The sequence below is a fragment of the Lactuca serriola genome, chromosome 8 (genome assembly GCF_051521515.1).
Source record: "Lactuca serriola cultivar US96UC23 chromosome 8, Lser_US96UC23_V15, whole genome shotgun sequence".
NCBI lineage: Eukaryota > Viridiplantae > Streptophyta > Magnoliopsida > Asterales > Asteraceae > Lactuca > Lactuca serriola.
Window position 1 is genome coordinate 162286297 of NC_136415.1, and position 72089 is coordinate 162358385.

The following is a 72089-nucleotide window of genomic DNA, read 5'->3' on the forward strand; positions in this document are numbered from 1 at the left end:
GCCATAGGTGAACTGGGTATAATAAGTTAGAATTGGGCCTTAGGAATGGTTCAAATTAGGTCAAGGGGGTAAAATGGTCAATTTACCCTAAGCAGTATTATAGATTCTGATTGAGTGTTGTTATGATTATGATAGCCGGGAGTTAGTGGAGCATCTGTTAGTGATTTCCTTCCCTTGAGTTTCGACACTTAGCTTTACAATGTGAGTTACCTTCCAGTAGAAGTGGTCAAAGGCCACAATGTCGGACCACTAGTAGGGGTTTGTAGTTAGATGATTGTTTCTGTGATAATTTTTTGTTATGCCACTATCTATTATGTTTGATGTGCTAGTATGCTATGATTTGTGTGGTAGTGGGAGGGGGTGACATAATCCCCGATATCCAGTTGAAATAGACCGAAGGGGAGGGCAGCACCCAAATATGCTAGCCAGTTATCCGGTTGAAATAGACCGAAGGGGAGGCCAGCACCCATATATGCCAGGCAGTTATCCGGTTGAAATAGACCAAAGGGGAGGCCAGCACCCAGATATGCTAGGCAGTTACCCGGTTGAAATAGACCGAAGGGGAGGCCGGCACCCAGATATTCCTGGCTATGTATGTAATGTATGGTATGTGGTATGATGGGGGGGACTCACTAAGCTTTGTGGTTACGGTTTATAGTTTTTATTTCAGGTCCCTCTTCTTCCAGGGAAAAGGAGTCGGCACGGTAGCAGCACATCACACACACTATTTTGTGCAAATGAGATTCTTGGGCTTTGTACTCTAACATTGTTTATCATGATATGTATTTACTATTGATACTCTAGTTTTGTTATGATCAATATTATGGTGGTTTTTAGACAAATTTTTTGTTATAATTAATAACTTAAAATGAAATTTTTTGCCTTGAATTTTGCGACGTTACAGACCAACACATAAGGATTACTAGTTTATTTGTTATAATAAACTACGGTATGTATTTTATAATAACCGTTTGGTAATTTTGAAAATAGCAATGTACTTTTAGGGTTCTTGATAATTAATTGCAAATCATAGTGAGAACATAGATCCTTTAGGGTGCATGCGAACTTAGGGTTTATATTTTTTTGCCAAAAATAGTTTTTTTTGTAACATATAAAACCCATTAGTGATATCAGATCCATTGTTCTCATTGATCTTGCAAAAGGTTGAATAGATTAAAATTAGGGTTTATAGAAACTAAACCCTAAGGAGGCAATTTTCGAAAATCCACTAGGGTTCTTGAAACCCTAGCCTCCACCCGCTATTTTCAATTTTTGCAAGGGTTTTAGAAACCCTAGCCTCCTTTGCCTATTTTCGAAAATTGAGGTATCCCTTTTAGTGTTTGCCTTGTTTTCTTATTTGTTATTTTAAAAGCCTTAAATTTTGAACAATTAAAACCTGATAAACCTTAGCCTATTTTCGAAAATTAGAAGATTTATGATTAGGATTAAATCTGAATTATTTTATTAATTGGTTAATTGTAAATAATTATTTAATCCATAATGATTTAATTAATTGTTTAATTAAATGATAAAGATTAAATCAAAATTGGTTTATTATTAGGGAATATGACTTATTAAGGTAATTAACTTTTCGGTATGTTCACATCTGGGTAACTATCTTTTTTTTGTACATTTCTAGCTAACAAACTTGTTGGAAGTGTTCACATATGACCATTATGACCTGCTATAGCAGGTTAAATCCTAGATGTGAACGCTTTCAACAAGTTTATTACCTAGATGTGTACAAAAAAAATAATTACTCAAATATGAACAAAACGAAAAGTAAAAATTAAATTACACAAATGGTCCCTATGGTTTGGGGGAATTTGTGTTTTTGGTCGCTAACTTAATTTTTTAACTTAGATGGTCCCTACTGTTTATTTTTGTTGCACGTTTGGTCCCTGTCTTACCTAAAAAGACTATTGTGCCCTTATTAATTTATTTTTTAATTAATTTTCTTTTTTATGTATTTATTTTTTACATATCTAAAAAAATTAATAGACCACACATATTTGTATCTCCTCGGATGATCTCTACTATTTATTTTTAATTAATTTATTTTTTTTAACTCAGATGATTCCTACTGTTTATTTTTGTTACGCGTTTGGTCTCTCTCTTACCTAAAAATACTATTTTTCCCTTATTAATTTTTTTAATTAGTTTTCTTATTTATGTATTTATTTTCTATAAGTACATAAACAAGAAAATTAATTAAAAAATTAATAAGGACACAATAGTCTTTTTAGGTAAAACAGAGACCAAGCTCGTAACAAAATTAAACAGTAGGGACCATCCGAGTTAAAAAATTAAATTAATTAAAAAATAAACAGTAGGTATCATCCGAGGAGATATAAATATGTGTGGTCTATTAATTTTTTTTAAATATGTAGAAAATAAACACATAAATAAGAAAATTAATTAAAAAATAAATTAATAAGGGCACAATAGTCTTTTTAGGTAATCCAGGGACCAAACGCGCAAAAAAATAAACATTAGGGACCATCCAAGTTAAAAGAATAAGTTAGGGACCAAAAACACAAATTCCCCCAAACCACAGGGACCATTCGTGTAATTTAATTTTTTACTTTTCGTTTTGTTCATATTTGGGTAACTATTTTTTTGTGCACATCTAGGTAACGAACTTGTTGAAAGCGTTCACATCTAGGATTTAACCTGCTATAGCAGGTTGTAATGGTCATTTGTGAACACTTCCAACAAGTTTGTTACCTACATATATACAAAAAAAAGATAGTTACCCATATGTAAACATACCGAAAAGTTAATTACCTTAAGAAGTCATATTCCCTTATTATTAAATTAAATTAATTTTTATTTTATTTTATTTTTATTTATTTATTTATTTTAATTTCAGAATTTTCAATCTAAACCTAGTATTTTAGAATAGTTTTAAAATACACCTTATACTATATATAACTAAAACATTAATATATTATATGTATAAGACAAGTCGGTCAAATCGCTTGTATGCCTTATTCATGAAGTCATACTATAAGGGAAGTTTAAGGTAACGACCTATAAAATGATCGTCATTGGGTATCCACTCTTACTCATCGCTCTCTTGTATGGTGGAGGGTCGTTTGTCGAACAAATTTTATACTACATAATTTCATTAATAAATATAATGACATAAAGTAACTACACCATTTAAAAAACCCACTCTTACTTTAGGAAAAATGTGAAAAGTATGCTAATCCATGAAAACCCACATCATGCTTTATATGTCGTAATGGAGCGTGTGTGGTTAACCGGCACACTAATAGATACTATATAGAGATATGACGGGCATCTCGAAAAATATAATTTTTGATGGAGCGTGTGTGGTTAACCGACACATCAACGTGAGATGATAAATGACATCGAGGTTGTCAAGTGAGTTTGCATGGTTATTAACATCTCGTTTGTCATCCTCGGCATCCCAGTCACAAAGTGATAGTATAATCCGAGATTAAACATGCCATTGGTAAGATTCAATGAATCTCAAAAGATCTAGGAATTTAATTGGATTGGAGTTGGTAAAAGCCTTACCTACCTAAAATAGATTTGAATTTGATTACAACATCCCTATTCAAAGTTTGAGTTGAAAATATGGATCCTAGCCTTAATTTAAAATTTTGGATTGATACTTAAGGATTAAAAACTTGAATTCTATTTTCTTCTAATTTTAGATGTCTTATGATGATAGAAATGGTCGTCCTCGTTTTTTTAGAAATGGTTTTCCTCTTTGTTCTAAAGATGATTTTTCATATTCTGGTCAAGGTGAAAATGTTTTCCTCTTTGTCCAGATACACCCAAATAATCGGTGTAACGCTGTGAAAATTTAAAACAATTTTTCATTTTTAAAATGCATACTCTTCATAACATATCTTATAAAAATCTATTTTATTCAATTACAAAGCACAACTCCATTATTAATCCAAGACCCTCCTAACTCTTTCTCTGGTGTGTATAATCAAGCCGGTGTCGTCCCACGATCATGAGAAGAAAACCTTAAACACATAACACATAACACGGTAAGCATGAAGCTTAGTGAGTTCCCCAAAATACCACATACAACACATATTAGCCAATCGAGGCTATAACTCTGTTTGAACCTCTGGTCAAAGTGTCTTAGTGGGACCCTCCAGTCCTATAACTTTGTGGACGCTCTTGCCCTACACTCGTTGGACCCTCCGGTCCGGTCTCCTTAAGCCTTCCGGCCTCATGAATCGTTGGACCCTCCGGTCCTGTCTATCAACTCCGCATAGCATAAATCACAAAGACATAATGCATAGCATGTCATATACACACATGATAACATAATACTCAATGTAAGCACATAAGACCTTCCGGTCACACATAACTACCACTCAAGGTAAAGTATAGTGAGAAGACTCACCTCGGAAGAAGAGCAGCTCCTATAGACACTGCAACTACGCATTGGCCTCTAACCCTGTGCCAACCCAACAATTATCCCAATTAGGAGCTAATTCTAACTTCTCACTTATTAGGTCTAAAGATAGACCACCGACCAGCCCATCACTGCCCTAAACCCATTAGGCCCACCAAAGCCCAATAACAAATGGGCTTCCCCGAGGTCCAAACCTCAATCTACAAGAAAAGCCCAACACAAGGGCCCAAGGCTTAATTATAATATTCTCTACTCATAGTCTCAATTACACAACTTAAAAGATTCAGACACAACATCTAAGGCCCATAAAAAAGTCTAGCCCAAAAGCGTATAGACGGGTTACGCGGGGCATACCCCTTTGGTACGCTTAGCGTACTCCAGCGTGCATGAATTTGATCGGGGAACTCAAACTGGTACGCGGGACGTACTCTAAGTTTACTAGATCTGCTTCCCCTGGTCTTAACCCGTTAAGACCTTAGCCCATCTCTTGCATCTAGGCTCCCTAGCAGTCCTTATTCCATAAAGTCAGAGACTTTTAGCCTTTGCCTGGCTGATGTGAAAAAAACACACAAAATACTCCTTTTCTTTACTCATTAAGCTCTCCACTCATGCATGACTTGATCTTATCCTTCAAGATCTCATTTTTATGAAACAACTCCATCAAAAACACTCAAAAGGACCGATAATGGGCTCTGGAGTGTAACAACTCACAAAGCTTCAAGCTTTGGGACCAAAAACCCTAAAATGGACCATACTAAGCATAAATCAAAAGGAGTATGAAAGCTCTAAACTTTATACCTTCATTTGATGCTCCATCCCCATAAAAGCTCAGATCCAAAGTTTGAACTCCAACTCCTTTCCCTTCAATGCTCCTTCTTCACTTCAAGGACTTCACAAAGTCATCCTCAAGGGCCCTCATGCACTCATAAACTCTCATGGAAGAAGATTAAAGGTTTTGGAAGGTTTATTCTCTAGGTGGGTGGCCAGGAATGAGGCCATCTCAGTCTTTATATAGGGTCACTCAAAATATTAGGGTTCCCACTCTGCGCCTAGTATGCCATCGTATTCGGTGGCTCTTTCTTAAGGATCACGTGCACACGTATGCTAAGCGTACACATATGTACGCCCAACATACTCCGCTGCAACACTTCTCAACTTAGGGGCTCTTATTGCCAAAACCCCAAACTTCCTTAGCTCCCTTGATGCAACTATGATTCCAAAGATTCGCATACCTATGGAAAGGTAACGAGATGTCCTACGTTTCTAGCAACTTGCCGCAACCCGAGACCTCCTCACGCCCGGCTCGTGGCCCACGATCCCTAACCATAGACAATTCGAAAAAGGATGTTACAATTCTCCCCCACTTGAATTAGATTTCGCCCTCAAAATTGCTCCTTACCAACACATAGAACGAGACCAACAAACCGTGATGCACCACCGAAGGTCCTCATACCATACAACAATCACTTTCCAAAAACACTCGATCCCAACAGGGACTCTTATTCAAAAAGTGGTAGACCCAGTTGCCGTTGCGGTACTCGATCTGACTCATTAGAAGTGGAACCCTAACAGTCTATCTCCTTGCCAGACCACCTTCGAAAAACATCGTATTAATCTCTAATCCATTAACAGATTCTAAGAACTCTCTATCAACTCTGATTCTTCAATCGATCTCGGTCGAACTCAAGAGGAATGGAAAGGTCATAACCCACTAATGACCCACCGCCTGATCAACTATCAGAACCTATCGAAAAGAATGAATTCAAAAATCTAAGCTCCAACACAAGAATGACCATGCTCCCTTGGTAGTGTCCTCTGACTTCCATAGACATAAGCCCTAACTTCCTCTCAGATTTCCCTTTCAATACTGAGCACCAGGTCAGCTCCCGACCCAAAAGATGAACCTCCAAGGTTACTTATTGCAAACCAAAACGTCTCATCGACTCCCTTCTCACAATGACTATATCGGCTCATTGTGACACACAGTCACGAAGTTTGCTTTATCCCAAGCGAGTGCTGCAACTCATCTGAAATCGTCTCGCTTTCGACCCTTGGTCATCTTCCACCCACTGGGTCCATGCGCCCTGCGAGAATCCTCATACCAACGATACTGACCCACTCCGGTCAATGAAATCAGATGAAGATCAATATTCCTCAAACTGAAACCCATCTAGAAAGATGAAACCTCATCTCGCCTACTCAATAGACGAATGAATCCAGACTCAAACTTGAGAGACTGACTCAATAGTAGGCTTGGAACCACTCAATTCCAACCTGGCACTCAACTCATGACCCAAGATTCGCGAATTTAAGCACACACCTTCTCCCAATTCCTCCTGATTACAACAATCCCCACCCAACCTGGGAAATATCAATTGCCAACTGACACGGAGACCCCCGTCTCGCCACTGGTTCGGCAACCAGGCTTCCAAAGACTCAAACGGTAAGGCTACCGAAGCCTAAGGACTCCTAAGCGCCACACTCTGATTAGCGAATATTACGGCTCCTCGTAGCATCACAACACCCTCTCGCTGGCTAGTGAGTACTACGGCTCCCCGTAGCATCACAACACCCTCTCGCTGACTAGTGAGTACTACGGCTCCCCATAGCATCACAACACCCTCTTGCTTACTAGTGAGTACTACGGCTCCCCATAGCATCATAACGCCCTCTCGCTGACTAGTGAGTACTACGGCTCCTCGTAGCATCACAACACCCTCTCGCTGACTAGTGAGTACTATGGCTCCTCTTAGCATCACAACACCCTCTCGCTGACTAGTGAGTACTACGACTCCTCGTAGCATCACAACACCCTCTCGCTGACTATCAACTCTGAACTCAGAATAATAAGGTCATCATACCCGGATATCAACACAAAATTTCACAATGCTTTGCCCAGACCACTGACCTCATACTCACGACCCCCATGCTGGATACCACATTGATCTTGCAAAATCCCTCAACCGATCTCCCTCTCGCACCACTTCCCACTTGCAACTTAGGGGTATTCCATCTCCCAATTTGAAACACCGAGGCCTTGACAATGGCTCAGAACATGATATTGAAAACCCGAAACTCCCCCTCTACTGACCATTACTCACTTGAAACTACTCAGACCGACCCTGAAGTTGGTTGACGATTCAACGGCTACCCTTCCGGGGTATAGATTACAATCTACACCTTCACTTGCAAATCTCAACCATTGCATCCACAAACCAGCGGCCCGGTCGTAACCGAACCCGACGTATGCTAAGCCCTGAGAAACACAAGCCACCAAAAATCTTTCAATTCACTCATCCTTTCTCAAACACATACCACTTACATTATCTCGCTCTGCACCTAGCCTTGATCACCAATAACCCTGGACTCAGGAATCTGTACCGCAGGTCTCTATATCCAGATCTTTAACCACTTTCGAACAAATCCTTAGTCCCTTCAATAAAATGCACGGTTCTCCCCCACTTAGGGTTCGAACCATCACCAATTGGTGCACCAACAATCTATTTCACAGAATGTTTCTACTAGTAACATCGCACCTTTCTTGGAAGGTGCCACGCAACACTCGATGATCTCCCCGACAGAGACCAAGCAACTTATGACGCCCCGAATCTCATATGAAATCCTCAGAACTCCCCATTAGGACCGCATCCAATCTGTCAGAATCTCGCACATTCCATCACCGGACTGTCCAACTATCCAGTATCAACCCTGACGATTAGTTTGGAAATAGCAAACTATCATTTCTCATCATCCTCGACTCGCACATTCCATGCCCCGTCACGTCCCTTATCATAAGAGCAGAACCCACATTTCCACCCTCTATACCCATCAAAGACAATAAGAGTCACTGCCCTGATATACTCCTCTTGATCGCCCAACGCTGAAGCTAACACATGCCTTACTATACTCAAATAGGGTGTATCCTGGTCCTTGACCATCTTAGTCCCCACTGACAACCTCCTCAAGCTACATCATTCCCTTGCGATAGACCTACCGTCAGATACTCTGATTAAAAATCACCATCAGTCGATCCCACAGGGCTCACCCCCAACTCAGAAACCGAAATCTCAACACTTCTTACGTCTCCCACAAGAAACAGAAATAGCACCACTCGGGTCACAGAAGGTGACATATCTACTATCGTCCGGTTACCTAGCTCAGACCGTATTCTTCCCTAACGCACCGTCCCTACTCAACTCTGAGTCTTGCGACTCTACTGGCATATCACCAACAATCTCTTGGAGCTAACTCGATTTCCTTATCAAGGGATGCTCCACTAAAACTCGTTCATCCTGGCCTTTTGGACCCATACTCTTTCACATCCGACCTTGGTCTGGATAATCACTGCGGAATAACTGGAAAAACCAGAAGCATTAACCGCTACATATCATGGTGCTCGAACCATGTCCTCTCTTCTCAACCTGCCTCAAATCATGGTACTCGAACCATGCCATCACCCCTCGATCTGCTACTAATCATGGTACTCAAACCATGACATCACTTACCGATCTACTACCAATCATGGTACTCGAACCATGACATCACCTCTCGATCTACTACCAATCATGGTGCTCGAACCATGACATCACCTCTCGATCTACTACCAATCATGGTACTTGAACCATGACATCACCTCTCGATCTGGTACTTAGAACCTCTGGATACTCCCTGAATCGAGTATGGGTCCTCTGCTTTCAGTAGTACGGGCCCATACTACCTGCCACATCTACCCATACTCTCTACATGGACCATCCCAGATTCCCTAAGTAGCTGCTCAACCTTCTCATCACCAATCTCAACACGTGTGCTCGCTTCCCAACAAAATGTTGTACTCTGTTAGCGTAATCATCTGACTAAGGCTACTTCCTAGGCTCTTCCTAGGTTCTCACACTTCTCCGCCATCAGCTGCTGAGAAACTCCTTATGATGCCAGTCATCTACCTCCTGAATATCTTCACATTCACTTGGTAGCTAAATCCCAGCATCGGGAGTTCCACAAAGCACGAAGCAAGCAACATTTGGGTGTCGAATAAACACATATAACCTGCTCTAGGTGATAACTCCCAAGCTCTACTCATACTCAAAAGATATCACCGAACTCTGCAACTCTACCCCCGCGGGTATCTAGCTACTCTCTTGGTAGGCTTCACAATTTCTCATCTAGGTATCTCTCCTAGATTACTCCTCTACCCAAATCCCTCTCTATATAGGATTCCTACTGGATACTCTTACTTAGCACATACTCGAAAGTGCATCACAGATAACAACAACTCCTAGGCTAAGGCATCACAAATCAGGCCACTCTAGTCCTAAAATATGAAATACCTAGCCTATCTCTAGCATGCATAATATCTCATAACATATTTCATAACAAAAAGTAATGGTATTTTGGGAAATCACCGTTCGGGCTCTGGCTGATTGTACACACTGCTCCTACACGCTTTCTCTTAGAAACTCTTGCTCGTTTTAGAAAAATCATTTATTTTGAAAATTTTCTCATTTCCTCAGTTTGAGTCCAGATATACCCGAACGTACATCCGAATCCCTCAAACCAAGGCTCTGATACCAACTTGTAACGACGTGAAAATTTAAAACAATTTCTCATTTTTAAAATGCATACTCTTCATAACATATCTTATAAAAATCTATTTTATTCAATTACAAAGTACAACTCCATTATTAATCCAGGACCCTCCTAACTCTTTCTCTGGTGTGTATAATCAAGCCGGTGTCGTCTCGCGATCATAAGAAGAAAACTTGAAACACATAACACATAACACGGTAAGCACGAAGCTTAGTGAGTTCCCTAAAATACCACATACAACACATATTATCCACTCGAGGCTATAACTCTGTTTGACCCTCTGGTCAAAGTGTCTTAGTGGGACCCTCCAGTCCCATAACTCTGTGGACCCTCTGGCCCTAAACTCGTTGGACCCTCCGGTCCGTTCTGCTTGAGCCTTCCGGCCTCATGAATCGTTGGACCCTCCAGTCCGGTCTATCAACTCCGCATAGCATAAATCACAAAGACATAATGCATAGCATGTCATATACACACATGATAACATAATACTCAATGTAAGCACATAAGACCTTCCGATCACACATAACTACCACTCAACGTAAAGTATAGTGAGAAGGCTCACCTCGGAAGAAGAGCAGCTCCTATAGACAATGTTGCTACGCATTGGCCTCTAACCTTGTGCCAACCCAACAATTATCTCAATTAGGAGCTAAGTCTAACTTCTCACTTATTAGGTCTAAAGATAGACCACCGGCCAACCCATTACTGCCCTAAACCCATTAGGCCCACTAAGGCCCAATAATAAATGGGCTTCACCGAGGCCCAAACCTCAATCTACAAGACAAGCCTAACACAAGGGCCCAAGGCGTAATTATAATATTCTCGACTCATAGTCTCAATTACACAACTCAAAAGATTCAGACACAACATCTAAGGCCCACAACAAAGTCTAGCCCAAAAGTCCACAGAGGGGTTACGCGGGGCGTACCCCTTTGGTACGCTTAGCGTACTCCAGCATGCATGAATCTGATCGGGGACCTCAACCCGGTACGCGGGGCGTACTCTAAGTTTTCTAGATCTGCTTCCCCTGGTCTTAACCCGTTAAGACCTTAGCCCATCTCTTGGATCTAGGCTCCCTAACAGTCCTTATTCCACAAAGTCAGAGACTTTTATCCTTTGCATGGCTGATGTGAACACAACACACAAAATACTCCTTCTCTTTACTCATTAAGCTCTCCACTCATGCATGACTTGATCTTATCCTTCAAGATCTCATTTTTATGAAATTACTCCATCTAAAACACTCAAAAGGACGCATAATGGGCTCTGGAGTTTAACAACTCACAAAGCTTCAAGCTTTGGGACCAAAAACACTAAAATGGACCATACTAAGCATAAATCAAAAGGAGTATGAAAGCTCTGAACTTTATACCTTCATTTGATGCTTCATCCCCATAAAAGCTCAGATCCAAAGTTTGAACTCCAACTTTTTTCCCTTCAATGCTCCTTCTTCACTTCAAGGACTTCATAAAGTCATCCTCAAGGGCCCTCATGCACTCATAAACTCTCATGGACAAAGATTAAAGGTTTTGGAAGGTTTATTCTTTGGGGTGGGTGGCCAGGAATGAGGCCATCTCATTCTTTATATAGGGTCACTCAAAATATTAGGGTCCCACTATGCGCCTAGTAAGCCCAACGTACCCCCTGGTACACCCAACGTACTGGGTGGCTCTTGCTTAAGGTTCACGCGCACACGTACGCTAAGCGTACACATGTGTACGCCCATCGTACTCCGCTGCAACACTTCTCAACTTAGGGGCTCTTATTGCCAAAACCCCAAACTTCCTTAGCTCCCTTGATGCAACTATGATTCCAAAGATTCGCATACCTATGGAAAGGTAACAAGATGTCCTACGTTTCTAGCAACTTGCCGCAACCCGAGACCTCCTCATGCCCGGCTCGTGGCCCACGATCCCTAACCACGGACAATTCGAAATAGGATGTTACAATTGGAACATTGACCACAGTCACATTACCCTTCTCCCTAGTATCCATAATATAGGCAAAAAATCCAGAACATCCTTGCTGAAGATAACGCTTGGTCCTATCTGCTGAACATAAAACTAGCCCCGTATTGAACATCATTTCCCTAAATCACTAACTCTCCCCAAGTTGGGGCCTGGATACGTACCAACTGTTGCTTGCAATCAATCATTGACTCATTGGGGCTCAGCCAATCCATCCCCAATATAACCTTGCACTCACATAGGTGAATAGGAACCAAATCGATCAAATACTACTTGTTGAACAACTCCAGGACACAACCCCGATGAACCATAGATACTCGCATAGGACATTCATCAGAAATCGCGACCTCTAGTGGACAATCCAGGTCCCCCGGAGCATCGGCAAACCTCTTGCTGAGGGCATGAGATACAAAGGATCGGGTAGCCCCCGAATCAAACATTACCAAAGCAGAAATACCGTTCACAAGGAACGATCCTAAAACAAAACACACAGATATAAGAAGAAAACCAACATAAATAAAGAGATAAAGGATAAGATACATACCTTTCACCATATATGGTGATGCACGAGCCTCATCGGCTGTCAGTTGGAAAGCCCTGCTCCTCACAATAGGCATCTCCACCTTGCCCTTCCAGCCATCAGTAGTCCGCAAAGTTGTTGGAGCGGGTGCTACAACTGGTCCCCCTGCTACTAAACTCGGAAAATTGGCCTTTTTATGGCACCTCTGATTGCAATGAAAGTAAACCAAATTAAATACCTGGGTGGTGGTGGTGGTGGCAATGCAATCCCTACTGAAACGAATCATCTTGCCGCACTTGAAGCAGCCAGAACCACCCATCCTGCACGCCTCATCATGCATTTTGCCGCACTTAGCGCATCGACCCTAACCTTGCTGGCCCTTCGACCTTGAGTCAAGAACCTTGGGCCTCTTGACTGAACCTTCTGAACTCTGAACCTGATCCAGCTTCCTCTTCCTCTCCATGTCCAAGTCAGTATCCTTCTCTCTGGATCGTGCTATCATATCCTCCAGTGTCATGCAACTAGATCGGCTCACAAACTGTCGGATATCGCTCCTCAACATCTATGGATTAGGGACCTCAGAAACACCAAGAGAAGAAACTCCTAACTTCTGGAGTGGAAGAAACCCACTAAAACTCATCATAGGACCAAAAAGGGATCAAAAATTCATAAAGACTAGATCTAAGCAAACAAGGAGCAAGTTCCAAGCTTTATACCTCAATGAAGCTGGAAATGATGTGTGGAATTTAGATCTATAATTTCTCCTTTGATCAAGGCTCCTTATTTTAAGCTATTCTTCCTCAAATCTCACCAACAAGCACTAAAAACACACACAAGAGGTTCAAATCTCCTCAAGAGGGGCTAGGGTTTCGAAATGGGACTCAAAGGGCAATGGAGGGTGAGAAATGAAAGGATCTTTGGTCATAATGTTGTTTCAATAGGGTCCAAACCCTAAAATGTAGGGTTAGTCCCGTGGGTATGTATGCCCTACATACGAAAAGTACGCCCAAAAATGGCAAAACTCCCCCATGGGGACCAAATCTGCAAAAAATATATACACACCAAGGGTTAAAATGAAGGGTAACTTGAATCAGGTGTTACATGAACTCATGTCCCTGACAAATTCTACCATTGAGATTCCTTCAAATCACAAATTTTGAATGTTAGATTACGAGTTTTAAGAATATGAAAAATAAGTAATTTCAACCCTATTTCTTAGGGTATCATGATTTGGGATAATCCAAGAACAATGGATTTGGAATTCAAGCTTCGTCTAAATTCGGAACCCATAACATACCTGTTGTTTTGCATTTTCAAGGAAACAGAAGGTTACAGAGAAGAAAAATTTTCGATGATTCATAAGTTCTAACATTTTCATGCAACGTCCATCTTCCTTTATACATGGAAGATGACAGTGAAGGGTGGTTAATGGTAGTTACAAAGGAATAACCATTGTCACATCAATGATGATGTAATACAATTTCGATAGTTATAAAGAATATACATGTTGCTTGTCGTTTTTCAGACCTTGCTAAGGGCACTGCCTTATACCCCGCCAGAGGTGATCCCTCTGGACCCCCATATTCCCGAATCCATATTTATTACTTTGATTATGCACCACACACTTGCAGTCTCGATGAGTAAATTGAACTCAACAATGTCTCGTTAATAACACTAACTTACTAACACATGTTGATAATACTAAAGTTATATACAAGCGTTGGTATAATAAAATATAAAGCTACATAAAAGTTAGGGTAAATGACACTAAAAAACTCTTTTTACACATAAATTCGATTTTAACATCGTGTTTTTTTTGTGTCAATTTTGACATCGTGTTTTCCAATTTGTTACAATTCTGACCACTTGACCGGTTAACCAGATTATATGCTAATGTGGCATGATGACGTGTCAGTTTTGATGACGTGATATGCTGACGTGTCAAAATTGATTTTTTTTCCCACAAAAAACACTAAGTTTTCACCTTTTTTTCGATTTTGACACTAAGTTTAATTTTTTATTACAATTTTGATATTATGTTTTTTTTGTTCCAATCAAACATCATTTATCAAATTTTGTTCAATTTTATCTATTTTCCATTTGAAACCGTATAAATATATTTTTTTTATTACATTTTAAACCGTATAAACATATTTTTTTCGGTTTAAAAACCACATTTTAAAGTTGCATATTTAATATAAAATATAATATTTATATAACTAATACATATTTATACATAAAAAATATCGTTTAAGTGTAAAAAAATGTATTTATACAAAACTATCGTTTTTACATGAAAAAAAAAACATATTTTTACGGTTTAAATGTATTAAAAAAATATTTATACGGTTTCAAATAAAAAATTGTCAATATTGAACAAAATTGGAAAAAATGATGTTCGATTTGACACATCAGCATATCATATCAACATGTCACGTCATCAAAACTGACACGTCATCATGCCACGTCAGCATGCAACCTGGTTAATCGGTCAAGTGGTCAGAATTGTAACAAATTAGAAAACACAATGTCAAAATCGAATTTATGTATAAAATTTTTTTTTTTGTGCCATTTACCATAAAAGTTATGATTTCAACTATTCTAACTTTTTTAATTTTACAAAATAAGATTTTACTTTTCAAAACATAAAAGTATAATAATTTTATTATTGCAGAAAATTATATTTTGTATATTACAATATACAATATAAAATTTAATAAAATAGATCAACTAAAATATTTTAATATGTCGACCCAAACATAACTTAACTACTTCAGTCTTAAGCTATTTCTTTTGTTATCTGACCAGTATATGATATAGATGTAGTAAACATAATCATTAAATAAACAAATATATAAATTTTTCATAAATAGAATAACTTAAAATATATATAAAATTTATTTGCCGTAGCTACAAATTAAATTTAATGGTTCGTTGGTAAAGCTTATTTATGGTCCATAGGCTGGACCAAGTAGCCCTTATTTTATTGATTTCACATGAACTCCCATTAAACCTCCTATTCTCCCCCACTTTTAAGATCCCACCAAACCTTCTCTCTCACCTCCATTGGAGGAAAAACATCAAACCAGTTCTTAGAAAGTGACCAAATTCATCTCCATATCAACTATGCTTTCCAATCCTCAAAACTCATCGTCTTTCTTCAACACCACCGCTCCCGGCGCCGGAGTTGGCTGCAACAAACAGATGTCAAACAACCGTGTTCCTGACTCCATTGCCCGATACCACATCCATCCAGCAGCTCAAAACCAGTGCTGCTCCGCCGTCATCCAACAGATCAACGCCCCAGTCTCCACCGTCTGGTCCGTCGTCCGCCGCTTCGACAACCCACAAGCGTATAAACACTTTGTAAAGAGCTGCCATGTTGTGGACGGAAACGGAGACGTCGGAACTTTACGGCAAGTTGATGTTATCTCCGGTCTCCCGGCCGCTAACTCCACCGAACGCCTTGAGATCCTTGACGACGAGCGTCATGTTCTTAGCTTCAGCGTTGTTGGTGGCGATCATCGACTGGCGAACTACCGCTCAGTCACCACCCTCCACCCTACACCTACCGGAAATGGTACTGTGGTTGTTGAGTCTTACGTCGTGGATATACCTCCGGGGAACACAAAGGAAGAAACTTTTGGCTTTGTTGATACCATCGTAAAATGTAACCTTCAGTCGTTAGCTAAGATCGCCGAGAACAAATTCAGGTCAAAGTGATCGGAAAATCAAGATTGATAACCCACCCATCTGAGAGTATCAAGTACAGAAGAAATCATCTCATCAAAACGCATAATGAAGAACAAAATCGATGGTGTAAATTTTCATCTTCAAAATTTTATGTGAATCTGTATGGTTTGATGTAATTTTTTAATTTTTGAAGATGATGGAAAGACATTAAAGATGATCTGTTTGTTTGATTGTTTTAGGAATGACGACACCATCGATTTCTTGTTCTTGCTAGTTGCTGCATTATTTTTCTTTTTTCTTTTTTGATGTATTAAATAAAAGAGATTATCATGAATTTTATCTTTCTGTTTCTATTTTTCTAAATATAGTTAATTTATCAAAAAAATAAATAAAATAAGGTCAAAAATTTAAAGTTTCCACGTGAAAACGGCCGACTTTGAATCTTTGATAGCTGTTTGCTGAATTCGAGTATGATACAACCGTATGGTATGGTCATTGCGATTAGTAGTCATTTAAATAAAAAAAATATATATATATGCAACATTCATTTAGTCATTAATAATATACAAATTGCCTTAGAAGAATTTATTTTATGTATACATATATCTAGCTTCATTTGTTTCTTAATCTACGAAAGAAAGTAGTTAACAAAATGTGTGGTTACTTTTTACGTTTATAGGATCAAAATATATAAAATTTTATGAGTTGCTTAAATATTTTTAAATAATTAATGTCAGTTAACTAAATGAGTAAAAAAACTAAAACATGGTTATATCATCAAATAAATTGCTGAAAATATAGATATCGTTAAATTTCAAAAAAAAAAAAGAAAAAAAAAATATATATATATATATATATATATATATATATATATATTTTATACGGTTATTGTCATTGTAGCCCAACAAACTTTAGTACATTGGTTTAAAGGGTCCCCCGTGACTATTTTTTTCATTTGAGGGGCACGTACTTGTGTGTTTATGTTTTAAAAGGCCATTTTGAAAATTTTGAAGGATTCATCCGGTGACACCCAACTTATCTTGCATTTTGCCAATTCCAAGTCATTGCCATCTAGATTAAAGAAGTCCAGGTCATTGCCATGTAGATGTGATAATGTTTACCCTAGTTTTTCATTTGGGCCATCCTATCTTGGAGCGAATTGGTACTCTTGTTCCCTTCTTCACATCTCATGCTTATCTCCCTCCACCCAATTTGCGACTGTGGTGACTGTGACTGGGTTAATCGACGACATTACTGGACCATGGAGAGAACCAAACCCAACAGTGGTAGTGGAAGTGTGGCGATTTTCAGTGGAGGTTCGTGAATTTTAGGCAAAGTCGAGGTGTATCGGCTATGAGAAGAAGAGGAAACGCCCTGTTAGGGTTCTCTTTTGTCGTTGGTGCTTGCGATGATATGAATATGAGCTTGAGCTCTGGTGCTTGCGATGATATGAGGTTAGTAAACTGTTCTGATACGGGAGTTTTGATGGCTATCAAGAAATTCTACCTAAAACACTTCAAATCATTAGTGTTTCTCGACTATCAAACACTAGTCAACACCCGAAATCCAAACGAATGTGATGTCACATGGAGATTTCGGAATCGAAAAGAGAAATCATGGAGAAGGTATAGAGATTTCAGAAGGTTCAAGATCGAATTCACCGATTCCTTCACTTACAAAGTAATCAGAGCAAAAGGATAGCATTCCAGTGTCAATGCACGTCATCCTCGGCGAACCCCATTCGGAAAAGGTGGAGGTTTGTTGGGGGATTGGCCTGTGTCAATGATTGCTTGAGCAACGGCCATCGACAAATCAAACCCATAGTCGGAGTCGTCTTCAACCTACTCTCCGGAAATTGCAGCGCCAACGGCGTAACATGATTCACCTTGTTCTGCCACATCAGAGATGTTGGAGGGGACATCGGTGGAGTTGAATCGAGCGCCAATGGGCTCATCAAACCCATTTCCATTAAATTAACAGTAACATATCTTGATTTTGGAGAAGGAAGAGTTGATCAGGTAGAAACGTACACTGGCCGGAGGTCTTCCACCCTATGAGCGAAATTGAAACCCTAATCATGTGTTGCACTTGATGGTCTTTATACCTATGAATTTTCTCAGCATAGATGAAGCCATGATTCAAACAATCCATGTGTATATTCACATGAAGAATAAAAAAGGTCATTAGAACAAAAAACGTGTATGTATAGGTTATTAGGTTAAGAAGAAAGGGTCAAAGAGATGTGGATGGTTGACCCTATTCCTGCAAGTCTATCATTGAGTCGACTCATTAGTGAGTCTATGTTGGCTCACCGGGTTATATGTATTCACTAACCTGCTTACTTGGCAAGTGACTAGGCAGGAATACCGGCTAAAATGGATAAAAAGACATTTTCAAACGGTAAAACACAAGTACATGCCCCTCAAATGTAAAAAATTGTCACGTGAGACCATTTAAACAAATATACGGAAGTTTGTTGGGCCACAATGCCAATAACCCTATTTTATAATTAAAAAAAAACCATGATATTAAGTTGTGTTTTTATAATCCTCATAGAATTTCATACACATGTAAAAACCCATATAATATATTAAACACAAAAAAAAAAAAGAACAAAAAAAAATCTATTGAAATCTTACTGAAAAAATTCTTAGAAACATAATTCAACCGTTTTAAAAAAAGATATGGCTTTAATATGGAAAAATTAATATATAAGATTTTTTTTATTTAAATTGGTCATATAACATAATATGGTTTTATGATATTTATACATATATTATAGAATAAATAAAATTTAAATTTTATGATATATATATATATATATATATATATATATATATATATATATATATATATATATATATATATATATATATATATATATATATATATAATAAAATAATAATATTATATTTTGTCCAAAAATCAATTTATTTATAAACGTTCAACAAATATAAAAACGAAAAGTGATCATTATATATAAAATGAACTTGGTCCTTATCAATTATCGTGTACTTTCTTCAATATTAATACAAGCCTAGTTTTAGGGATTATAACACATATACAATTTTTATATTCTTAAGAAGCTTAAGGTTGTTTATTTAATATAATTTTTGATTATTTATAAAAATACAATTAATTTAACTGGTCAAAAAATCAAAGTTTAGAAAAATGTTTTAATTAAGTTATTCGGTTTCAAAACGAAATAAATTGATATGTTAATTTTAGTATTTGACAATATTTTATGTGTACTAATAATAATACAACTTATCAAAAATCATTTAAATGATTTAATAATTAAGTAGAAAGTAACTTATAAAAGACTCTTTATTTAAGTTAATAAATGATTATGAAATATTTTTATCCAAACATTAAAAAAATATTTAATATAAATCAATAAGTACTTCAACTAAGCAATTCCAAACATTTTTATATGGCTCAAGTGCTCAACCTTTTTAAGAGTCGTTATTTTGCAAGATTCTTTTCGTTAATACTTTGCTTTACTTGTTAACTTAGATCAGATTATAAGAAAATCAGTTATAATGAAAGAGCAAAATGTTATCAAAGATTGTTTTTGTTTTCATTTTGGATATGCAAAATTAAAGATAGTTGTTTTTTTCTTTTCTTTTTTTGTAAAATAAATGAAACTCGGAAACAAAGACAAAATTCATATCTTATTGTTGGGTCCGTTACCTCATTCGTACCTATATCAAAGTTAAATTAGCAACATGTGTTTTTTTTTTTAAATTATGAATACATCATAATCAAGTTACAATTTAAAATCTCATTCTATAAAAAATTTGTAACCTTTCGAAAACATAAGAGGATACCAAAAGTGTTTTCTGCGTTCACATTTCTTCTAAAATGCAAACTGAAAACAAAAATATTACGACTATCTAATCTTATTACATATTCATTACTTAATTAACTTATTAAATAACAAAATTTTTATTGTTAAAACATTTTTTTTGGAAAGGGAACTTCCCTAACGAGGGTTTTCAGGTCAGCTTTAGCGCACCGACTAATCCCGGTAGCAAACATTAGACTTTGTCTTATGCCCTGGAGTTACTGCAGACGAACCTCCATGACCATAAGGGTTGAGTGGTGTCAGGATTTAAATATTGGTCAATAAATTATTCATCATATCTTCCGTATACCTTATCAAGTACCACAACCCAAATAGTTTGTTAAAACAAGCCTTTTAACGATGAGAATAGTGAAATCTACGAAGGAGGGGAGAAATAACTAAGAAAGGGTAATATTGTAATTTAAAGAAAAGAAGAATAATAAGTATAAATAATACAAAGTGATGGGGAATCAACAACCACTCTTTGCAACTTGATGACACCAAAACACCAACTTGCCTCTCTTTAACATTACAATGCTTCTTTTCTTTAATCCCAACTTGCAAATTTCCCATCCCCAACTTGCATGTGTGGGGACACCCACAAGAACCATTCTAATTGTGTGTCTTGCATGTTTTTCTAACTTTTAGTGGTCAAAACTTTGTTAATTATGTTAAGAGATAGACATAAAAATGTCTTTCACTTGAATATCGTTTTGTGCAGGTCTTTCTAGAAAGAAAGATTACTTTGAAAAAAAGATAATTGTTGGTCTATTTAACATTATATTATAGTTTTAACTAATTTGAGCAAAATATTCTTTCTTTTGTTTGGTTATTGTTAGAAGTTTGACAAAATGAAGTCGATTACCAAGTCATGTAAGTATTCTTGCACGATTCATGATATTTTTGTAGCAAAAAGTGCAAATTTTGTTTTGGTAAGAGTTTTACAATCTGAAGGTATTAGTACTTAATATTTGTTATAGAATTATCCTTACATAATTTTTTTTCTATATATAATAATTTTTGCTTTATAAAGTTATACAATTGAAGTATAATATTTTAAAAATATATTTTTTGAATGAAAAAAACTGATATGTACTACTCAAACTTCCTTGTTATAATGGTAAATATGTAAGAAACCAAAGATGGTTTGTTACATGACTGTCAAAATCGCAATCCTGATTGTAAGATCGTACGATCCTAGGTATGAAAATGATCTAGATCGTAAACGGATCGTATTTGAGGTAGGATCGCAAGTAGGATCGTACGGGATACGATCTGATCCTACCTTCCCTTGAATTTTGTTTTTTTTTTTTGTTTTTTTTTTTTGCAAATGAATTTTTTTTTACAATTTTATGTTTTTTACCCTTACCAATTTACCGTTTTTCATTTTGTGTTGTGACTGATGACTAATATTTTGAAGTTTTTATAACTTTTGAACGAAAAGTTGAATGTTTGATATATTTTTCATGTTTAAATATTATAACTTGTGAGATCTTAGGATTCCGATCGGGATCTTTCAAACTCAAAAACGATTCTATGTAGGATCCCGATCTTGACAACATTGGTTTGTTATATTCAAATTTATACATAACCATTGATTGTTTTGGTGGTTTTTTATCCAATCTATATTTACCTATTATAGTTATAGGCAGTGGGACTTGAATATTGATGGCAATTATTTCAATATTATTTCATTAAGTTCGTCTAGGTACTTTGAATAGTACTCAAATATATTTATTAAATTTAATGTCAAGTTAAGTATTGTATCTTTCTAGATTAAAAAGTCGGACATATGATATCAGAATCTTGAATCAATAAACAAATATTCCTCATACTTATTAATCTTTGTACTTTGCTAAATTGGCTTAATGTCTTCTTGAGGATTAACAATTTTAAAAACAATTGCAAGAGGATAATAAAGAAAATGGACATAGAGCCAAAGCTTCCTATGGTTGAAACGATGTCATCTTTCTAACATTAATTAAGAGGTGATCACAAAATGATCACAGTGATCATTTTTTTTTTCAAATTGTCAAATGACCATCAAGTTCGAAACTGTGGACAGTTTCGAATTATTAAGTATGTTGCATACTTCTTTTTCATACAAAAAGGTTGTTTGAAACTCTCAAATTAAAATTTAGCACTTAGTCCTTGAATTTTCAAACTTCTTTAATTAGTTTAACAAAATTTTATGTCCGCTTTAAAAAAACGTACCCACCTACTTGGAATTTTTCCTATTTTCGAACTTGTGATGTAAGTTGAAGTATTTGTAAGCATATTGTCCGAATTCTACTATCTACATTTATGATCTTGAAATATGTTTTCTCCAAATCTTTTAACAAATTTTCTGAGAAAAAACAAACGGCGTGTTCGGTACGGAGCTTTTGGGAACGTTTGAGAGCTTCTAGCGTTTGACAAAACGCTCGGTTTTGAACAGAAAGTTTTGTTTGACACTACAAACTTCTAGCGTTTAGTTTAAACAAAACGCTCCAAATTCAAATATTATTTCATGCAGCGTTTAACAAAACGCTACAATCTACAAGTTACACGCCACCCACTACAAACTACCCGCTACCAGCTAATTTGGCCGAACACGCCCAAAATAAATTCACAACTATAAAAAATGATATCATGCGGTACATAACATCATCAAAAGGTTTTATATTTACCGGAGCATATTAACTATTATAGATTGGTTTATTTGGTGATTGGTCCAAAATTAAACATTCCGTTGAATATAAAAAAAAATCGAGCTTTTGTGCACGGACAAAACACAAACATTATGATTAGGGGGCCAACTTCAAACTTCAACATAATACATATAAAAAAAATTAAATGAAAACTAGCAACAATTTTTTTTCAAACAACTAATTCTCGTTTCAAATTTAAATTCTTTAACTTATTTCAATGATTATAACATTCAAAATAAATAAATAAATAAATATATATATATATATATATATATATATATATATATATATATATATATATATATATATATAAAAGATATATGTTTTATGTTTTCTAACTGTTTACAGATTACTTTTATGTATTTAATAAAAAACAATAGGCTATTTATATATATAAAAAAAAATAAATAAGAGAATAGTTATCAGATTGGGCGGTTGCGTTATTTCCGGTGAGATTAAATGTTTTTTTTTCTGGCGACCCGAATGGATTTTTTGGGTTTTTTTTTGTCTTCTTAAATACAAAGTTTGTGTTAAAAACTTGTGTAAATTTGATTTGATTTTTTGTTCTTTTATAGAGTTTATGAGATATTTTCCTAATGAAACAAGATTTATTTTGATCTTTCTAGTGATTTTTAGAATTTTAGTTGTTTGGTTTGGTTGCTTGATTATTTAGACTATAAATTAATAACAGATCTAAAAATCAGGGGGCCAATTTAATTATTATTGGTTTAATTTCATAATTAAACGATATATATATATATATATATATATATATATATATATATATATATATATATATATATATATATATATATATAGGAGTATTACTCTATTAGAAGCTTCAAACCGGGGAGGCCTAACACCTATTACGTTCCACCACTGTTTTTTTGGTCCTCTTGTGATGGTAGGAAACTTTGTGAAGGGCTATTCCTGGTTGGCATCGGGAGGCCGCCATTAAGGGTGAAACTTCTTGGGGGAGTTGTGATGGGTTATGAGCATAACTACTACCTATGTGTTCATGCAACCCTAATTGCTTTGGATCTAAGTTTTTCATTAGTTGAACATGCAAATTAAATACCAAAGCAAAACCCTAGATCTAGCTTACAAAATTTGAAAATTACATAATACAAGGGTTTTGATGTTTACATTAATTGTTATGTAGTAATAACAAGAACTCCTTGTAGATCATTGACTCTTGAAAGCTTATTTCCTTAAATGTTGCACCTCTAATGGCTCACAAACACCGCTAGCAAGAGGATGAGAGGAAAGAGGAGGAATACACATAGAATTTTGGCTAGGTTCTCTTAGAAAGCATAGGGACGAAAATCATAAGCCAGGGGTTCCTTATATAGCTGAGAACTGTTAAGGTTTCAGGAGGAAACCCTAATTTCCTGCTTAAGGCTTAAGCAGCCCATGGACTCCTACTAAAAAGCCTTGGACGAAATCTATAGTGCCTCCTTATAGATTTTCGTCCACTCCATTCTAAGGAGTCCACCAGCCCAGTTTCACAACTATCAATGATTTGCAAAACAGACTATGTTCTTTTAATCAGTTCATTTAATCCCAAAATTAATTCCAAAATAATTTCTGGTCAATACTAATTAAATAACTTGATTTCTAATTAATATATTATTTTCATAATACATTAATAAATCAATGTATTACTCCAAATAATAAACTCAACCCCTCTCTCCAAAAGTCACCCTGTAAAGTTGCTAAAGTGAAGGCAGCCCAAAAGGACCATGCTACTATCAAATCAAGTGCATACCAATTATAGTTATGGGCTTAGACACCTAATCCAACAGTTTCACTCTTGGATAAGTCTAATAACTATGATTGCAAGTATGACCTCAAAATTTGACCAGCAATCGTAGCTTTCAAAAGTCGTTGTTGAAATCTGGCCTAGTCAGTTATGTGTCATTTAGATAAGTGATCAAATATTCCTCCATTCTACAAGATATCGGATGGACATGAGACATGGATTATAATCAATCTCTCTGTCCAAAGCTTGTTTCCCGATTTCTGATTTATGACGACTGATAACGGACTACTAATTGAACACATCAATTCAGTCTAGTCTTGGCCAAGCACTTTAGATGTCATTATCAAATCATCGAGGGGCCCACATATATCGTTTTTCCTAGTTAAGGCAAAAGGAACGGATAAACTTCGACTCATATGTTTGTACTATTCACTCATCAAATCACGCACAACAATACATTTTATAACACCAAGTTACTGATGCGTTTACATATTATCAATGCACAACTGCCTCGTAAACAACAACTCATATGTCTCCGTTTCAAGAATACAAGATATTATCGTCTCAAAATTACTCGTGATAAAATCCATGAAGTAATTCTCTGAGTGTGGGTTAATCCAATACTCAAATCCCCATTTCAAAAGTACTCGTGAATGTTGCAGCAAACCATTGATATGTTAAAACCCTTAAACAATCTACAATCCAATTCACGACGGTCTTAATTCACTACTTACTTCCAAAGTATGATCGATTGCGGATGTTTTGAATAATCCAATTATTTGGGAAGTAAAACATGCGAAGTGAAACAAAATAATAACCTAATTAAATATGGTCTCAAAACTATTGAATATAAATAAAACACTTATTATTTAATCACCATATTAATTAGACTTTATTAATTGTATAATGTTTCGATTAATCAACTTAACACTTGAATTTAAACATTAGTCATACCATGTTATAAACATGCATACTATGTCTCTTTATGGTCCTTCCTTTGTGAATAGATCGATTAGAAATAATTCCAAAGAAGCTCATTTCGCAATTTCAAATTCTTATCACTTCTATATCTGTTAGAATTCCAGCTTTACATGCAATTTCCTTTTGTGATGTCGAGGATTCAAAGAGAGGTGCCCGAGGGGCACGGTCTCTGTCTTTGACTTGGCCTTCGGCCTTGAGAACACAATGATTTCGGACTTTCTCTTTTCATTCCAATTCCTTCCTGATACCTCTCAAGGAAAATCTCGAATTGGATCCTAACTTGACGGGTTAGTGTGAGCTTATCTATGCGGTTATGCACTCTTCGAGAAGAAAAAAAAATCCAATGAATTTAAAACTTATTTTTCGGTAAATCGATTACGAAATTTTTTTCTAGAATGCCTAAAATTTGTTTGACATCTTCCATTTCAAGGGGGTGCAACACTTCTCAGTTTGGGCCTAATCTTTATCCTATATACCATGTTCACTTCGCCAACGATATCACACAATGTTCCATTGAAACTTTGTTACTAGAACAATTTCATGGTAATGAAGTCTCAAATTCAAAGTACATTCCTTGAACATCCTTCTTGCATTAAAGTTTCTAACTCACATGTAGATAATAACTAACTCCCACTATGGAAACATTTCCATATTCCCATATGACTATCAATTCTGAAGAAGAGTTACCTCCACTTAGAACATGTTAATATGGTCCTTCCAAATTTATACTTCCAACTGTCCACAAGCAACCAATCTTTAGCGAACCTCTGATTGCCCTTGACAATTGTTTAACAACTCTTGTCATATCCAATTATGGTCCTTTTCCCTCTAAATGCCCTAGGCATTTGGAAAATCAGAACAAGTAAATATTATATCATATGTAATTAATCCTATATATGAAGCCTATAGGATTCGATACATAATGTCTTACATAAAGACATGATACTTGATCAGTCTCTTGCTATAATAATTCTATATATAGAATTTCCAATATTGAATCATTTCAACACGATATTCATATATGTTCATGACTAAGTTCCATTGAAATCCTTCAATCTAAACTTTTAGATTTGAAATGAAGTATAAGTGCTCTCTCCCCTATAACTTTCTATGGCGATTTTTTTTTTCAAATATAGCAATTTGCAAATTGAAAACTTTGTTTCCTATAAATAGCATTGCCAACTTGCAATACTTAGCATAACTACTATGCTCACACTAGCACAACAAATATGCTCACTCCTACATATCGATTATGATATGGCTAGCATAAAAATTATGCTCCCACTAGCTTTGACATGTATTCATAAATCAACTGGACTTCTAGAAATCAACACTATTGACTTTCTTACTAAAGTTCAGATTTCTGATACGTGATGCTTCGATAAGGCTTCAACCAGACTTCTCAAGCTCATACACCTTTCATTAGATAGCATATGTGTGTGTTTAAACCCTTTCAGAACTTACCACAATAATTCTTGAACGTTCAAACTATTTCTTGCCATTTCTCACAATTTAAACTATGAAAAGGGATGCTGTAATCATATACGAATTTGAGAACGCAATTATCGCACCTGCTAACCATGATATTAATAAGATTCAAAATCTACTAGCAAAAGTGTTTCCTCATAATCATCTTTATGAATTAGAGAGAAAACTTTTACCACCTAGATTTTATGGTGTATGTATTCCTATCCATGTGAATTTACCAATTCCAACCTACAATCATAAGATAAGGTTAAGGAAAAACCAAAATCAAATTTAGTTTTCATTTCACGGATTGAACTTTGATTATTCTTCGTTTCTTGCCTTCTGGTAGCACAAGGGCCTACCAGTGCTTCCAAGTTGTCAAGCAGCTCACTCATATTGATCAATACACTATCACTGACCAACATGCTTTGCCTATTGCTATCAAATGAGAACTTATAGAACTCACATGCATAGTCAACTTTACTGGAAGGTGCACAGAAAAAAGAATGTGTCAACTTAGCACGACTGGTCATCAACCACACGTCATGCGCTAGTGATAACTAAAAGGTTTATTATTGATTGACTCCTGAAACTATTCAAGATCATTAAGACTCCCACTGACTCCTTGACATATAAGTTTTTCTGTTAAGGAACATTCCTTGACAAACAAAACCAAACAATCAAAGGGTAGAATGGGTTCTTATCAAGGAAAAACACTTCATTTAATTGGTATAAGTTTATCTTTCTTTTAACCAAAACATCGCAACTACCAATTTAAAACGTGCTAGAGTAAGAAAACATATCTACTCCAAATTTCATGAGGTGTTATAAACCTACTTAGTTTGAGAGGGATTTGAAGTTAATAGAGTATGACTCTAAAACTTGATTTGGAAACGAAGTATGAATCATTGCTTGATTAAACTATTCCAACAATTATCAATTCCTCTTCTTAGAGGATCAATTGTGACATAGTTCCATAATCATTAAGATGATCATAAAACATGATACTAAAGTACTCTCCATTCCTTTCAGATTGGAGAAACCTTTATCTTTCTGCATAATAGATTCTTCTTATTTGTTCTGCCACTCTTTGAAACTTTTCAAAGAATTAGAATTACACTTAATCATATAAGTATAACCATATTTACTAAACCATCAGCAAATCATGACGAATAGCTTTATCATCCTTTGTGGTGGATCGAAATAGTCCACATCAATGTGTACTAGATTTGTTAGTCCTTCACTTTGACTCACACAAACATGTGATCAACGAATTAGTCTTAATCTTCCAATGATCAGGATTCTCATACATCACACAATTCGAATTGTATGACTTGAAGTTTCTATCCAACTGAAACTTGGGTGACGAGAATTCTTTTTCACTAGGTCAATTATGACATTACCACAAATGATATAACAAAGAATCAAATCCATATTTAATATTGCTAATAATAGAAATATAACCACCAATTTTCATAGATGCCATTGCGATGATATATAAAGTAAATGAGATAAAACCAAAAATTCACTTTATTGATAAAATGCGGAAACATTTATCCTTACAATGCAAACATATGAAAAAGTAGTAGATTTAGGGTTGGTTATGTGTTTTTCCTTAGGGGTGTATATTGTGGTAGTACACCAAATATGGTCATAAAGGGTATATGTGGAATGAGTAAGATATCATGAGAACACTTGGTTCAAATTATTGGCATGGTTCTTATTTGGGTTATAGCCTTTGAATTTGAAACAAGAGTATAGCCGCCTATCTTATTCTCTGGTTGTGTGCGACCATGTTTTCGTTGGAATTTGCATTAGAAGTAGCATGTATTATGAAAGGAATTGTGCAAGATAGAAGGGTATAGACCATGTTAGCTTCTGTTAGCATTGAGAGGGACGTTGATTGGGTACCTGAAAGTTGGTGTATTAGTGGTTGAGTATCTTTAGGCGTGTGTGGTGGTAGTCATGAGTCTTCAGGCCAGTGATGGAATGATGCCAAGATTGTCATAGTGCCATGATGTTATCATTTTAGTGGTTAGAATGTGTCACGATATATCGTGAACCAGTGGTTGTATGATTCCTATGGGTGGGACCTGGTAATCATTGGATTGAGATTGTTAGGTCTCTAACCGTTAGTCTTATTGGCATGTTTGGGTGTTAGTGCAGTTTTGGGAGTCTGGAGACTCAGTAACCATCTGGTTTGGATCATGTGGACAATATAAGGTTGTTGGGAATATTAATTATATATCGGAAATCTCTGGCTAAATGTTTGCATTATGAACCCCATTTCTTGTGAGCTATTTATTAGGAGTTTGGTTACCAATGTTGGGTATCGGTTTTGAAATCTCGATTCATGAAGTCTGTTCTAAACGCCTCGAGTGATTTTTCAGGTGGATGTACACCTGATCTGATGAGGGATTTAGATGCAACGTAATATTCTTGGATTAACCATCATTATGCTCGTCGGAGCAGCGGGTCGGTGATGGCTTTTCAGGAAGTCAAGTGTGTATTTAAGTTTTTAGGCATAATTTATGGACTTGGGATTGGGTGAAATTCATGATCAGGATGTTTTGAGTATTCTTTCTATATGGTTTGGTGATGTTCCTAGTTAGGGAACTAGGGGTAGGTGCGACGAATGGATGATCATCAGTCTTAGGGTGTAACACCCTGTTTCGATTCGTTTCATAATTCAGGTCTGTGACCTGAACATCAAGTTATCATAAGGCTTCAGCCTTAGGTTTAGAACCATTTTGATGTGGGTGATGTAGATTATGTGATCCAAGAGTTCAATTTGTGCTTTGGGGTCAAAGGGTAAAATGGGAAAAGTAGTGTTTCAGACTTCTTTTATGAATTATTGATTTTATTTTAATGTTTTTGAAGTCAAAAGTAATTATACAGGGTTGTATACCTCCTCGATACCTTTCCTTGTATATAAAAATCATCGAAATTTGGAGTTGAAATGAAAAAGTTATGACCGTTTAAAGTTAGGACGATTTTTGGGTTAGCTGTGTACGCTAAGCGTAATGGGGCATCCCTAGTATGCTGGGCATATGCGATTAGTGCCCAAACCCTATTTTCGTGGTTTTAGCCTTATTTAAGCTCCTTAACTTCCACAAACCCCATACCATTCTAAGTCTCCACCTCTCCAACACCCTTTCTTGAAACCCTAACCCTAGTTTGAGACCTGTGAGCAAAAAGAAGGTGTTTTTAAGTGCTTTGGAGTGTTCTTGGTTTACCTTGGAGAAGAAGAAAGTCATTGAATAAGTGTTGGTTCCATTGGAGCTTGTAGATCCAGACCTTGTTCACCTTGATCTTTCTTATGGAGGTATAAAGTTTGAATCATGATGATGAAATTGTTAGATCTAGCTAGTTTTGGGTGTTATGAGCCTTTTGTCACTTTAAGTGTACAAAGTTTAGATCTTGAAAGTTTTTGACCTTGTTATGGATAGAGTTGGAAAATTTATCCATATAAACATCATACTAATTTAGATCTAAAGGTTGGAGACTTGGACTTAATGGATTAAGTTGAAAAAGATGCATTATTGGTCCCTTTGAGACTTAAAGACTAGATCTTGTTTGTTGGGACCATTCTAATGGATAAATTTGGAAGATTTATCCATTATGGAGTCATTAGGAACCATAAAAAAATGTGACCTTGGTCCCTAGTTTGCCTCCATGCGTGGTCTTGGATGTCTTAATGGGTTAAGAAGTTAGGGTTTTGGATGTTAAAGACTTAATAGCCATGTAAGACCATAAAGTTGGAAACTTTATGGTTAATGATATCATTTGTGGATTAGATCTGGATTTTAGACAAAACAACTTAAAGGATTAAGCTCTTAATGGATTGGGAGGATGGCATCCGCGCATGTTGGGCGTACTAAAGGGTACGTTGCGAATACGTGGTTAGCCCCTCGACTTCTGGTCAAGGCGTAGTACGCCTTGCATACGTGTTTAGTATGCCCAACGTACTCAACCGAGCTGACCCAGTCGAATCGGTTGAAATTTGATTTTGACTAGGATTTTGGCCAAGTTTGACCTAAGGGAATTTTAGGTAATTTGATTTATAGTTTGAGATTTGGGTACCTGTTAATTGAATGGGTGATTGGTAGAGATATATTTTAGAGAAGTGATTGGTGCAAGTATTCTTTAATACTATGAGGTGAGTCTCTTCACTATACTCATGGGTCAAAGTCACCAATGCCGACCCACTAGATTATGTTTGTAGGATGATGGTTTTATTTGTGACACTTGTTGATATGCCTATATGTGCTTGTTGTCATTGTGACTCATGCTCATATGTTTGTATGCTTATTTATGTGGGGTGAAACGAACCCCAAGTTTAATACAGATCCGACACAGCTTCAAGCTATTATATAGAGTCATTATGGACTCGAGGTTGATACGGACCTGACACAGCCAAGTGTTGTAATATTTGTATATATGTGGTATATGGTATTTTGGGGGATTCACTAAACTTTGTGCTTACAGTTTCATATTTATGGGTTCAGGTATTTTAGGTTCAAAAAGGAACGGACCGGTGTGACTGCACAACATCCCCTATATTTTTCCTCATTAGAAATTAATGATATTACTATAATGTTTAAATAATATATTCACTTTGATCGGTCTTGGAACAACTCCTTTTGTATGATTTATTTTTTTAAAAATGAAATTTTTACCTTGCATTTTCGGGAAGTTACATAAGGTATGGTTTCTAAAGTTTAGACTGACGGGGTCCTGGTTCCAAGGATATATTGATGGGGTTGGTTTGGGGTTGTAGTTTCTAGAATTCCTGGTTTGACTAGTTTTCAATGGAAGTTGGGTCTTACAGTTAGGGAGAGAAAGATAGTTGTTGTGGTTGAGTATTTTCAAGTTTTGGGTTGTTAGTTGGCAATTATGGGTTTTTGAGTGGTGTCTCGAGTTTTATTTATAAGATGCCTTGATTTCGAAGTGGTTAGAGAAGCTTATGAATGTGTTGGCGTTGTTTCCAGGGATCCTAACCAAGACAAATTTTGAGGACGAAATCCATTTTAATTGGGGGAGAGTTTTAACCTCATATTTCGAGAAGTTTATTATTTGGGGATTATAGAAAATAAATGGATCAAGTAAATGCCTTGAGCTTCAAGGGAATAGGGTTTAGACCCTATTGTATGTTGATAATATTGGTTATGTGATCTAAGCCCTTGGTTTGTGTCTTGGAGTTAAAGGATAAAATAGGAAAAGTGATATTACAAACTTCTTTTATGAATTAAGGATTTCAGTTCGATGTGTTTTAGGTCAAAAGTAATTAGATATAGTTGTGGGTTTCTTAAGTACCTTTCGGTGCATATAAACAATGCCGAAAACGGATTTGAAACGAAAAAGTTATAACTGTTTGAAGTTGGAGTGAAATTAGGTGAAAACCTATTCTCATGAGGTTAAAATTATATTCACATGATGTGAGGATCCTATTCTTATGAGGTGAGAAGTATATTCTCACGACGTGAGAACTATGCAGCCCAAGCCCACAAATTTTTAGGAATTTCAAGGTATTTAAAGGCAAGGATTCATGTATTAGGGTATTTTGTTAGCGCCCATCATTTTTAGAACCCTTTGGGAGAAACCTAGCCTCCATTTTCATTATTTGAACCTCCCCTCTCCCTTCTCATCTATTTTTGGAGTTTTTGGTTGTTTTGGAGCAATGTTTTCATGCAAGAATGATCCTTGAAGCTTGGCAATTGAAGTTCTCTGCTTTCATCTACATTCAAGACCTTTGTAAGTTATAAAGTTCCAAGCTTTGTTACATTTCGTTGTGGATCTAACTGTATTTTGTGTTTTGGTCCATTTTAATGGGTTTTGAGTGAGAGTTGGGAACAGGGTCGGTCCAAACGCATATGGGCCCGGGGCGAAAAGAAAAAAAGGGCCCCTTAAAGACAAAAAATAATAAAGATTCAAAAAACATATCATTTATTCTTCACTATAAATGCGTTCGATTAACAATAACAATCAAGCCAAATTGTTTATCTTTTGAACTAGATTGAGTTTGAGCCAACTTTAAGTCCTAAAAATCACATAGGTAATAATTATATATATATATATATATATATATATATATACACACACACACACACACACTATATATCCCAGAGATTTTAGGCCCCCTAGAGACGTGGGCCCTGGGTGGTCGCCCGGGTTGCCCACCGTCTGGACCGGCCCTGGTTGGGAATCAAGTTTGCAACTTTATTACTCTCCAAGATCTCAATAACATTGTATGTTTCAGATGTGGACTCCAACACCTTTTGATCAGTTTAGAATGCTTCTTGGACCTCATAGACTAGGAAAGTCTTGATTTTTTTGCCTTCCCTTTTAACCATGCAAGTTATCTTGGTCACTTAGGTCATTTTGGTGTATTAAAGTTTTGATCTTGAAAGATTGAGACGTTATTATAGATATGGTTGGAAACTTTATCCGTCTAAACATCATGTTGATTTAGATCTGAAGGTTGGAGACTTGGACTTAATAGATTCAGTTGATAAAGATGCATTCTTGGTCCCTTTGAGACTTAAAGACCAGGTCTTGGTTGTTTGAGCCATCCGAATGAATAAAGTTGGAAACTTTATCCATCATGAAGCTATTTAGGAACTAGATATGAGTTATGGGCCTTTGTCTGAAGAGATTAAGCGCTTAATGAATATTTTGGCCTTCTGACGAGAAAGTCACGACGTGACATGGGATGTGTAACGACATGATAATGCACATGATGACGATTGATTTTCGTTGCATTCTCACGACGTGACTAAGGAATGGTCATGACATGACATTGACTTTGACTAAGCTAACGGCTGACCTTGTGGACTTTGATCGTTGACTTTTTGACCAGTTTGAATTTTGGTCAAACTTGGGTAGAATTGAGGATTTGACTAATGATTGGTCTTGGTTTGGTTTTAGGAAGTTTGGGTTGACCGTTTTGTTACCGAGGTAGATGTTGAGCTTCTAATGAGTAGTTCAGGTGGATTTTCCTCATTGTACTTGTGGGTGAAAGAGAATAATTCTAACTTACTAAATTATTTTATGTATCCTTGTGTATAGGATGTTGTTATGTGGTAGCGATCTGTTAGATTGGTAGATCTGCATAATTACCTATACTTGTTGGTTATATGTTTATGTTATTTTTACATATGTCAACATAGTGCAGTTGGGTTGAGGCGGTCATACTTTGTGTTGAAGGCCTAGATACCTGGGGCAGTCTAGATAGGTTATAGGCCTTACGAGGTAGTCCAGTCAGGCCATAGGCCCATAGAGTGGTCTAGATAGGCTATGGACCTTGCGAGGTGGTCCAGTCAGGATGAAGGCTCGTATATGCATGTTCTTATATGTTTGGCTGTGTGTGGTATTTTAGGGGAAACTCATTAAGCTCTGGCTTGCAGTTTGATTTCATGGTTTCAGGTACATTAGGTGATTGGGGCAAGGCAAAGATGTGATTATGCACATCAGCCTTGGAAATTTTATTGATAAATAATTTTGGGATACTCTAATTTATGATTATGGCGTTTTTGGAAATAATGCTTTGTATGACATATGGATTATAAAATGGTTTTGAAAATGAAAAGTTTTACTATGATTTTTGTGATGTTACAATATTCATGAAATAATTAACTCATAATAACATGAGTCCTACAATGCAAAAAGCAAACAACATTCGAGCAGAAGAATTCTACAGGCCACAAAACATCAAAAGGCATCCTTCCTAATAGGCATCTCTCTAAACATACATTCTAGCATGCAACTTTGATCATATCCCCATACTATCTTCTAGCATGAAAAATAGATAACATAACATGCATTTGTATTATGGGAATCACTTACTTCAACTCGGCATAAATCATGCATCGTGCCCCTTTATTTAGTAAAAATCATTTTAGAAAAATTATTTTCTTTTAAAAAAAATTATCAATTCCTCAGTTTGAGTTCAGACACGCTCGAGAGTGTGCCCGAATCCCTCAACCCAAGGCTCTAATACCAAATTGTAACATCCTAAAAATGCCAATACAAAATTTAATTTTAAAACATCGAGTCATATGGACATTGGTTCCAAACCCAATTAGTGTAACTTGTATTTTCAAACATTAGGGTATATCAAAAATAATCAATGCGGAAAAGCCATCGGGGGATGCGGTGCAGTCAAGTCGGGCCCTTCCATTTGGAATTGGAAATATCTATAAATGTTTAAACCACCAAAATGTAAGCACAAAGCTTAGTGAATTCCCAAAAATACCACATACCATACAGAAGATAGGAAATGCTATGGGCCATCCATAGTCTTAGGTGCTTTTAAAAAAAACCACTTCTGACCACTTATTGTTACGTTGTGCAGCACACGCACAACACTTGGCCCTTCGCAGCTATTTGTTTTTCAGAATACTTCTAACTTAAAAACTGTTGTGAGTGTGTTGTGTGGCGCAAAACTTGACCCTCTGTTTCAAACCTCTTCACACCTTACTTTAACTTATTGCAGTAGTCTGCAGAGGTTAAAAACAAACATAATTTTTATTACATGTTGCAATCGTTTGGTACCCCTGTTTTGCTATAGAGGGTTGCAGAGGTGGTCCGCAGACTTCAGGTATTTTCACTTCGAAAAAATGAACAACACCTTACTGTCACTATCAGTCATGAGCCAACCATGGTCTTTCCTTACTACACTAGGAGCCAAATCTTGTTCTTATGTACAAGTCTTCCTTACAAGCATCACAAAGGAAACTAGTAACATACATATAACTACCTGAGGCCAGACTCTGATCTTGCATATAATTGCCAGGAGCCATCACCTGGTCGTCATACATATGCTAGGGGGCACCACCTGCTCTTCCATGCAAGCTTCACATAGACAACTAGCATCAAGTATAGTATAGTGAGAAGACTTACATTTCTCTCAAAGTCAGCTAAACCACAACCTAATGTCACGCAACATATGCTACAACACTCCTATCAAAACATACAAGTTCCAACCTTACGGTACACACTAAATCAGTCAACCCAAGTCAGCAAGTTAACGATCAAGTTCAAAGTCAACAACAACAATGCCAACGGTTGACCCTCACGTCGTCACCAACCCTTGGTCACATCGTGAGAATGCACTAAGCCAGATTCCAACTCGGTCAAGTTCTAACTCAACTAACTCAGTCACAAAAAACCCAATAGCTAATATCACAATTCAAGCCTTCCGTGGTCATATTGTGAGCACATCTAGACAAATTAATCAAGCAATCCTCCATTCTCACGTCATGACACTCTCCTAGTCACGACGTGACCACTACCTGAAGCAAAATCCTAATGGTTTGAGTCCTTAGTCCAATAAGTCTTCAACTACAAATTTTCCAAAAGCTTTAGGGACTCCAAAGGTCTATAAAGATGAAAGCTTTATGTACATGCATACTCCATGCATGTCCTCTACCATACCTACGTCAAAATCCAATAAATTGACTTAAAACACTTGCAAGGTTCTCAAACCACATCCATATCTTATATCTCGGAGGTATGATGCTCAAGGGACTCAGGATGACCATACAGTTACCAACATTAATCCATCCCATCACTCAAATGAAAACCATGAACCAAAACAACTAGATTTAAGATAATAACTCATAAAGGTAGAGACTTCAATCCTAACAAATGGTCCAGAAAGTGAAATCAAAGATGGTATAATGTTTATTGCTTGATCCTTACACCAATCCTCCTTCTTCTTTCTTTAAAGAGCACCAAAACCACCAAGGATGAGCCAAAACCGCCAATAGGGATTAGGGTTAGGGTTTTTTGAGGTTTGAGGGTGATGGAGGTGGATAATGAACCCTAAAACTGAGTTAATGTGGTTTAAATACGAAGGAAACCCTAAATGATCATGGGCTTCGGCTGCAGCCTTCCTCACATGGTGACCACCTATGTGTCACGTCATGACCACATTCCCGATACATGTTCTTCATGTTATCTTGTCACATCATGACCTATCTGCGGGAACGTCGTGACACCCAGTTTTCGACAAACACCGAGCTTTTGACTCCTTAATGCTCTAACCTGATCCATTATGGAAACGGTTGTTACAGATGAATCAAGATATAATTATCACATTAGTTAGCATTGCTTAATAATTCAATATAGAACCTAATAGAGAGTTGTTTGAAAAAATTAATCGTATACATAACTTGGATAAAGGAAATTATGAGTACTATGAATAGTTTCTTTCGACAATAATATTTTTTTTACAAAAATTGTATGTTCCCACTAAAACTTATTCCTATCCCAAAAATTCAGGAACTACATTATTTTAATTTTTAAATTTTGAATTACCAACATGTAAAATGCAAGAGGAATTCTTATCTAAAGACGTGATCAATTGTTGTTTTATGCTTAAAGGTTTGGACGTCTTAAAATTATCTTATTATTATTATTATTATATTCAATCCATTTTTAGGAAAGCCAAATTTCTTTAATATATATATATATATATATATATATATATATATATATATATATATATATAGGGTTAGGTTCAAATGTGTATGAACATCTATTATGTGGATGTGTGGACAATGCTATTCTGTGAGAATGACTACGAGAATTGTTGTATGGTAATGTGAATACGTTCAAGCTCACATAACTATTATCATTATAACGTATTTTCACTAATTAAATCGTCTACATGGTATTGTAGAATTTTTTTATTCTCGGTCTGTCAAAATGCGTTCTTTATAATCATATTCTATAAAAATGAGAATGAGTGAAAAACGATGCGTGAGAACAAAAATGAATAAGAATTAGTGACAACGCATGATAGTGACGATGTTTATGTGAGGTTGAATGTATTTTGATTACCAAACACCCTATTCTCTTAGTTATTCTCATAGAATAACACTATCCACACATGTCCGCAAAATATATGTCATCCACAATTTAACCTAGCCATATATATATATATATATATATATATATATATATATATATATATATATATATATATATATATATAACATGTTATTGTTTAAACTTACAAAAATATAATAATATTACTATCAAATCTTGTTGAACCTTGAAGTGACCTTCACCGAAGTCCAAAAATACTAGTCGCAGTCAGAAGTTAAGTGATCAGAAGTCTTGGCATGTTCCGAAGGAAGAATCATCAGAACATTGTTTTTTTATTAAAGAAAAGTCGACTCATATTTTGTCTGTTTGTGTTAGGAGTTAATGTCTATTGGGTTGTACTGATTACCGGTTAATGAGTAGATCACTTATGTGACAACCCGATATTTCGAGACAATATAATGTAACACTAGTCAAATTTAGGTCAAAATTTAACTTTCCTAAAATCTTATTTGGGTTAAATAAAGTGGTAGGAATCGTATCAAGGTTTTCGTACATATAAAGAACACTAAAATCCGAGTTATAACGAAGAAGTTATAACTATTCTAAGATTCCCGACAAAACCGGCAATACGGATAGACGTAAAAACATGAAGTTTCAAGACAATAGTTTTTAGCATTAAGTATCTAAATGAAAGTTGTAGATATCATTAAACCGTAAATGTATGTAAAAAGAACGTCCAAATCTGACTTCGTATGAGGAAGTTATGATTTTTCCAAGATCCGGATATAGCAGTAGACAGCTAAAAACTCGAAATAGAGATCGAGAGATTTTTGGCCAATACAACCTAAATAAGAATCAAAGACATCAACAATATTAGTACAACGGTGAAAAGTCTGACGAAAACGGACATCAGATGAAGGAGTTATGGATTTTTAATGGACTTTTCCAGTCCCGGCCCGTTAAAAATAATTAATTAAAAATAAATTCAAAATTAGTCAACGGAGTCTAAATGAGAGTTGTAGAGCTTATTTTCAGCTACGCGTGCATGTAAAGAACGTCGAAAATGGAGCTCGTATGCGAAAGTTATGGATTTTACAAGTTCGGGGTCCAAAACCCCATGCTGTCAGGTGACTCACAAGGTGAACAAAAAAACTCACGAGGTGAGTTGCCAGACTAACCCTTCCAGAGCAAGTTAACGAGTGACGCATGCCATGACGATTCGGGACCAAACTCACGACGTGAGTTATGAAAAACTCACGAGGTGAGAGTCAAAATTGTGACTATATAAAGAAATCTAAGCCTTTCGAGTTTGGTTGCTCAACCCCATCCTCTCTCCTACTTCTACACGCTATTAAACCATTCTAAACCACCCCGAAGCCTCGGTAACACCTCACACACACGATGCGAGTCCCAACGCTCCGAATCTCCCGAGAAACTAACTTCTTTCCAGTCGAAGTACTGCCCGCGTGAAACTCGTTTCTTCACCCAAGACTCGTGGTTACGTCAAGTACGATCCTTCTTGGAAACGAAACGCTGCTCGATTCACCACTTATCAATTGAGTTAATACCCCTATAACTATACTTTCAAATGTTTTATAAATGAATTTTATACACTTTAAGGGGGGGGGGGGGAATACAAATAAACACACGGTTATCATCGTGTGAAAAACATAAATCTTTTGTTATACTCTTTGTTATATAATCAATCACATGCAATTTATAACTGTGTTTTCGAACAAGGGATTTCTTTTACTTTACACTGTCTTATCAAACAAACTACTTTTTAAATCGTTGTATACACTGACATCAAGTCATCAATATTTATTATTAAACTCATTCAAATGTGTTATGAAATTTCCTTTTAAACTTATATATTATGTATACATATGTTGATATAAAAGTACTACTGAATCAGTTCAATACCTTTGAGTAGCAAAGGTGTACATTCATTTCTTCAAATACTATAACGGAACCTACTAGTAAACTATAATAGGTATAGTTTCAGAGAATACTATCGTATACAAATACTATAACATAGAACACTATGACAAAAGAACATACTAATATACTATGACAAAGAGAACATACTAAAATACTATAGTATAAGAACACTTACAGATCTAACTATACCAACATTTTATTTACAAGTATACATTCTTCATAACAAGGATAATCTTTTCATACAAAAGGTATTTCATCATATTACTCGTGAATTTGTTGTTAGCAATGATGTGAGACATATGACTTTGTTAGTACCAAAACGAAAGTCCCTATCTTTAACCAGAGTCTCCTGGAGGGAGAGCGCGAATTTGTGTATAGACCTATACGGGATTGACGAACCCACACCTAAACTGTAAGCTCCAGTTAGACCGGTAGGTCTGGGGTGACAAATGTCGACATTAGTACTACGTCTAGTATGGTTATGAGAAACTTACAAACCGCGGAAACAACAACTCTTGTACGTAGTAATACACATTTAACTCAATTATGCTCAGGGGGTAATAACTATACTATGGGATATTATTAGCATGTTCACAATTCGGGATAAACACCCTTTTAACCAGTTTTACTTAAACAAAAGACTCACAGAGAGTATTAAAAATGTATTGGTTTACAGAGTTATCAAGTGCCTTGGCGATTTTATACATACATAAATCTATTATTTAGGCATGAAAAACTTCATTGTGTTATAGTTTTGGAACCTTTAAACTACCACACACTTATGGATAAATGTTGGACTTTTAGAAACAAATATTCAAAAATAGTCAGGCCTCGATAAAAGGCTACTTTTATACAAGTAGAAAATATGGGATTTTCTAGGAGTTTTCAAAACATATACAAAAAATTACGTTGAAAAATTTCAAACGTTTTCATCATACTTATACAAACAATGACATTAAATACGGATGAACTCACCAGCTTAAATGCTGACCTACACTTTCAAAATAACTTGTATTCTCAGGTCACCAGTAGACAGGTACGATGACCAGGTTTTGCGAACACGGAGCAGTCAAGACTCGTCTTTTATTTTGATTACTTGTTGTAATGTCTTATTACTATGAAAGAACACACATGTATTAAACTATTACTATTAATTCAATGTACGATGTTGTTGCTTGTTTACTACTTTGCATTGTTATGATACTGTATATGAAGCCATCCACCCTCGAACAATTCCGCCGTTCAGGTTTGGGGATGTGACAACTTAGTCATATCAGTATCTTTAAGTTGTACTTTATTATATGTTATGCCATCAAGTTGTGTCTATAAAAGGGGAGCCGGGTTGTGGTTCTCCTTACACCTTTCACGATGTCTTGTTGAGCACATCTTAATATATTGAAGATTGTTCTTTTTTATAACTTGTTTATTTATTTACGCTTCTGGTCTTTCATTATCATATTATGTATTAGTTGTTAAGTTAATTCTTCCGTATTTACTTATTGTCATTTAACTAAGAGCATTTTTCTTGTTTTCATCATTTGGTATGAGAGCCTAGATTGGTTGTTTACTATACATCCCCACTAAATTATCATTGTAAGGAACTTTGGTGACTTACATTTATGGGAAGCCTGGAAGTATTCTTCATATACCATCATCGCTCAAAAACATTTTTAAAATGGCTAACTTACAAACGATATATGTTGTCAATGTCTCAAAAAGTTTGGGCTATTCCACAAGAGCACCAATACTGATTGTTGATGAATACGAGAAATGAAAAACTATAAATGTGTAATTTCCTAAAAAGAAAAGGGAAGGATGTCTGGCATTCCATGATTGAAGGTCCTTATGTAGTTCCAACACTTCCTCTTGATGAACTTGTTGGTGCCCTATTAGGTGGTGGTGTTAGGGCTTAACGAAGATGAGTACCACAACCTTCAACACTGGAAGACATCGCCAAACTAGAAAAAGGATGAAATAGCTTTTACCGAACGTGTTTGTGGTGTACCGCTAGATATTTTTTGACCACATCAAGTTGTGTGAGTCCGCTCATGAAGTCTGGGCAACTCTTCAGTCTCTGTTTGAAGGAACTTAAAATGTCAAAGATAAAAAATATAACGTCCCAAAAATTAAGACTAAAAAATTTTCACTTTTAATTTAATAAAACTATCATCCAAAACATCATCATAAAAATCATGGTGGAACAAGTGTATCAACAACATCACAAAACATCAGAGTAACATAAAATCCAAAACGAAGGTTGTGTGGACTGCAATCATCTCGGGCTCTTCCCCTTCGAACCAGAAGTACCTGAAAACATAAACTGAAAATTGTAAGCATAAAGCTTAGTGAGTTCCCTAAAATGACACATACCATACATAACAAATATATGATAGGCACCACCCAGCGTCGGGCGTTGCCCGACATCGATCCTCGCTCGGTATACAAATTTGTTAGTCATTAGGCCCCGCTTGGTATACATCTAAACAGATAACACATAAAACATGTAATAATCACATAGATAACTAGCATATATAATGGTAATTGGGCCCCGTCCAGTATAGATATACACACATAACATATGCAAGAGTCACATAGAGATCTAGCATCCTAGATATAACAAAAAATGGGCCAAAATTGGTGCCTTCGACCCGCTAAACTCAGTAAGGAAACTCACCTCTAGCTGTTGAACACTCAAATGAATCTCGGTCAGTTGGTCCAGAAAATCCTTGCGCTAACATCATAAAAATAATATCCAATTAAGAATTGGATCTCGACCCGTAAAGCAAAATCTATGCCACTTAACCCATAACTAGGGTAAATGACTTACCCTTTTTCTTACTTGATCCAAAACCAAGGCCCAACCCAACAACTCAAAGGCCTGATTTCCTAAATGACAACCTAAAGCCTAATTTGGCCCAATCTTCCAAATTGGGCCCAAAAACCATCATGGGCTTAAATCCAAGGAAGCCTAATATACTCGTCAAAAGCCCAAATCACAAGTCTAATGGCCCATTAAGGTCTAAACTCAAAAGTCCAAAGCATGGCCCAAATCCATGAACGTCAAGCCCATGCGTACCTCTACTGAGTACGCGGGGTGTACTTAGCTCGTATGCCAATCATACGCCTCAAACTCACAAACCACTTCATTATGTACTTAAGCAATTAAGAACTTTTTCCAAATTCTCAGATCTGGCCCCTAAGGGTGACTTAACACGTAAAGTTGGAAACTTTACACCCATGCAAGACTTAATGGGACCCAACACTCAAAAAGAAGCTTAATAAAGCTCTTAACACTTGCATGGACTAATATCTTTCATAAAGTTTGCATTTTTACCTCAAAAGGCTTGTAAAGGTGGAGGTAACTCTGGAGTATATCAAGAGCTCAACTTTAACTTCAAGGACTAAAAAATGCATAAATAACACCATAAAATAGATCTAGCACAAATGGCCATAAAGGTGAGAGATTTTTACCTCAAAAGGCTTGCAAAGGTAGAGATAACTCTGGATATACAAGCTTAAGCTATTCCTCCAAGTGTTCCATTTCTTGTTCTTTACCATAAAACACCAACAAACTCACTTTGAAGCTCAAATCCCACCAAATGAACTTAGGGTTTCGTTTTCAGGGTATAAGGAGATGGAGGCTTGTCAATAAATGTCCAAGAGGTGGTTTAAGTTGTTTAAATAGGATGCATACCCTAAAAGCTTTGGTTTTTCAAAATCATGCGTACGCCCAACATACTCCCACGTACGCCCAACATACGTGGGTGAAGCCCGTGACTAGCAAAGAGAATGTATGCTAAGTGTACTCATAGAGTAAGCCCCGCGTACTAGCCAAGGACCAAAATGCAAAGAATTTTTCAATAAGGGCTAAACGGAAACTTACCACATTACGAGTGTTATAATTCTCCCCCACTTGAATCATAATTCATCCTTAAAGTCCGCTGCCCCAAACTACTTTGGGTAATGCTTCCTCATATCTTCCTCCGACTCCTATGTCCATTATGAACACTTGTGATGCTACCACTGGACTTTCACTAACTCAGCAACCTTGTTCCTCAAGGTTTTCATCTTCTGGTCAAGAATTGCCATCAGTCTCTCGATATAATTTAGACGATCATCCATCTAAATATCCTCCAATGGAACCATCGCGGAATCATCCACTATGTAACGTCCCAAAATTCAAGACTAAAAATTTCTTTTAATAAAGCCTTACTTTAAGCAAATTCATCATTTAAAAACATAAACAGCGTATTAGTTTCCAAAATACATGTTCGTTATCAGAGTAAACATTCCTAGGCTGTCTAAACTATGGTGTGTGCCATGCAATCACCCCAAGCTCCTCCCTCCGCTACCGGAAGTACCTGAAAACAAAACTGAAAACCATAAGCACGAAGGTTAGTGAGTTCCCCACCCTACCACATACCATGCATAACCACATACTGCACATACTGGGCCACGCCCGCTATCCTGGGCCTCGCCCATACCTTGGGCCACGCCTGCTACAACGGCCACGCCGCTCCAGGCTCCGCCTGGCTTCGAGCCCCGCTCGGATACAGATCTGTTTCACTTAGGCCTCGCCTGTCACAGGGCCCCGCCCACAAACATATAATAGCACATAAACATATCACATCACATCACATAAGCTAAACACATACTAACAGATCTTGTTCTAAGGCCTCGCCTATCTCTGGGCCCCGCCCTTGTCCTGCTACTGATGAGTCATGGAACCCCGTCCATACTCCTGCTGATAGTGAGGTACGGGCCCAGCCCACCGTCACTCCTTCCCTAACTTGGGCCTCGCCCTTGCTATGCTGCTACTGAGATGTGGAACACCCTCCACACTCTGCTATTGGTGAGGTACGGGACCTTGCCGACACTCACTTCCCTACCAGGCACATACAAGTATCACACAGACAACAAGTATAACTATCACATAAACCATTCCTTGGGCACCCGCCCTCTATCATTGGACCTCGTTCTAATATCATACTAACATGTTGTGCCTAGGGCTAACCCCCGGGTCTTCTACTCATAACTACATGGGCCGGCATTGTGGTCGTAGACCCATTCATACAAAGGGAAACTCACCTGCACTAGCTGAACTTGCTGATGATCCCACTAGCTGCTGCCCGACCACTCACTGAACTCCTGCTCTACTAGCTTCCCGAGCTATCAATATCAATGTAACACTTAGTCTAACTGACCCCCTGAAAGACAACCAAGTCAACTCTGGTCTAAGTCAAAGTCCTGGTCAAAGTCCTTGTCAAAGTCAACCTTCCAGGACAACCCTACTCACCGAGTCCACCTACTGACTCGTCGAGTTCACATACTCAGGGTCCTTCCATTTGCGACATGACTCGCCGAGTTAGTCCATGACTCGTCGAGTCCAACGATTTCCGAGTCCTGACCTGTCCAACTCGCTGAGTCTCCACCCGACTCACTGGTTCGAGTCTCCACTCGAAGGGTTTGAGGCTACGCGACCTGACTCGCCGAGTCCAAGAACAGACTCGCCGAGTACCAGGCAATCTTCATCCAACTCTTCGAGTTGTTCCTCCAACTCGCCAAGTTCATGCCCAACATCATCCGACTCGACGAGCTGTTCATCCCACTCGTTGAGTTCCTCCTCATCTTCATGCTACTCGCCGAGTCCACTCGAAGGACTCGCTGAGTCCATTCAGATCTACATACATGCAGAGGACTTTTGAGTCATGCATGGACTCCAAATTGTAGATCTACCCTTCCCAAGCATATTTCCCACGTAAAGTTGCAAACTTTATGTGTAGAGATGGAGATCTAGGAAAAATGCACCATAAACTAGGGTTTAAGGCCAAGGGGCTTCAAAATCGACTCAAGGGCTGATACTTTATGCTTCTCCAGTCCATAACACACTTGGATCTGAAGTAGCAACTCCAGATCCGGCTTCTAACTCAAAATAATATCATTATGGCTAAAGAGCCCCAACAACCACACATAGATCTAGGTGCAAAAAGGGTCCAGGAACTAGTTTATTACCTCCAAATGCTCAGAATGAACTCACAATCCTATATCTGTAGTCCTTTCTTGTTCCTCCAAGTTCCTTCTTCCTTCACCAAGCTTTAATGCACCTTCCAAGGCAACAAATGGATCAAATAAAGGATATGGCGGCTAGGGTTTGGTATCCAGGGCTAAAGAGGCAGTAAGGAACCCTAGGAAGAAGATTAAGACATTTATATAGGCTCCAAGTCCCGAATTTAGGGTTTTCCACACACAGACCAGACTCGCCGAGTCACCTTGGCCGACTCGCCGAGTCGTTCACTTACTCCTCGACCCGGATCCCGCTTGGACTCGCCGAGTTCCTTCTTGGACTCGCCGAGTCGCCCCTTAAAATTAAGGTTTTCTTTCCTTTCTTGGCCTTCAAAACTTTGGATGTTACAACTCTCCCCCACTTAAACTAAACTTCGTCCTCGAAGTTTGCTATGGCCCACCGCCTGCGATCTGCCTGCAATACCCAACCAATTATTCCAACACTAGCTGCCTTCCTTCGTTGGCCTACCGCCCGATCATTCTGACTAGCATCAAACCTTGCGGATAATCATCTCGGGTCAACCCTGACCCTGAACATTCTGGAAACACAACTTACTCAACCGATAATCCGTCTGGTACTCATTGAGTACTGCAATGAACCTATAGGGGTTCACCCTTTGTTTCCTTGCACAATTCCTTGCCTTCCCAAGGCAAAACTCCATAACCAACTATTCCTTCTGTCACTGTGAAGGCCCAATCCTTCACCAACTCCATCACCCCCGCTTTTACCAGTACGGGTCATCGCCGTCAATTACCACTGACACTCCCCTCTGCCAAAACTTGGTGTCGAGCACCCCTCGATTCAACTAACTGAATTCCACCATACTCTGCTTACCCGCAGTACCACTGACTGAAAGTTCTGCTATCCCTTGTCTGCCTTCCGGATGAACTGAGACCACCCTGGTCTCTACCAACCTATCAATGTCTGGGTTATCGGCTCCCACCGGTAGCTAGTCCCAACACCACCACTAGTCGCTCCCAGCGACTTCCGAAGAAACTTCGACCACCTATAACTGCTCAATCTATTATGTTAATCAGGCACTACAAACCTGGGATCCCCGATCCCCTAACTTGACACTAAGGTCCCTACCAGGTCCCACCTGTGCTGCTAAACTCACGGGCCTCGCCCACGGGTCTCACCCAACCATACTACTGAGCAACCCTGCTCCCAGGTCTCATCTACACTGCTAATCTCATACGGGCCCCGCCCACGGGTCTCACCCAACTATATCCTGGAGCGGCCTCTCCCAAGGTCTCACCTTTCTAGGGCTATACAGGCAACTCCCTATCATTCTCATCCACTACCCAATCCTGATCCCTACCTGATCACCAAGAGATAAGGGCCTCGCCCCAACTCCACTAACGAGACTACTAAGGAACGCTACGGCTTACCCATAGTCTTACATCACCATCCATTGTTGTCTGCTAGTGAATGCTACGGCTGCCCCGTAGTCTTACAACACTTCCACCACTAACTGCTAGTGAATGCTACGACTGCCCCGTAGTCTTACATCACCTCCTACCACTGACTGCTAGTGAATGCTACGGCTGCCTCGTAGTCTTACATCACTTCCTACCACTGACTGCTATTACAAAGGCTCCCATGTGCCATCAGCTCTCAAGATCCTCACTCCGACTCCCTTGAGTCCTTCGGGCGATCCACAACCTGAATTCCCAACCACGCATTAACCATTACCAACACACACACTAACTGATGGGGAGTTTCTCAAACTCCCAACCCTGAATCCTCAAACCATCAAACGCTGAACTACTTCTTTTCCTTCTCGGAGGTCACGTACTCATTCTGGGTCTGCGTGCTCCTCTCTGGGCACACTCGGAGGATTCTCCCCCACTTCGATCCTGCTCACCCCTTGCTGCTCAATACTCAAAAGAGATCCCGATCTTTGCTACCATTCCATAATCCATCTACTGAGGAACCCAAGCCCGCCATAGCTAGGGATTTAACCAATCCATCTCTAACACTATACCACTCCGAACTAGCGAGACGTACCAAATTCCTTCCAAGCATGCTACAGCTACTGCATCCTTCGAAACCTTCTCCAATAGAGCACATCCCCTAACTACCATACAAATATCCAAGGTATGCAGTTGACATATAACTCGATCACAATCAACCACTCAAAATAAAATACTTTTACCGATAATGATGAAAAACCATAACAATCTAATCATGCACAATAAAAGAACCGAAAATGGAAATTACATACCTGCAACGTCCGGTGTTGCTCGCGTCTCCAAGGTCATCATCTAAAAAGCCCTGCTCCCTGCTGCAGGTGCCTCTACCCGGCCCTGATGGCCATCCGTGATCCTCAAGGTTGTAGGGGCGGGTGCCATCACCCGTCCTGCCGAGAACAAACTGGGACACTGGGCCTTCTTGTGGCCCTGCTGGTTGCAGTGAAAACATATCAAGTCTGATCCCTGCGCGGTGGTAGTAGTACAATCCCTGCTGAAATGACCAGTTCGACCGCACTTGAAACAGCCAGACTCACCACCGCTACCACTCCTGCACGCGCCCCCGTGCTCCCTGCCACACTTCCCGCACCGACTGCAGTCCTGATAATCCCTCGATCTCGAATCCGATCCCTTGGGCCTTTTACCCGAACGTGCAGCTACCTAAACCTCATCCGGCTTCCTCTTCCGGATCTGCTCCAAATCAATTTCCCTCTCTCTAGCCCGAGAAATCATATCTTCCAGCGTCTTACAGCTGGATCTGCTCACGAACTCCCTAATGTCATCCCTCAACATCTCATGGTATCGAGCCTTCTTCATCTCCTCATCCGTAACATACTGCGGTACAAGAAGAGCCCTCTCCCTGAACTTGGCGGTGATCTCCTCCACAGTCTCAATGGTCTGCGTCAAATCCTGAAACTCCCGTGCCAACTGTTGCACTTCAATAATCGGCGAAAACTCCGCCCTGAACCTGGCCGAGAAATCGCTCCAAGTCATCACGTCCAACGCGACATCATCCCCAAGGCATGACCAATCTCCTCCCACCAATCCCTCGCTCTGTCCTTCAGAAGACAGGAGGCGAGTCTAACCTTGTCCCCCTCGGGACACTTGCTCGTACGAAAAGCGTTGGCAAAACCAGCCAACCATCTGCTACTAGCAATGGGGTCCCTAGCCCCATGATAATCTGGCGCCCCGCAGGCCCTAAACTCTCGAAATGTCAAGGTACGCGCTCCCAACAAAGCCATCATCTCGGTACGGAAGGCTCCCAGCCTCTCATCCGAAATCTCCAGTATACCCTCCTTGACCGTGCCAAAGATCACAGGAGTATGATCTAGCATACTGCGTGCAACCTCGGCGGATATCAATTCCCTCATTCGCTCCTCGAGCTACTCGGCCCCTGAACCCGAGCCTAATCCCTCTCCGGCGCCTGATCCACCCGCTGGTCTCTCTCGCAACGTCACCATGCTGAAACATATAACACAACCACTATCAGGATACTCATCACTGATGCGAGACCAACCATACCCTACCAGGTTCCCGGTCTTGTCTCGGCCTTTCCCGAATCGAGTACGGATCCTCTGCTTTCAGTAGTACGGGCCCATACTACCTTCCACATCTATCCGTACTTTCCTCAGGAATTGCTTCAACTCCACCAGGTCCGTTATCCACTAATACTGCTCCCAGCACTACCTCATCCTAGGCTTACCCTAGGGAAACCTCTGACTCAACTCAAACCTGTCCTCAGCTGCTGAAGGTCTCCTTGGGATGCCAATTAGCCATCACCTGGATACCGTCACATGTGACGAGGCTCAGATAATCCTTTACGTAGCAAGAATTTGAACTAGCATGCAACACAAACTCATAAACTTAGGCATAACCTAAACAGGCTATCCTACTACTGTCTAATCAACACTATCATGCAGCTCAAAAGCACAAATAACAGGCACATAAGGCATCATCCCTAGATCCTTAGTCCTATTCTAGCATGCTGTTCTATCAACTGATAATCATAACATAAACTTGTATGGGTATTTTGGGGTACTTACTTGAGCTCGGCTGAATGCATGCACCACACCCCTTTTTCTCTTTTCAAAATTCTTCTCTTTCTAAATTCTTATTGCTTTTCTAAAACTATTTTTCGTTCTCAAAATTCTTTTTACAAAACTGTCTTTTCATTTTTGAAAACTTTTTATCCGACCCCTCAGTTTGAGTTCAGGCACACCCGAGAGTATGCCCGAATCCCTCAAACCAAGGCTCTGATACCAACTTGTAATGTCCCAAAATTCAAGACTAAAAATTTCTTTTAATAAAGCCTTAATTTAAGCAAATTCATCATTTAAAAACATAAACAGCGTATTAGTTTCCAAAATACATGTTCGTTATCAGAGTAAACATTCCCAGGCTTTCTAAACTATGGTGTGTGCCATGCGATCACCCAGAGCTCCTCCCTCCGCTACCGGAAGTACCTGAAAACAAAACTGAAAACCGTAAGCATGAAGCTTAGCGAGTTCCCCACCCTACCACATACCATGCATAACCATATACTGCACATACTGGGCCACGCCCGCTATCCTGGGCCTCGCCCCCTACCTTGGGCCTCGCCCGCTACAACGACCCCGCCGCTCCAGGCCCCGCCTGGCTTCGAGCCCTGCTCGGATACAGATCTGTTTCACTTAGGCCTCGCCTGTCACAGGGCCCCGCCCACTAACATATAATAGCACATAAACATATCACATCACATCACATAAGCTAAACACATACTAACGGATCTTGTTCTAAGGCCTCGTCTATCTCTGGGCCCCGCCCTTGTCCTGCTACTGATGAGTCATGGAACCCCGTCCATACTCCTGCTGATAGTAAGGTACGGGCCCAGCCCACCCTCACTCCTTCCCTAACTTGGGCCTCGCCCCTGCTCTGCTGCTACTGGGATGTGGAACACCCTCCACACTCTGCTATTAGTGAGGTACGGGACCTTGCCCACACTCACTTCCCTACCAGGCACATACAAGTATCACACAGACAACAAGTATAACTATCACATAAACCATTCCTTGGGCACCCGCCCTCTATCATTGGACCTCGTTCGAATATCATACTAACATGCTGTGCCTAGGGCTAACCCCCGGCTCTTTTACTCATAACTACATGGGCCGGCATTGTGGCCGTAGACCCATTCATACAAAGGGAAACTCACCTGCACTAGCTAAACTTGCTGATGATCCCACTAGCTGCTGCACGACCACTCACTGAACTCCTGCTCTACTAGCTTCCCGAGCTATCAATATCAATGTAACACTTAGTCTAACTGACCCTCTGAAAGACAACCAAGTCAACTCTGGTCTAAGTCAAAGTCCTGGTCAAAGTCAACCTTCCAAGTCAACCCTACTCGCCGAGTCCACCTACTGACTCGCCGAGTTCACATACTCAGGGTCCTTCCATTCGCGACATGACTCGCCGAGTTAGTCCATGACTCGTCGAGTCCAACGATTTCCGAGTCCTAACCTGTCCAACTCGTTGAGTCTCCACCCGACTCACTGGTTCGAGTCTCCACTCGAAGGGTTTGCGGCTACGCGACCTGAATCGCCGAGTCCAAGAATAGACTCGCCGAGTACCAGGCAATCTTCATCCAACTCGCCGAGTGGTTCCTCCAACTCGCCGAGTTCATGCCCAACATCATCCGACTCGACGAGCTGTTCATCCCACTCGTTGAGTTCCTCCTCATCTTCATGCTACTCGCCGAGTCCACTCGAAGGACTCGCCGAGTCCATTCAGATCTACATACATGCAGAGGACTTTTGAGTCATGCATGGACTCCAAACTGTAGATCTACCCTTCCCAAGCATATTCCCCACGTAAAGTTGCAAACTTTACGTGTAGAGATGGAGATCTAGGAAAAATGCACCATAAACTAGGGTTTAAGGCCAAGGGGCTTCAAAATCGACTCAAGGGCTGATACTTTATGCTTCTCCAGTCCATAACACACTTGGATCTGAAGTAGCAACTCCAGATCCGGCTTCTAACTCAAAATAATATCATTATGGCTAAAGAGCCCCAACAACCACACATAGATCTAGGTGCAAAAAGGGTCCAAGAACTAGTTTATTACCTCCAAATGCTCAGAATGAGCTCACAATCCCATATCTATAGTCCTTTCTTGTTCCTCCAAGTTCCTTCTTCCTTCACCAAGCTTTAATGCACCTTCCAAGGCAACAAATGGATCAAATAAAGGATATGGCGGCTAGGGTTTGGTATCCAGGGCTAAAGAGGCAGTAAGGAACCCTAGGAAGAAGATTAAGACATTTATATAGGCTCCAAGTCCCGAATTTAGGGTTTTCCACACACAGACCAGACTCGCCGAGTCACCTTGGCCGACTCGCCGAGTCGTTCACTTACTCCTCGACCCGGATCCCGCTCGGACTCGCCGAGTTCCTTCTTGGACTCTCCGAGTCGCCCCTTAAAATTAAGGTTTTCTTTCCTTTCTTGGCCTTCAAAACTTTGGATGTTACACACTAACTGAGATGTCACACCCCAAAACCGGAACGACGGATACGTTCTGGGGCGGAGGACGTCATGTAATGTCTCACAGCAATGCAAAGTAGTAAACAAGCAACAACATCGTCCATTGCATTAATAGTAATAGTTTAATATAGGTGTGTTCTTTCATAGTAATAAGACATTACAACAAGTAATCGAAATAAAAGACGAGTCTTGACTACTCCGTCTTCGCAAAACCTAGTCATCGTACCTGTCTACTGGTGACCTGAGAATACAAGTTATTTTGAAAGTGTAGGTCAGAATTTAACTTGGAGAGTTCATAAGTATTTAATGTCATTTTTCGTATAAGTTTGATGATAACATTTGGAATTGTTCAATGTAATTGTTTGTATATGTTTTGAAAACTCCTAGAAAATCCCATATTTTCTACTAGTATAAAAGTAGCCTTTTATCGAGGCCCAACTGTTTTTGAATATTTGTTTCTAAAAGTCCGAAATTTATCCATGAGTGTGTGGTAGTTTAAATGTTCCAAAACTGAAATGAAATCGTGTTTTCATGCCTAGAGTAGTAGATTTGTGTAAATATAAAATCACTAAGGCATTTGATAACCCCGTAAACCAACGTGTTTCTAATACTACATGTGAGTTTTATAACCATACTAATGACCCAGACTGCCTGTAACAACGTTCTTCAGGCGTTGGAATGTTATGACGTTTGTCACCCCAGGCCTGCCGGCCTAACTGTAGCTAACAACTTAGGTGTGGGATTGTCAATCCCGTATAGATCTGTACAGAAGTATCACGCTCCCCCTACAAGGGATTATGGTATATAATACAGGACTTATAATGCATACTCGAAAGTACGTGAAATGTCTCACAAAACTTAGTATAAAACAGATTTACATATGAAAATGTCCATTTGTTCGTGTTTATGAAAATATCTCTTTGATATAGTGTATCTAGTATGTAAATGTTCGTGATTTTCTCGTAAACTATACCTATTATAGTTTTTCAAAGTGTGTGTTTCGTTCGTATAGTAAATCCTAGTGTAATGCTCACTTGTTATGTAAAGTATAACATTTAAAGTGACATAAATGGTCACATATATTTAAAGTATAAATAAAGTTTATGATTCGTATATACATATATAAACATATTTTATTTCCAAAAGACAAGATGTTATCGAGAATATATGTTGCATACGAAAGTTCCTATGTAGTAGTTATGAATCACATATGATTCACTTGATAAAAAGAGTATATAGTGAAACTTTATGTTACACACAATAATAACCGTGTGTTTACTTGTATTCCCCCCCCCCCCCTTAAAAGTGTATAAAAAGCATCGATAAAACATTTGAAAGTGTAGTTTATAAGGGTATGAACTCACTTGCTAGATCGAAGAAAGCAAGATGATAATCGAGTAGAACTTCGACTTGGAAGAGTTGATTTTTCTCAGGATTCTTGGAAATCTCGGGAATCTCGGGAGTGTAGAACCTTCCTTCAGAACTTGAGTGTGAATACCGGGGCTTCGGGAGCTTAACCGCAGAGTTGCGGCACGAGAGATGGAAGAATGGAGCACCTAAACCCGACACCCCAAGAGTTCTATTTATAGGGGTGGATTTTTGGGTGCCACGTTGTGGCAAAGGCTGGACACGTCGTGGGGAGAAAATCTTATCTCCTTACGTTGATTGGACGCCCTCAGTCACTTGTCGGGTCGCGGCAAACTGTGCCACGTCGTGGCAGACCTTACAGCCTCAGATTTTGGACCCCGAACTTGTAAAATCCATAACTTTTGCGTACCAGCTCTGTTTTCAACGTTCTTTATATGCACGCGTAGCTGAAAATATGCTCTACAACTCTCATTTAGACTTTGTCGGACATTTTTGAATTTATTTTTAATTATCTATTTTTAACGGGCCGGGACACGAAAAGTCCCTTAAAAATCCATAACTTTTTCATCCGATGTCCGTTTTCGTCAGACTTTTCGCCGTTGCGCTACTATTATTGAGACCTTCGATTCTCATTTAGGTTGTTTCGGTCAAAAGTCTCTCGAGCTCTATTTTGAGTTTTTAGCTGTCTACTGCTATATCCGGATCTTGGAAAAATCATAACTTCCTCATACGAAGTAAGATTTGGACATTCTTTTTGTGTACGCTCACAGTTTAATGATATCTACAACTTTCATTTAGATACTTAAGGCTAAAAACCATTGTATTGAAACTTCGCGTTTTTCGTTTAATCGGTGTTGCCGGTTTTGTTGGAAATCTTAGAATCGTCATAACTTCTTCGTTATAACTCGGATTTTAGTGTTCTTAGTATTTCTATAAACCTTGACACGTTATCTAGCATAATAGGTATCCCTATAGAGACTTTTTCACATTTTATTTTTTCGAAGTTAATTTCATTATATCAAAAGTGGTTACAATACTTGACTTTTTAGGTCATTACATAGAGTCGAAATATCGGGTTGTCACATGAGAGACGTGGAATATGCTATGGATTTAACTAAGCTCCTCGGGAGGATCCAAACGATAAGCAACCCGACCCACCCGGGCCAAAACCCTAAAAGGACCGATGTACCTAAGGCCCAATTTGCCCCTCTTCCTAAATCGGATGACACCTTTCTAAGGTGACACTTTTAGGAGAACAGTATCCCCAACCTGGAACTCTATATCTGATCGACACTTGTCAGTATAGCTCTTCTTACGACTCTGATCTGTATGGAGTCTACTCTGAACCTGCTGAATCAAATCGGTAGTCTTGAATACCACTTTGGTACTCCCCAACACTCGCTGACTGACATCAACCCAACATAATGGGGTTCTGCATTTCCTCCCATAGAGAATCACAAATGGATGTCGATAAATGCTGGCGTTATAGTTTTTGTTATACGAACAATCGAACAAAGGGAGATATGTATCCAAATTCCCATCAAAATCCAAAACACACGCCCAAAGCATATCCTCCTAGGTCTGAATATTCCGCTCGCTTTGACCGTTATTAGGTGGTTAGAAAGTCATATTGAAATAGATATGGTTACCTAACTTATCGTGGAACATCTTCAAAAATCTAGAAGTGAACTGGGCGTCCTTGGCTGAAACCAGCAAAATCGGTACCCCATGCCATGCTACGACCTCCCTGACGTATAACTTAGTCAACTTCTCCGCATAGATACTCTCCTGAATTGGGATAAAATGCATGCTCTTGGTCAATCAAACCATGATTACCCAAATCTAATTCACTCCACGCGCAATTCGAGGCAACTTCCTAATGAAATCCATGGTAATCTCCTCCCATTTCCAAACGGGAATATCCAACGGCTGCATCTTGCCGTGAGGTTGCTAATGCTAGGCCTTAACTTTCTTACAAGTGTAGTACCTCTCTACAAACCAAGCTACATCCCGTTTCATGCAAGGCCTCAAATAATAAGGACGAAGATCACTATCGGGATAATCTTGATTTATGCACCTTTTCGATCAGAACCTGGCTCACACCACCCCAATACAGAACCTATACTCTCCGATGAATCGGTGCTCTTCCTTCATAGCCTCAATCTATGCCTCTCGAATCTGCTCCAAAAGCGAAGTAATCACGGTCGTCCTCAAACGAATACCCCTGATCGGAGCCGCGACCGCCTTGCGGCGAAGTGTATCCTTCCTAGAGAAGGTGTTAAGTCTGCAGCTACTCATTTTTCTCTAATACTCAACCAACTCACTTGTTCTAAAGCTACCAAAACAAATCTTAAAATAAATTTGAAATTTCTAGATGGTCTAGGTGATGGTTGGGTAACTGTTAAAATGATCTTGCAAGGAAATGGAAATCTCAAAAAGATGAATCTTATTGAACTCTATGGAGAACTTCATACTCAGGAGTCAACAGTCATGCAACAACATGAAAAAATAGAGGACCTCTCGCTCTAGATGTCTAGAGCCCTCTTGTGTTTAACCCCAATCAACCATACCCTGCTAAAGAACCTTCTGTGGAAGACTTACAGAATAAATATGATCTTCTGGTTCACAAATACATCAAAAGATTCCCACACCAATACCCTCTAAAAACACCACACTTCACTAGACCTAATAATCCTCGTCCTTAAGATCAACAATTTTGATTAAGCACTTCCAACACCATAGCTCCTGCTAAAAATCAAACAGAAGAAATTCCAGTAACACAGAACTCTATGGTGAAAAACTCTTCTGAAAGTGTCAAAACCTCTAATGTTGAAAGCAAAAGTGAAACCATTATTTGTCACAACTGCAATGAATCAATCACTTCGAAAGACACTTCAAGTCTAAAAAGGTGAAAAATGATGTATACTACATGGGAAGAGCTGCTGACAAAGTAAAAGCCTTCTTTGGTAGAGAAGAACAAGTTTGGTATTTTGGAGATGATAAGGTCTATGAAGGATCTAGAAGAATAGGAAAGCTCTGCATGATTGCAAAGAATGATGCTGACTGTGTTCTATATGACCTTTGGTCCTCTAGATCAGAAGATGAGTCAAAAGCGAAGAACATGATTAACTACTATTTCATGGCTTCCAATGCACCTTCTGGCCAAAGCATCATCGAGCAGGTATAATTTATGGTTTCTAAAAATATTTTATGTCCTACTATTTGCAAGCTTTACTTAGATAAAATATCCATGTCTCTTACAGACACGTTAGAGTTATATCAAAATGTGAAGTTACACAAAGAGTCGGCCAACAAAGAGTTGTATCGAATAAGAGAGAATTTTGAGTAGAAGAAGGTAAAAACAGATTGTTTGGAAAAAGAATTGGCTTTAAAAAGGATGCTAAAACTACTATTTCATGGCTTCATCTCACGCTAAACATGTCTACAAGACAGGTTCCTACAATATTCAAGCTCTTCTTGGTACATCATTATATGATGTTGTTCTTGCTCCAATTGTAGAGGCCCTAAAAGGTCATCCTTTGTTTGTCCCCCTCACCATCTCCACTGACAAGGTGCCTTTTGAATATCTTGTCAGAACTCACGATACAAATTTTGTTGATGACAAGCTTGATCGAGTTGAACTAGAACTCATCAACGATGACACTATGTATATCAACAAACACATCTTTCTAGATTTAACCGATCTTCCTAGGGAAATTATTTGCTCATGCTATGAAACACCATCCACTACCCAAATCTTTCACAAACTTCTCTCCATCGGTCACAAAGCTCCCATTGAGAACACCAGTCACTTCAGGAAATCAAAACTTGCCGTCGCTTGGAACTTCTCTCCATCGGTCACAAAACTTTTCGTTCATGTTATGAAACACCATCCACTACCCAAATCTTTCGCAAACTTCTCTCCATCGGTCACAAAGCTCCCTTTGAGAACACCACTCACTTCAGTAAATCAAAACTTCCCGTTTCTTGGAACTTCCTCATTCATCTCATTAGTTGTTGCCTCATCGAAAAAACTGGCGGAACCGATCAATTGAGCACTGATTTTCTTCAAATACTATGGAAAATCATCACCCGACGACTGGTAGACTACGTCACCTATATATGGAATAGTTTCAAAGAATATATTGGCACGAAGAAGACGAAGATTCCTCATTCTCACTTCTAGGCATTTTCTCTAGAATCATTAACGCTTCTAAGATTCCCATCGATGAATCAATCAAGATGGTTGAAACTCGTCAAATGAAATGTTTCTCTATACCAAATCAAACTGACTTCGGGGCCTTCAAACATCTACCTACTGCTCTTCTGGATCTCATCCATAGAGATACGAAAGTTCTTGCCCAACATACCAAGGATATAGATGAACTAGAACCGGATCATCTTACCCGACCCTCGGAGATAACTTTTCATAAAGCCCCCATGACCGAGGTGACACCACCGAAGCTCAATACAGCATCGAAGAAGAAGAAGAATGATAAGAAACACAAAGAAGCTACTATTCACTCTCCTACTCCCAAAAGGCGTATCCTATCGCACACCACGGACTCCTAACAGTCTGGGGGTGATAATAGAACCAATATCATATCAGAGGAACCTCAAGCCTTCCACTCGTCTCCTCAAAGAGGAGTGATGGGTTTTGAGCATTACATCAATCCTATGGTGTACATGAAAAAACCTAAAACTTTGGATCTAGGTTTATCTAAATGTACATGCAAATTGTCCAAAGCTCATAAACCCTAGATCTAGCATACTGTAATCGAAATCACATATGAAAATAGGGTTTAGATCTTACCTTGATTGTTATGTAGCACTAACAATCTCAAATCCTCTTGATCTTGACTTCTAAAAGCTTAGTGCCTCAAATGTTGCACCTATAATGGAGTCACAAACACAATGAGCAACAAGATGACTCAGGAGAGGGAGGAGAAGCATCAAAAACGTCCAAGATCTACTAGAGAAGTGTTGGCCACGTTTTTGGGAGCCCTAGGGGTCTTTATATACTTGTGTGGGCTGCTAGGGTTTTAGATGAAACCCTAATTCTCTAGTTAGGCCTTAATCTCCTTAGTTCATCTTATCAGTTGCTATGGTGAAGGCAACCCAAAAGGACCATGCTCACAATCGGGTCAAGTACATACCAAAATAGTTATGGGATTAGACACCTAATCTAACAGTCTCCCACTTGGATAAGTCTAATAACTATATTGCGTATGACTTCGGAACCTGATCAACAATCATAGCTTTTAAAAGCCGCTGTCGAACTCTGATCTTATCAGAAACATGTCCTTTAGATAAGGGATCATATATTCCTCCATTATAGATATCTTATGAACCGATACATTGATTTTAATCATACTCTCTGTTCATGTGTTGTTTCCCGATTTCCGATTTATGATGATGGACAACAGACTATAATTGAACACATCAACTTAGTCCCGGCTTGGACAAGTGCTTAGGGTGTCATCACTAAATCATCGAGGGGCCCAAAGATATCGCTTTTATCCCACTTTGGGTAAAAGGAATGGATAAACTTCGACTCAAATGCTCTCTTGTATCTACTCATCAAATCACACACAACAATATGTTTTATAACACCAAGTTACCGGTGCGTTTACATATTATCAATGTGCAACCGACTTGTAAATTACAAGTCACATGTCTCGGTTTCAAGAATATAAGATATTATCGTCTCACTAGTTATTCGTGATAAAATCCATGAAGTGATTCAAGTGAGTGTGGGTTTAATCCAATACTCAAATCTTATTTCAGGACTACTCATGAACACTGCAACAGACTTTTGCTACGTCTAAGACGCTTTAGACTATCTACATTCAGATTCAAGACAGTCTTCTTTCATACCTACTTCCAAAGTATGATCGACTGTGGAAGGTTTGAATAATCTTATTATTCGGGAAGTCAAAACATGAAAAGTGAAACACAAGAATAATACTAATCCTATATGGCCCCAAACTTTGGAGTATAAATAAAACACTTTTATTTAATCACCATATTGATTACTCATTATTCATTGTATAATGTTTCGGATAATCAACTTATTACTTGAATTATAACAGTTGTCCTATGCTCCAAGAATGCACACTATGTTTACCTATGGTCCTTACTTTGTGAAATAGATCAATTGAACACATTAATAATGATACTCGTTTCAAAATTCCTAATCCTTATCATAAGTGTAAGAAACCAATTTCTTGCCACTATTAGAATATGTTAGATTCTAACATTTTATGCAATGATCATTTCCTAATTTCACAAGACCAAAGCCACCAAGACTTTGCCAATGATATTACAAAGTGCTCTAATGGAGATTGTTACAAGGCAATTCCATAGATATGAAGTCTCACATTTAAAGTACATTCCTTTGAACATCCTTCTTTCATAAAAGTTTCAAATCTAGAAATAAATTCTCGATATCTAACTCTCAATATGGAAACATTTCCATATTTGCAATACGACAACTCATTATTAACAGAATTAGATCTAATCATAATAATGTCATTATGGTCCATATGTTACTATACTTCTAACTGCCCACAAGTGACCAATCCTTGGCGAACCTTAGATTGTCCTTGACTGTCGTTTAATTATTTTAGTCAAATCCGGTTCCAGTCATTTTCCCACTTAATGCCCTAGGCATATGGAAAATTTTAGAACGTTCGAATATTACAGCATATGCAATCGATCCTATACCCGAAGCGTATGGGACACAATTCATAATAAAAATGTGATACTTTACCAGTTTCTTGCTATAATATGGCTATATATAGAATTCCTTTATGTTGAATCTTTTTCAACATAACATCCATATATGTCTTTTGACTAAATTTGATTAATATTTCTCGATCTAAGCTTTTAGATTTGAAACGAAGTATAATATTCTCTCCCTTAATTATAGAAAATCAACTTTTCAACCCCTGCAACTTTTCAAAGTGAAACTTTTGTTTTCTATAATTAATATTGCTAACAATAATAATCATGCTTCCACTAACATGATAATTATATCCATACCAGTAGCCAGTAGGGATGAAAGTGGGTCCAAACCCAGACTAGATGGACCAGGACCCGAAAAACCCAAAACCGGTTAATGGGAGTTTGTAGAATCGGAAACCGAACCGGTATATAGGAACCGGTTCCGGGTACGGTACTAGGTAAAGTGGGTCTAGAACCGGAAAATACGGAAACATCAAAGTGGGTAGGTTGGAACCGGATAAAGTGGGTTTAGAACCGGAAAACCCAGAAAAACCAGAATTTTTTGGTAATTACTTACTACTTAGTGGGTTGAATTATGAAAATTTTCATATTGATATCCCGACTTTTGGGGAACTGTAAATCATTGAATATGAAACCAAAATTAATAAAATTATAGTTTAAAATCATGTACAAACTCTAAAATACACTTTGGAAAAAACCGCATGTCAATCGGACTTTAAACGGATGAGATATGCATGTGTTAACATTTTCACAGAATACAAATTATAAAAACAAATAGCTGAATAGGTTGAAAATTGTTTAGTATTGATATCCCGAATTCGGAGGAATGTAAATCATTGAATATTAAACCAAAAATGACAAAATTATAGTCTAAACTCATGTACAAACTGTAAACTACAAGTTGGAAAAAACCATCTGTCAATCCGACTTCAAACAAATTAGATATGCATGTTTTAAGACTTTCACAGAATACAAAAAAACTAAAAATCTAAAAACTTGCAACTTTGATATCTCGACTTTGGGGGAGTGTAAGTCAATGAATATAAAACTAAAATTGGCGAATTTATAGTCTAAAATCATGTACAAGCTCTAAACGTTTCACAAAAATAGGTTCTGGCCCTAAAAGTGGTTCCGGTTCCAAACATCGGTTCCAGTTTTTAGACCCGGTTTACCCGGACCCAATGGACCCAAACCCAGATTACCCTGAACCTGGATAAAGATAATTTTTAAACCCGGAACCAGAACCGGTACTATATATTCCGGTTCTAACGGTTCCGGTTCCGGTCTGAGTCCAGTTTCGGTCCGGTTTTCCGATTCTAAATCTCAACCCTACATACCAGCATAACATTTATGCTCCCACTAGCTTTGACACGTATTCAGAAAACAGTTGGACTTCTAGAAATCAATACTTATTGACTTCCAAAGTTTATATTTCTAATACGATATGCTTCGATAAGCCTTTATCTAAGCTTCTCAAACACATACACCTTTCCTTAGATAGCTCACATGTGTGTTTAAGCCATTTCAGAACCTACAACAGTAAGTCCCGAATGTTCAGACTTATTGCCATTTCTCACAATTTGAACTAAGAAGAGGGATGGCGTAATCATAATCAAAATTGAGAATGCAAATATCACAATTGATATCTCCTTAAAATCTCTCTTAGTGAAAGCGTATCTGTGACAACCCGAAGTTCGTTCCGTCATTGTAACCGATCCGTCAATAAAATTCGTCGTTTTTGAATTGTTTCCGTTTACCTTTTTAAATTAAGTCATTAATTTTAAGTCTTCTATTATGACTTAATGGGTGTCCAAACACATTAGAAACTCATGATAACGCCCCAATTTAATAATTAGAAAATTTATAGTTTCGACCGCGTCGGGTTACAACAACTTAATCGGGTGCGACATAAAGGCTCGTTTAACATCATCGGGTAGAATTCCACTGTGTCCCAAACTTAAACCATATATAAAGTTGAAATAACTTCATTTTGAAGCTTTTAAACCTCTCTCTACTCTCTCTCCTCTCAATCCAAGTTCTAGATCCCAAATCACTCAATTCAAGCTTCAAATCGATAAGGTAACTACCCTAACTCATAGATTAGCATCCTTAGCTTTCAAATCCATTTTCAATCTATGAAATAGGACCATAAACATGTGTTTATGGCCCTAGAACACCCATAGGCCATAAACACACATATAAGGGGTTTTTGATCCCCAAAACCCTCTCAAAACACTTTTGGAGCTTGGAATCGACTTATGGACTTATTGGAATGGACTTGGAACACCATAAACTCATCATTTAGGGGGTAAACATGAGTTTACTGCCCAAGAACATGCTTGGGCCGTGAACACAAATTCATAGGCCGTAAACCCCTTTAAAGGTGTTAAGATGCCCCTTAAACACCTCCTAAGCGTTGGAATAAAGTCTAGAAGCAACCACAAATGTGTTAGGGACCTTAAAACTGATAGAAACAACTCCCTAAGGAGTACACGGCCTTAAACCTCCCCCAAGAATGGGTTCCCGGGCCGTAAACTCCTATATCTTGGTCAAAGTGTGCCCTAAATTCACCCCATGACTTGTAAAATGAGCTTAAATCACATGTGATTGACCTAGTACCACCAAAACACATTAAATCATGGCACATAAGAGTTTACTGCCGTAAAATCCTCAAATGGTCCTTAGGATGCCCAAATTCCCTTCCAATGCCTCAAAACCAAGCCCAGCATCACCCCTCATGAGTTATAAGACCATTAGGCAACCAAAAACACCCCCACCATGAGTTTATGGCCGTAAACTCATGGGGAGTTGGTCTTGAAGAGTAGACTACATATCCAAGCCATACACACCCTTAGATGCTACCCGGGTCACTCCAAACACTTGAATTGATGTGTTTTCGCATCTAGAAGTGTTTATCCTTATTTAATATATAGATCAAGGTCTAATTAGATACAATTTATGTATCTCTTCATATTACATAGGAACCTCGTGTGTTTTCAATTCCCGAACTGACAATTAGCATCCAACCAACACACTTCTCAACTGGTGAGTTCATACCCCTACGCCTTTTTCCGTGTTTTTCAATGTTTCCAGGGGGAATACAAGCAAATTGTAAATGTTTTCAAAACTTAAAACTGATGTAATTCTATAAATATCTGGCTAACTTTTAGATATCATTACCCCTTATGTATTATGCGGAGCATAAGGGATGTTTTACTGAATATAACTAAGTAGATTTCAGTTACAGTAAAGGAAACAATCAAACCAATCAAATTATTATGGGAATAATTTGGGATCTTTAGTTCTTGTTTTACGGACACAGATTTTATGCAAAGTTAATGGATAAACTATGTCTGATTCAGTTTATCTCTGTTTAATTTAGAGTATTATGCCAAATAATTTCATTGTATTAAACTGTTTTTACTGTATTATGTATCGAAACGATTAGTATGTTTGATAACGAACGAGGACACCGTGAATAATTTAATACTAGCTTGTGAGATTATCTTCATTAAACCCTTCGGGTCATCAGTAAATCCTCCCCGGAAGTGTAACCAGAGTCTCCTGGAGGGAGAGCATCGAATTTGTGAATAGATCTATTCGGGACTAACAATCCCACACCTAAACTGCTAGCTACAGTTAGGCGGGCACGCTTGGGTTGACAAATTCTGGATATCGTTCGACGCCTGAAGAATGTCAAGGAGGTCTCGTTGTCATATTAGCATGGTTACCCGACTCTCAATACGTATTAATATAAGTTTATTCACGGATTTTATATCTATCTTTGATCTATTACGGGATGGTATTCCCATGGTTTTCAATCTAGAGTTTTTATATCTATTACGGGATGGTATTCCCATGGTTTTCAATCTATAGTTTTTATATCTATTACGGGATGGTATTCCCATGGTTTTCAATCTCTAGTTTTTATATCTATTACGGGATGCTATTCCCATGGTTTTAATTCTATAGTTTTTATATCTAGTACGGGATGGTATTCCCATGGTTTTCAATCTATAGTTTTTATATCTATTACGGGATGGTATTCCCATGGTTTTCAATCTATAGTTTTTATATCTATTACGGGATGGTATTCCCATGGTTTTCAATCTATAGTTTTTATATCTATTACGGGATGGTATTCCCATGGTTTTAATTCTATAGTTTTTATATCTAGTACGGGATGGTATTCCCATGGTTTTCAATCTATAGATTTTATATCTAGTACGGGATGGTATTCCCATGGTTTTCAATCTATAGATTTTTTTATCTAGTGCGTGATAGAATTCCCATGGTTTTTAATCTATAGTTTTACTGGATGGTATTCCCAATGTTTTTGAATCTGTATCTTCTTTAATATATAGTTTTATATATTAAAACTACCTACTGTTGTACTGGATGGTATTCCCAGTGGATCTTTCAATATATAATTTTATGTATTAAACTATTTACTATTGTATTTAACGGAAATTCAGAACTTTAACTAAACTGTCCTTATAAGAAAATATGGGATTTTCTTGGATAACAACTTTTCAGAAAACCAAAGGAAACATAATCTTTTTACAAAAACAAACAACTTATGAACTCACCAGCTTTATGCTGATTTATTTAAAAACTGCTTGTATTCTCAGGTTCTCCTTAGACAGGTATCCCGCGTACTTCTGTAGAAGACGGAGCGTATGGAAGTCTCGTCTTGTTTTGATTAAACTTATGTAACTACAAAACTTGTATTACTTTACTTTCAAACAAATGTAATGAATCTACGTAATGTAATGTTTTGTGTTTACTATGCTTACTATGTACATTGGTTACGATACTTCATGACGTCCTCCGCCCCGGAACGTTTCCGCCTTCGGTTTCGAGGTGTGACAGTATCCTCACAATCATTTTCATGAAACGGAGAGAAACCTTATGACACTTAGATTTTATGGTGTATGTGATCTTGTCCATGTGAATTTTAGATAACCATAATCATAAGATAATGTTCTAGACAAATCCAAACTCTTATGGACAGAACCTGTTCATTCTTAATTTCTTGCCATCACAGGTCCCACCATTGCTTCCATGTTGTTCAGCAGCTCACCTATACTAGTCAATGTACTTTCGTTGAACAAGGTGCTTTGCCTTTATGCGTTCAATTAAAAACTCTTAGAACTCATATGCATAAGTAATTGTCACACCCCTAAACCAGAACGACACAATCGTTCGAGGGCGGATGACTTCATGTAGTATCATAACAGTTGAATAAATAGTAAAGAAAACAAATACAAGCATCATAAATATAATTTTAAAAGTTAAATTGTTGATTGTATTACATGTTTCAAAATAAATTACATTATGATGATATAACAAGTTTGAAATTGACGCCTTAGCGTCCCATCCCAAAAGCAGTTGTTACCTATATTACAGAATCCCTGAGAAATACAAGTAGTTTTGAAAAAGTGTCAACAATTAAGTTGGTGAGTTCATAAACATTTTTTTATAAGAATTGTATGCCTTTTTGTATAAAGTAACTATATTTGTATCTAGAAATCCAATATTTTCCATAAATGAATAGTAGTTTTAAATGATTCAAAAACGAAATGCATAAAATATTTTCCATACCTAAAATAGTGAAAGTAGATTTCTATATGTATATATCATCACTAAGGTGTTTAATAGCCTCATAAATCAAATGTTTTAATACTTCATGCGAGTTTTATAAATTGACCAGACTGCCTGTTACGACGTTCTTCAGGCGTTGGAATGATATGACTTTTGTCACCCCAGACCTACCGGTCCAAATGTAGCTAACAGTTTAGGTGCGGGATTGTCACTCTTTTATAGATCTATACATAAGTATCATGCTCGCCCTACAAGAGATTACGGCTTATAAAGCAGGACTTAATCTGCGAACTAAAAGGTTCGATGAAGTCAGATATCTCACAAAATTTAGTATTAATAGGTTTACGTATGAAAAGTCCATTTTTCTTAGGAATATAAATATTTCCTCTTTTGTTTATAATATGTAAAACTATCATGAATATCTCGTAAACTATGCCTATTATAGTTTTTCAAAAAGTTTGTTTTATTTGAATGATAAACCTTGGTGTATTAAGAACTTTGCATGTAAAGTAGTCTATAACGTTAGTAGTAACGTTATTTTACGTATTTAACATTTATAAATAAGATGTAGGTAAAATATTAGAACTTATATGTAACGATTTGTATTTTTAACATAAGTTTTTCTTGCGTTTCACTTGTATTCCCCCCCCCCCCCCCCCCACCTACTTAAAACCTAGAAAAGACGTGAAAATATAGGGGTATGAGCTCAACTGGAAAGATTGATGATTTGAAGAAAACGAGACTTTTCTCGGGCAGCACTTCGACCGGAAGGAAGTGAGTTTCTTGGGTATTTCAGAGCTTCGGACCTTCGTTGGGGCTTGGATAGGTAATCGGGGCGTCGGGGTAGTCTCGAGGGGCTCGGAAGTGAAAAAGTGGGAGAGAAATGGTGTGAATTAGCAATTTGAGCCGGCACCCTCGCATCCTTATTTATAGGGGTGGAGGCAGCTTCGTACGTTGGGCGTACTACGAAGTTACGCGGAGCGTAACGCGTCTGCAGCTCCTACGTTGGGCGTACCCTCGTATGCGAGGTCTTCGTCATGCATGACACCTTCCTCGTCTGCCGGACTTTGGATGGGACGGGGGTAGAGGGCATAGGGGAGACGTGGCCGATCCGAGGCCCCGTATGGCGTACGCCGGGCGTACTCCCCCTCGGTTTGAGCGCCAATCTTCTAAAATGCGTAACTTTCGCATACGAGCTCCGTTTTTTATGTTCTTTATATCCACGCGTAGGTGAGAATATAATCTACAACTTTCATTTAGATTTTATTGGCAAATTTTTGACTTTATTTTTAAATATATATTTTAATAGGTCGGGACAAGAAAAGGTCGTTAAAAATTCATAACTTCTTCATCTAATGTCCGTTTTCGTCTGTCTTTTTACCGTTGTACTACCATTGTCGAGATCTTCAACTCTTGTTTAGGTTGTGTCTGCTAAATATCGCTCGATCTCTATTTCGAGTTTTTAGCTGTCTACCGCTACTCCAAAACTTAGAAAAATCCTAACTTCCTCATACAAAGTTATATTTGGACGTTCTTTTTATGTATGGTCACGGTTTAAAGATATCTACCACATTCGTTTAGATACTTAAGGCTAAAAAGTATTTTATTGAAATTTCACGTTTTACGCTTAATAGTGTTTCACCGGTTTTGCTGCGGATTTTCGATTAGTCATAACTTCTTCGTTAAAACTCGGATTTTTTTGTTCTTTATGTTTCTGAAAACCTAGTTACAATATCTATTACTTTATGTATCCCAATTGAGACTTTTTAACATTTCATTTCTGATGCTATTTTTATTTATTTATTAATTCAAAATAGATTACAATACTTGACTTATGTCATTACATTGACTTGAAATATGAACATTTCGTTTCTGATGCTATTTTTATTTATTTATTAATTCAAAATAGATTACAATACTCAACTTATTTCATTACATTGACTAGAAATATCAGGTTGTCACATCATCCCCACGTTAGAGAGAATTTCGTCCCGAAATTTATTCTAAGACAAGTATTTATGGACTAGGGAAAAGATGCGGGTATTTTTGTTTCATCTGATCTTCTTGCACCCAGGTGTATTCAGGTCCTCGCTTTGCATTCCAGCGGACCTTCACAATGGGTATGCGACTTTGTTTTGTTCTTTTAATTTCCTTATCCATGATTTCTACTGGTTCTTCTACAAAGTGGAGACTCTCATTGATTTCGATTTCGTCCAGAGGGACGAAGAGGGTCTCATTGAACAAGCACTTCTTTAAGTTTGACACATGAAAGGTAGGATGTATGTTATTGAGTTCCTGCGGTAATCGAAGCTTGTATTCTAGCGGGCCGATCCCGAAAAGGATCTCGAATGGTCTGATATACCTTGGATGTAGTTTCCCATGTTTTCCAAAATGTATTAACCCTTTCTAGGGTGAGAGATTCAATAGAACTTGGTCTCCAACCTGAAATTTCAAGGGCTTCCGTCTTCTGTCCGCATAACTCTTTTTTCTGTCTCTTGAAGCTTTTAGTCGTTCCTGGATTTGGATAATCCTCTCGGTCGTTTCTCTGATGATTTCCGGGACGGTGAAAGTGTTGTCAGGTACTTGTCCTTTAGCTAGTTGTGTGTCGCCTACTTCGGCCCAACACAGAGGTGATCTGCACTTGTGACCGTAGAGGGCTTCGAATGGAGCAACGTTGATGCTAGTGTGATAACTATTGTTGTATGAGAACTCGACTAGTGGTAAATGGGTATCCCAGGCTTTACCAAAATCGATCACACAAGCTCTTATCATATCTTCCAAAGTCTGGATGGTCCTCTCACTCTGACCATCGGTTTGTGGATGGTAAGTCGTACTCATGTCTAGTCTCGTCCCTAGAGATTTTTGTAGTGACTGCTAGAATCGCGAGGTAAATCTACTATCTCTGTCGGAGATAATGGATATTGGTACACCATGCAGTCGTATAATCTCTCTGATGTGTGTTTGAGCTAGTTTCTCCATCTTGTCAGTTTCCTTTATTGGTAGGAAGTGCACGGATTTGGTTAATTTGTCGACGATCACCCAGATGGTGTCAAGTCCGCTCGCTGTTTTGGGTAAATTGGTTAAGAAATCCATGGTTATCTGCTCCCACATCCACTCGGGTATTTTGGGTTGTTGTAATAATCCCGAGGGCTTTTGTTACTCTACCTTGACTTTGGCGCAAGTCAGACACTTGCCTACATAGGTAGCAATTTCGGTTTTCATGTCTGGCCACCAATAGAATTTCTTGAGGTCCAGATACATCTTGTCTGAACTGGGATGCACGGAGTATCGAGTCTTATGAGCCTCATTCATGACAACGTCTCGGAATCCATCAAACTTCGGTGTCTAGATCAGATTCATAAAGTAAGGAACTCTATCACCCTTGACTTCAAGATTCTTATCCATTCCTCTTAAGGCTTCGCCAACCATGTTTTCTGTTTTCACGGCTTCATTTTGAGCTTCCTTGATTTGCGTGGATAGTTGTGAATGGATCGTCATGGTTAAGGACTTCACTCGGTGGCACGAGTATTCCTTTCGACTGAGGGCATCAGCTACTACATTGGTTTTTCCCAGACGATAACGAATCTCGCATTCATAATCGCTTAGTAGTTCAACCCATAGTCTTTGTCTCATGTTAAGTTCTTTTTGGTTGAGAATGTGTTGAAGGCTCTTATGATCGGTGAAGATTGTGCATTTTGTGCCGTAGAGATAATGCCTCCGGATCTTTATGGAGAAAACGACTGCTCCTAGTTCTAGGTTGTAGGTAGTGTAGTTGACTTCGTGCATCTTGAGTTGCCTCGAGGCATATGCGATGACCTTTCCTCGTTGCATTAGAGCACATACCAAACCTTGGTTTGATGCGTCGCAGTAGACGACGAAGTCTTCTGTTCCTTCTGTCGGATTTCTGTTGGAGTTCTTGGAGCTGACCAGTTCTCGATTGCCTTAAATTTGGAAGGGTCCATGTGTATCCCTTCCATGCTGACCACGTGACCCAGGAAATCTACTTTCTGAATCCAAAATTCGCACTTTGAGAATTTTGCGTATAGTTTCTCTTAGTGTTTCCAAGATCTGTCGGAGGTGTTGACTATGTTCTTCTTTGCTCTTTGAATAGATGAGTATATCATCTATGAACACAATCATAAATTTTTCTAGGAAAGAGTGACATACTCTGTTCATTAAGTCCATGAACACCGCCGATGCGTTTGTTAATCCAAAGGGCATCACTACAAACTCATAGTGACCATAACGAGTTCGGAAGGCCGTCTTGTGGACATCTCCTTCCACGACTCGCAGCTGATGGTACCTGAATCTTAAATTGACCTTTGAGAAGTAGCTTGTTCCTTAGAGTTGGTCAAACAAATCGCCTATGCGCGGTAGAGGATATCGGTTCTTGATTGTGAGTTTCTTCAGTTCTCGGTAGTCGATGCACATGCGAAAGGATCCATCCTTCTTCTTTACAAATAGGACTGGTGCTCCCCAAGGTGAGAAGCTCGGCCTGATGAATCCTTTATTGAGTAGTTCGTTTAGTTGGCTGGGTTATTCCTACATCTCTGCCGGGGCTAGACGGTACGACGATTTTGCTACTAGGGTAGCTCCGGGAATGAATTCGATTCTGAACTCAACTTGACGTTCTAGTGGAACTCCTAGAAGATCCTACGAGAAAACAACGGGGAAATCGCAGACTTCTGGAATGTCTTTGATGTCTTTCATTTCTTTTTCCTTATCTAACACATGGGTTAGGAAAGCATGGTATTCCTTGCGCATGTATTTTTGGGCTTTGACGCAAGAGATGATTTGTAAATTTGTACCAGGTTTATCACCATAAATGATAAGAGTTTCATCATTTGGAAGATTAAGGCAGACAACCTTTTTGTGACAAAGTATATCGTCATGGTGAAGGCTTAACCAATCCATACCGATGATGACATCAAAGCTTCTTATAGTGATCGACATTAGATCGATTAAGAACGAGTGTTCGTTTAAATCTAGCGTGTAGCCTATGTACATATCGTTTGTACTATCTATTTTACCATTTTCCATTTCTACTGTAAATATCTTATTAAGTGATTGGGGGTTTTGCTTAAGTAAGTGTTTGATTTCATGACTCACGAAACTCCTCTCCGCACCACAATAAAAAAGTATGCATGCATAAGCGCTCTTGAGGAGAAACGTACCCGTAACCACTGTGGGATCAGCTATTGCTTCATTCTGCCCTATTACCAGCACTCTTCCTCCACGGCCAGCATTCCTTGACTTAGGGAAGTCTCTCTTGTAGTGACCAGCTTCGCCACACCCATAACATGCCTAGCCTACCCCGACTCCAGGAACTTGGGTGATTGGTTGTGCTGGTGCCTTACAGAAACAGGTAGCGTGCCCTTTCCTATTGCAGTTATTACAGTGCATTACCCTACAATTTCCTTTGTGATGGTAACTGCATTTGCTGCACTTTTATAGGTTTCCAACATATTGCTTTGCTGGTGCAGGGGTGGCAGGAACAACGGTGGGAGTAGTAGCGGCATGAACTGTCACTAGCTGCTGTTTCTTGGAAGGTTCTTGTGAAGGTTGACCCTTCCTCTTGCTCCAAAACTTCTTCTTCTTGTTCTTATTGGTATTGTTGTAGTTGTTGTTGCTCTCTATGGTTTGCTTCATAATTGCAGTCATGAATCCTTGACTGACGCAATGGTCAATAAGGGACTGTGCCATCTATTTGGCACTATCGAAAGTAACCAACTTGGAAGCTAGTACACTTCCTTGAATCTAGGGCGAAATTCCCCAGATATATCTCTCGATCTTCTTGCTCTCTAGAGCAACCATTCCCGGGCAAAGTATTGCCAAGTCACTAAACCTATTGGTATAGGTTGTGATGTCTGAGCCTACCATTGTAAGGCCCCCAAAGCTCTTGTTCGAGCTTCTGCACTTCGCCTCTCAGACAGTACTCTTGCATGAGCATTTGTTTCAGGTTTTCCCATCCCATGGAGTTAGCTACTACCAGCATTAGTGGCTTGACGTGGCCATTCCACCATGTCAGGGCTCGTTCGGAGAAAGTACATGCAACAAATTTTACTTTGCATCCCTCTTGGCATGAGCAGATCTAGAATACTGCTTCCATTTTCTCTATCCATTGGG

The 72089-nt window shown here is 38.3% G+C and overlaps 1 long non-coding RNA gene and 1 pseudogene across 1 annotated transcript; both read left to right on the plus strand.

The window, feature by feature from the left end:
• The first annotated feature begins 15452 nt into the window (after positions 1–15452).
• LOC145068459 (abscisic acid receptor PYL4 pseudogene) lies at positions 15453–16510 on the plus strand (annotated as a pseudogene).
• Positions 16511–20811: 4301 nt separating this feature from the next.
• On the plus strand, positions 20812–41110 carry LOC145069160 (uncharacterized). Its single transcript, XR_013689323.1, has 2 exons — positions 20812–20891; positions 40714–41110. It is a non-coding gene; the product is annotated as an uncharacterized LOC145069160 (long non-coding RNA).
• Positions 41111–72089: the final 30979 nt, after the last annotated feature.